Here is a 72089-nt window from a genome sequence, read left to right on the forward strand (position 1 = left end):
ATATGAATAGCATTCCCATCCTGTTGTTGGTGTGCTCCCACATGTTCCTTTGTCTCATCATTATTGACACCTGCAGCTTTGTGAACCTCATCCCCCTCATGTGCCCTCATTGCAGTGTTGTGCAGCATACAGAAGAAGAGTGTGATATTACATACCAGGAAAGTGCACCCCCCTGCAGGTGCTGCACATGAAACATGCCTTTAGGAGTCTACAAACACACTCATTGGTGTTGTGTGTCCAGCTGAGCAACTGATTGTATGTTTGTACTACAGTTTTAACGGAAGTAGCCATCCCCACCTGCAGATGTGGTGATATCACAAATCAGGGCTTCATTGTTAGTCAAGGTTACCCGAAGGAGAAGGAGCAAAAGTTCACCATTACAATTGCTTTGTTCAAGTGCATACACACCAACATTCACACAGGCTACCTCTGGTTGATTATCAGTTAGTACCACACTAGCCATTGTATAGTTGTTTCCGCTGTCAATGATATAGTTCGTGTAAATCTTTGTAGTATAATTTGGAATTCTCATGTACCATACAATGTTTATTTGGTAAAAGTTCATGCATTGTGTGGCATGACACTGGAAATGAACATACTATTGTGGATGAAATGTGAGACATAATACGTTCTTACGTCACACATATAGTATATCCACGTCCAGTTGACATACTCGTACTGGGAAAGTCTGTGTTTACATTTGTTACACTTGTCTTTGTGCTGACTGATCCACAATGTCTGATATTGTGTGTGCATGTGCTACCTAGTTCAACTCTGCATACCTTCCCACTCATGCTTTTGTCTTGTTGTCATTGATTTTCATTACTACAAGACAATACTATTTTGGCTTTTCAACTACAAAAACATGTTGCTTCCCCATGAATGGAAGTATTAAGGAATACTACAGCTGGCATAATGTGATGTCACTGAAAGTGATTCACCTCTATGAAAGGTGGTGTATGTGATGGGTGATGGCACTGTCATGCAATATTTGGTTTGCTGTTGTGTTTATGAGACATTTGAAAGGTGATTGATAGTTGAATGTACTGACTCAGTGGCCATCTCCCCCTTGGTAGGTTGGTGCACAGGTTGTAAGGAGTCATCCTGTTTTTATAATATCATGGACTCATTAGTTTCTCAAGGAAATCTGGTGCAACAGTCACATGGCAGCTGGTCTGAATTACACACCATCTACACATTGATAGTATGCTACCCTTTCCAATTTCTATAAATCTGCACTGGTATGTTACTTGTAGAGCACAAACACTCATCCCCAGAGGGATATCACATCACTAAATTACTGCAGGCCCTAAGAACTATGGCACTAGTCTTAATCTGGGAAGAGCCAGGTTTTTAGGTTCTCTCCGAAGCTAACATGGTCAGAGGTTAGACAGAGATCCTTGGACATTAGATTCTAGTGGGAAGATGGGTGAATGAGTGACTGCCCAGTCAAGCTTTTTTAATGCATTTGGCTTTAGCCAGTGCTAAGTTTGATGAGCACAGGTTTTGCAAGAGGTTTATAGAATTCACTTTGGAACGTGGAATTACAGGGCCAGTGTGGTATAGTGCCTTGTGGCCATGACATAGCAGTTTAAATTTGGCTCTCCTACATATTGGCAGCCACTGGAGAGTTTTTAAATAAGCTGATGCCGAGCTGCACCTGTCTTTGTTACAAATGAGTTTGGCTTCTGCGTTTTATGTAACCTGAAGTCGCATAAAGAGAGTCTGCCATGTCCACAAAGAGGGCATTTCCATAGTCCAGTCTTCTTGTAATTAGTGTTTGAACTATGGTTCCATGCCAATCCATAGAGATCCAGCGGAAAAGTTTCCATAGGAGCTTGAGTAGGCCAAAGCATTTGCCACAAGTGGCACTGACCTGCCCCTGCATGGAGAGAGAGTCTTCTATCAAGATGCCAAGGTTCTTTGCCACTTTCTTGGGTTCTGGTGCAGGGCCCAGTGAAGATGGCCACCAGGAGGAGTCCCAGATCTGATGGGCACTGCCGAAGAGTAGGATACCTGTTTTATCCACATTCAGTTTTAAGCAATGTGCCATCCTCAAATTTGCTACATCTGATAGACAGCTGGTGAAATTTTTCCTATATTTGTGGTGTCTCTCACCAATGGCGATAACTAGCTAGGTATCGTTGGCATAAAAACATCTCAAAGCCACAGTTTCTGACAGTATTAGTCAGGAAAGAGAAGTACACATTAAAAATGGTCTGCCTCAGTGGGGAGCCCTGTGGGACATCATATGTGGATACCTAAGGGACAATCTGAAAGTATCTAGTTGAGCTTACTGGGTTCCTAAGCTCAAGAAGGATCTGAACCATTGTAGGGCTTTTGAGTGTAGTTCTGTCTCATGAAGCTTTTTTTATCAATAAGCTGTGAGAGATGGTATCAAAGGCCGCAGAGAGGTCGAGAAGATTGGACTGCAGCCTTGCCCTGATCTAATTCTAATTTGATATTGTCCAGACAGCAAGAAGTGCAGATTCTGTGGTTTTTGGCACTGAAGCCACTGTTTGATATATCTAGCAGGTTGTTGTCTTAAAGAAATGAGGTTATCTGGCTATTGCTTAATCTTTTCAAAACTTTGGAAATGTAAGGGAGCAGGGATATAGGGCGATAGTTGGATTAGAGAGAGACATCTATCCCTGTTTTCTTAGCTAGAGGAAGTATTAGGGGCTTGCTTCCAAATATCTGGGTACTCTGTGTTAGTCAGTGAGACAGTAAAGATTTTGGTCAGATACGGATTAAGTATAGGGGTCAAACAAGAAAAGAAACAGGGACGTGCGGAGCCAGACTTGACCTCTACCACCATCTTCTCTACCTGTTCCCCTGAGAGACTCACAATGTTGCCTAAATAGGCTTGTGCTTTGTTGTGGGGGCCTAACTGCTATCAGTGGAGCACATCTAGAGGGGCTAGTGATTCAAAAGTTGAATAGATTTCTTCTATTTTATCACTGAAGACATTGACCATTTCTTCACAATGAATAACTGAGGGATTGATGGACTGGGACAGGCTAGCAGGACGAGACAGTTTTTAAAGTATTTTACATAGCTCTCTAGAAGAGCTACTATTTTCTGTGGCTTTTAGTGATATTAGAGATTTCTGGGTGTGACTTGGTCATGGGCAGTGCAGGGGGCCTCCTGTGGCCTTAACTTTGCCCCTCCCACATGCTTTTTCATGGTGGTGACACTGCCATGAAAAGGCTGGCGGAAAGGAAAGTCATGATCAGCACAGCGAGCTGCCATGGGCACCGCCGTGCATGACCATGGCTTTCTGCACTGCCAGCACCACAGTATCTATGATCCTGGCGGTTTTGTGGTGATCCGACCACCAGCATCCTAATCTAGTGGTCGGAGCACCAAGGATGCGGCGTTTGGCCCACCATAGCGGGTACTGCTGTCCTATGGACCTCTGTACGCGTAATCAAATCCTTGGTTTTGATGACATTGGCTGTCTGGCTGTCAGTAAAATATGGAATATGTTGGCTAAGTAAGGGGAGGAGACATGATCTGTATCAGCACATACTGAATGTTGGCTGTGATACTGCAGGAAGATATTCTGCTGTGCTCAGATAAGCACCACTCCCTCAAGAGATTCCCCCAACAAACTAGAAAAATGTTGTAGGAAATATTGCGGTTTTCAAATAATAATCAAGATTGACACAAAACATTTAAAATTGGTTGTTTCCCGTGTTTCCACCAAGGTCAAAAAGTACAAACATGGCTTCAACCACATTGACATTACATGTTCTTGGCACTAGATGGTACTTGAGATAGACACAGCTTTGGAACACTGTAAAAAAAAAGAAAAACTCCTAGAAGAAATTTTCAAACGAGAAGCAGAATAGAGAATCTGACATAATTTCTGATGCTTAAAGTACCCTAGAAAAAGTAGAGAAAACAATTCTAGAGTTTAGACTTATAGAACAGGAGGACAAACACAAAGTAAAGAAAGATATTCAGAATTACAAGCTAGAGAGGGCATTCCCTTATCTGACAGAAGAGGGCCCCTTACCTGGGAGGGCCCTCTTCAAAATGATGGCCCTGCCCCGGTACTTATATGCACTCCACAACATGCCATACCTGGCACCAGCGACCTATTTCCACACCATAGACAATGAGGTTCATAGCCTCCTCTGGGATGAGAGTCCTTCATGTGTCGCCCTGCGAAAATTGTCCCAGAGTTGGTTTGAGGGTAGTGTCACCCTTCCTGACATAAAAAAAGTACCATTGGGTGGCACAACTAACAACGATTAACAACTGGGCCCACTACTCGGATGGGGAGCCAGCATATAGGATGGACAGACAATATGAATACCCACGTCTGCACCTAGAGTTAGCCCACCCACTAACGCTGTGGCTGTCTGGCATACCACACTTCACAACATGGGGTGAAGGGACAAAATCACGTGGGCCACCTCCCCTATGGGACACAACATGGTTAGGCACTCTGGCCACCCACATGGGGTATGACAAATGGGATTTGATAGGATTTGTTAAAGGTGGACGGCCTTTGGAGTGAAGTTGCTGTGATTCCCTTTGTAGAGTAAAAGGGGTGTACCTTTTGGCCCCATCTGAAACCTTCTGCTATCTACAGATCAGAAATGCCCTCCGGAAGACAACTTCCAAGGGGAAGAATCTCCTTGCGTCCTCCTCCAAACTCGCTCACCTATTGTAAATTGATTAATAACTCCCCTGACCCCTTGTCAAGTTGCTCTCGAGTTGGGAGCAAGATCTAGGGGATTTGGAGGAAGGGGAGTGGCGAGAAGCTCCGGCCTTCTCTTGATAAGTGGCCATACATTTTTAGGTTCCTCATGTGCAACTAAAAATACTTCATCACTTTTACAGCGCTTGTACTACCCTGGTGAAAATGGTAAAATTGGAACATGCTTGGTATCCTAGGGGTCGTGGTCAGGAAGGCTCGTTCTTCCATATGCTATGGGGTTGCCTGGTGCTTCAGAAGTATTGGGGGTAGGTGCTGACCAGTCTGAAAATAATGGTGGGAGGCAGGCTGGAGTTGTCAGCCAAATAGTGCCTTCTCAGCATATTGGCCGACACGGACCTTAGTCGAATGGACAGACTGGTTCACTTTGGGATGATGGTGGCCAAGCAAAACATAGCCCGAATGTGGCGAACCGAACTGTGCCCACATTTGAGGGACTGGAAAAAAAATATAGACTGGTGCATGTTGGCTGAGAGGGTTGTATATGCTGGAAGGGGGTACCCATATACATGGAATAAAATGTGGGGTATATGGAATGTGCACAGAGGTAAAATTTTTGAACCCTTGGAAGAAACTGTTGAAGAGGTCTTGCATTAGGGCTATACCGTCTCCAACCGCTGAGCTAAGATCTGCTGCTGAAATGGTTCATTGTTGTAATGTGAATTCTGTATAGCGGCTCCGCCAAGGGCCGCTGCTGTTTTTCTTCCACTGCTTCTGCAATGTGCAATGTGCAATGTACAATGTTTGTCATCGCAGTTCTTTCTGTATTATGTTTTAATAAAAAAATATTTTTTTAATAATGTCAGGACTCTACAGCGCTGTAGAAGTGAACTAATGACTTTATTTCCCTGATGGCCTAGCTGTGAACTTGTAGTTCTCAAGGGTGTAAACATTCTTTGATACTGTATAAGGTGGATATGGACTTTGACAGTTTTTTCTTGAGTTTTGAAATATCATGAAATGTAATCTATTCTCTCGCCTCCCCCTTTTTGCTATAATTTTTCTTTCTATTTGCACACCCTATCCAGTTGAGCTTCACCCCTTCCTTTCCCTTTGGTAATGCAAAAGTGGCCACTAGTGTATCACAACACATGTCACGCATGCATCTTGACACATATTCATGGGTGGCCATCTTGGAATGTGCTGTGATGCATGTATGTGTATTAAGCCATTCTAAAATGACTGCCGGTGCATACTCACACACCATGAAGCAGGCATTCTGATGCATCGGGGGCTATTTTGGCATTTTTAGTTTAATGAACGTGAAACTGTCAGATAGTGACAAATAGCAGCTCCCTGACCCTCATAACTAAATTTTAAATCGATGTTAACAAAATGTAAAAATTGATACAATTTAAAATGTGGAGTGAGGTATTGGAGAAATAGATAAATGGGGTAGAGAGACTTTACAAAATATAGAGCATACATTTTGACAGGACACAGAAAGAGGAACATAGGGGAGGCAATAGGAGAAGGCAGAAAAAGAGACTGGTTGAGCACAAATTTAAAGAGTATCAAGGAAACACTTGCACTCCCTTGGAGTGCTAAGAAATTAAAGAATCAAATCTGGTTCTATAAAACTCTAAATACTGGCATGCAGAAAAGCGTTTTGCTTTAGTTAGCACATTACATCTAGACTTTTCTAATGCTTGTTTTTCAATTTGTATCCCAACTGGTGGCAAAGTTTGGAAAAAACAAAAAAAACTATATATAGACGGCTGTGCATTGCCTGTCAGACAATGGAGGAACAACCTATGTACTTTTCATGGACGCCAAATGTCCAAATGACAGAAACCATGAAGCAATGTAGCACTTGGTGCAAAAAATGAATGTGAACAGACTACAGCATTTTACAGGATTATTCCTCAAAAAGTTGAAGTGATAATATGATTATTTAAAAAGAGAAAGAATTACCAATATCATGCCATTGCAATCATTGCACCAGGGCTAGGCACCATCATGACAAGAATGTTATAAAGAAAATTATTAACCTTATGTCAACGCAAGCATTAGACTGCAGGTGTACGCCATTGTGCCATGAAAGATGATAGTGCATTACTAACCTAAAACAATGTCACTCCTTAGACTGGTGATGAGTATTTTTCTAACTTAATTGGACACATTTTGACCAGTTGAGTAACCCCTTGGTACGAGTACCTAGACAACTTTAAAAAGCCAGTAGTCACAGGCTCCTCCGTTTCTCCATCAACATTTGAAGCAAATTGGCTGCTAAATTTTATGTATTCATTTAACCCCTTCGATCCTCTGCTATGGTTCTTGTGTGCTGAGGACGGCCCCCGGCTGTCCTTTGCACACACGCAGGAAATCCATCTGGTGCAGGCCCCAGAGGGACATCCTTTCTGTCAAAACAACCTTGGGAGGTGAGGAACAAGCACTGCACCTCCAGAGGCTGTTTTGAGTGAAATGACTAGCAGTGTGCTTGTCGCGCTGAAATCAATTCACTGAAGATAAAAATGAAATGAGCCCCCTGAGTACCGAGGCAGGTGGGAGAGGTATCGTTGGAAAGGGGAGAAACTCCCCTTTCCAATGGCATGCCTCCCAAGTGGATTCCTGCTTGGGGATTGCCCATGCTTGGTGTCGATTCCAAAGCAGGGATCCACCCACTAGGCACCAGGGAGGGGGGAGCGGTCCCTTGAGCATGATCCTTTGCTCACCCCAATAATTTTGGGCATAGTCAGTGTTTCTGCCCCCCCCACCACCAGGGAAGTAGAAAGCCCACTAGATCACTAGGGATTTTTTTGTTTATTTAGTTTAGAGATGGGTGCGGGCTGTGATGGCCCTATCAATGTCCCAACCCCTCAAAATATGAGGTCAGTGTTTCTGCCTCCCCTGGGGGCAGAGGAGGCAAGAGTCCCCAATCTCTCCCCTCCAGGGAGGCAGAAAGACCACTAGGTCGGCAGGGATCTTTTTGTTTAATTATTGTGGGAGTGGGCCTTGATGTCCCTATCAATGCTCTCGCCCCACCCCCCCCCAAAAAAAAGAGTACAATCTTTCTGCTTCCCTGGGGATCAGATGTGGGTAATAGTCCCAGATGCGTACTAGGACGCCATGGATTTTTTTTGTTTAGTTAGTGTAGGGATGGGGCAAGCCATGATGGCCCTATCAATGCCCCCACCCCCCAAAAAAGTGAGTAGCGTCTATTTGCCCCCCGTGGGCAGATGGGGGCAATAGCCCCTGATCTTCCCAAAGTCCACTAAGATGCCAGGGATGTTTTTGTTTAGTTAGTGTGAGATGGGCCATGATGGCCCTATCAATGCCCCCACCCAAAAAAAGGAGTACAGTCTTTCTGCCTCCCTGTGGGGGGCAGGAGGGCAGGGGAGGGCAGAAAGCCCACTAGGTTGGCAGGGATTTTTTTTGTTTAGTTAGTGTAGGGGTGGTGGAGGGCCATAATGGCCCTGCCACGGCCCCAACCCAAAATAATGAGTACAGTCTTTCCGGCAATAGTCTCCAATCTGCATCCCCGGGAGACAAAAAAACCACTAGCGTGCCAGGGATATTTTGTTTAACATTAGTGTGCAGTGTCGGGGGGCAATTGCGCCTGATCTGCACCCCCCCAAGGGGGTAGAAAGCCCACTAGGGCACCAGGGATTTTTTTAAATTTAATTAGTGTAGGGATGGGGGCGGGCCATGATGGCCCTGTCAATGCCCCCAACCCCTCCCCAAAACAATTAGCACAGTCTTTCTGCCCCCTCTTGGGGGGGCAGATTGGGGCAATAGCCCCTGAGAGCCTACTAGGCACCAAGGACTAATTAGGGGTGGGGGCAGCCCAGAAGGGGTATGGCAATGCTGCCCACTCCCCAAAATAGGCACAGTCTTTCTGCCCAACCTTCTGGCTAAAGCATCTCATCCCAATGGCAAGGAAAAGGCAATTTGACTCTTGTGGGTGTTGATTTCACCTATGAGCCAGCAGAGCCTGGCTAACTCCCAGTAAAATCCCACTAGAATTTGTGAGTGGCTGTACATTTTGGGGTGGGTAGCCTGCTGTCTGGAAAAACCTACCAGAGCTAGTCACTTCTGAAATGTAGACATCTGGGGGAAGTCCAGGGTGGGGTGCTTCAAATGCACCCCACACCATTTTCTTACCCACAATGCCCTGCAAAACTCCAACTTTGCCTGAAGTCATGCATTGTCCCTACATTTCTATGATGGAAACTTCTGGAATCTGCAGGAATTCACAAAATTCCTACTACCCAGCATTGCCCCACCTCTGCCGATTAAAAACTCTGCCCTACTTGTGTGACTGAGCCTACAGCCAGCTACAGGAACAGATCCAACTGAAGTCAATAGATGTCTCTACGCAAACCCTCCCATTGTCCTTGGTTTGATCCATTCCTGTTGTGGCACTAGGCCCAGCTGTGAAGATGGTGATGCTAGCATCATAAACTCTTTGTTGATGCTATTTACGGGGGAGAAAAACAGATGCTTTTTTCTGCAGCACTTTTCCCCATTTTTCCCTCAAAATTAAAATTCCAGCTGTATTTTGGTTAATTTCTCAGTCCCTCTAGGGGAAACCAAAAACCCTGGGTACCTTTGGAATCCCCAGGGTGTTGGGAAAAAAAGAACACAAATTAGGCGCGGACAGCTTATGTGGACAGAAAACTATGGGGGCCTAAGTGAGCACTAGCCCAAATATCCACGAAAAGACTCAGCAAAGAAGGGGGAAAAGGCTTAGCAGCAAAGGGGATAATAGCCCATCAAACTGCATGAAACCAATCCATGAGAGAATGTTTCTGATGGATCCTTGTTACCTCAGACTGCACCGCCCTAGGTGCCATACTGGATACAGTGATTTTTCTTTTTTTTCCAGCTGTGCTTCTGCGCACTGACAGGTGGCATAATGCAGCTCCGCAGTGACTCCCAGAAGTGACAAGGATAAAGTGCATACAGGCACTACCCCTCTGCGCTGATGTCTGTTCCTTTGCTCCACGACTTATGATTTGGATCTGGAGCTCTGCTCCCAGCTTTGTCTTTCTTCTGATGATTTCAGAACTTCTCAAACAGTGTTTTAAGGGATGATATCCGCACTGAAAATGCTGAGACTTCTAGAAGCAGATATCTGTAATATACCCTCTGCTGCTTGAGCTCTAGGCTTGACTCCCCGACATATGCAAAGTATGTCCTTATGAATGTTAAAGCTATCTGATATCAGGAAGCAAACCTCTACGTTGCTGAACACAAGTCGAGGTTGGGGGTTGAAGCATAGGTCCTGTTTCCACTCCAGTTGTGGACCTGTCTCAGACCAGATCAGAAGACCAGTCGAAAAAGAGCTGTTTTTTATGCTCAGTGTCTTCCAGTGAATCGAAACAGAAGTACAACCACAATCATAAGAAAACGAAGTGGGATATGACCCCGACCTGTCACTTGAAAATCAACCAGAAGGTACAGCGGAATCAAGATAAAAAATTACACCCTGTTAAAGTCTGCTGAATCTGAACCAGTTCTGCAATTAGCCCCATTGCACCCTGAGTATTGTGGTCTAATGTAGGCTCCACAGAAGTTACTGGCCTCCAGCAAGACCATGCTGCATATTTTTTATGTGATTCTGATCTGATTCTCACTCTGGTGTACCCTGGGACCTCATGTAGTGGCTAGGATCTTCATTCAGAATACGACCAGCCCAGGCGCTGTATGCCCACTCATGACCTGCCACCAGTCCCATGACGACTCTGGTACAGGCTTCCACCCCAGCTCTAATGTCCATATCAGTTCTGTCCTTCAACTGTTCTTGTTGCATTTGCACCGTAAGTGGGAAGGGTATGCCTAGATGCGGGTCCCTTACTCGCTATGCCCCCGGATTTAGGCTAGCCTGGCTGATGAGGGGTGGTACCCCAAAACCGGTCCCAGGATGCTTGTTTTTTGGCCCAGAGAGGACCTGACCTAGCAGTTCGTGCTGGACTGTTCCCATGGGGAGCAGGGTCAAAACTTATTTGCATATGCCTCCTCCAAACTGGAATGGCGTGGCAAGCAAAACAACTGATGTATATAGGCCCGGATCTGTGACTGGGGTGAATGTTTGGCATTGTTCAGCATTCCGTCCATCATTTGTTCTTTTTGCACATCGGTTCCTAGCTCCACAGTGTCCACACCAACTCTGTGCCAGTTGAAGGCCTGAAACCAACACCGATCTCAGGCTTGAGTCAGCATTGGTCTGATGTAGACCGATGTGGCACTATAAAATGACAAATCACAACCAGGTGTAACACAGCCTGACTCTAATCTGAAATCTCTGCCCCAGTACCACTTTCAATAAAGACTCTGATCTCTTTTAGGCTCTGATTCCCACCCAGTGGGCAGCTATAGTTTGTCAGGCTAGTGACGATGATGGGGAAAGGGATTGTTTTTTTTCCCCCCATTATTACACTGATGACTCACAGAATGATAGTGGGCCAGATAAATCTCCTGACACAGATCACCGTTCACCACATGGACCACTAAAATAGGAAAGTGCCTTATTTGTAGTGGTGGTTTAGAGGACGTCTGAGACACTAGAACTGGAGTTGCCTACTGAGGCAAAAACAAACATTCTGACTGAGATTTTCCAGCCAAGGCCCACTTTATCAGAGCCTATAGTGCCATTGAATGAAACGCTTATAACTAAATGGTGCAAACCAGGTTCATGCCTGCCATTTAGTTGACCTAAAGGTCAGTGATACAGACCTTCACCTGTTAACTTTAACTTTCTTACTAAACACACTACACCAGAGAGCCTGATTTTGCAGCCCTCAACCAGTTAGGTTAATCTAAATTTGTATCCAACCAAATCCTTCGATAGGGATACAAAAAATCGATGCTTTCAGGGAAATAATGATCTCATCAGCTAGCATGAACCTTAAATCCATCAATGCAGTTTGCTTATTAGGCAGGTACACTCATGGATAATGTGACAGAAAGCTCTTGGCGTAGCTTTAGAGGCCCTCAAGGCTTCACTGGCCCAGAAGATGCTTGATGACCAGGATATAACAAAATATATACTCTGGTCTGGCCAGGACATTACAGACTATGTTAGGAGAGCTATTGGGACCAGTCTTGTGCACGCCTGGATGAGTTCAAATTGGTTTTCTGGTGGCATGCAAGAATCTCCAATGGATATTTTCTTTGATGGATCCATGATTTTTTAAGACAAGGCTGATTTTGCCCTAGAACAATCAAGTCACACCACTGCAAGATTGATAGAATTATTTATGCCCGAGTAGCAAGTTACCCAATAGTGCAGGACATTAAGGGTTTTATTTCTGTGGACTAACTTACAGGCAACACCAGCCTTCTCAACCAGCTGTCCAGTCCCTATGAGCCTGTAGACTCACCAGTGAGAGGAACTATATAGGTCTGCACAGACTGCAGTCTTCCAGTTCTTCCTCCCCTGCTGCAGTGGCTACCATGCCACTTTAGTTTGTACATAACAGCTCAGGCCGAGAGGAGGCAGATCCCAACATTTCTTCCCTAGCTGAACATCTGTAATGTCAGGCAGATGGATCTTTCATATTGTGTAAAAGGCCTACACCATTCTCTTGATTTCTTCTAGACCCCACATTCCTCCCCACACCAGAATGAATCTCTGAGGACCAGTCTGCAAACCTCATGCAGGAGGTCAACTGTTTCCAATAGATAGGGGAAGGTTGTTATTTCTACTTTCTCCTTGTTCTAAAGGAGGAGGGGAGCCTCAAGCGTATTCTGGACCTCCGCCTCATGAAAGCCTTTCTGCGGAAGGATACATTCAAAATGCTCATGATTGCTCTTCTTTGAATCCAGGAGATTGGATGCTATTACTGGGCTTGGGTATTTTCATACACCCCTCCTGCAGTCACACAGTTGTTACTTGTGGTTCAGGGTGGCCAAACAATTTTCACTTTCCCATGCTACCCTTCACCCTCACCTGACCTCCTTGAGTGAAGGCAATGTTCACTTGGCATCTTCAGAGTTTGAAAGTACACTTATTTCTCTACCTTGATGACTGGCTGTTAAAGGAAGGATTGATGCAGTCAGTTTTAGACTACCTCCAGACAACAGATAAACTCCTGATGTAGTTGGGTTTCACCATCAACCAGCCAAAGTCCCACCTCAGTCACGGGCTTAGGTTTCACCTCACTGGGGCAGTTCTAGACACAGTGGTGATCATGGCCTTAACTTCAACACTGCAATTAATCCAGGACATTCATTATATGATCTCAGTGTTTCAGAATCAGTCCTGGGTTTAAGGAGAATGGTTCTGAGGCTTCTTGGTCTCCTGGCCTTGTGGATCCTTCTCATGCCAAGCTCCAGGTACCACATGCAGGCTTTGCAGTGGACACTGTTATCCAAGTGAGCCCAGTATCAGGGCTGCCTCTCACAGTTCAAAGGCGACAGAGCAAGATCTGCAGAGATGGCTGTTCGATGACAACATGACCTGCAGGAGACCACTTTCTCTACTCCACCCAGAGTTCATAGTGGTTATAACACCTCACTGCTGGGTTAGAGATTTACCTGGTAGAAGTGGAGATCAGATGCCTATGGTTTCTTGAAAAGAACCACCTTTATGTCAACCTGCTGAAGCATTAAGTGCTCCATAGGGCCCACAAAGCCTTTTTGCCATCCATCAAATGAAGACTGTTGCAATTCCTCACAGACACAACCACTGCCCTATGTCAAAGCTATAAGCAGGGCAGAGTGAAATGCTGTGTCCTGTGCCAGCATGCCATACGTCTCTGGAGGTGATCAGAAGAACATCTTTGTGGCCACCAACCACAATGGCTGTTCCCTGAATGCCATAACGAACTAACTAAGCAGTCATCATCTTTCACAAGTGGTGTCTCCACACAGTTGTGTTGCAAGGCATCTCTGATCAATGGGCAAAGGCTTGGCTGGATCTGTTCGCCACAGTTGAGAATGTCCAGTGTCATCAACTTTTAGGTGTTGAGGTTTGCTATAAGGCATTTGTCAGGAGATGTTATCCAGGTGCAATGGTATGAGGGGTGCCACTATGCATTCTCACCATTCCCTGTCCTGCCTTAGCTTCTGAAGCGGAGCAAAAGAAATAGAAGTCCACTGCCCTCCGCCTTCTTATTCAATTGAATGGCCTCTTTCACACCTCAAAAGGTCCACAGCCACTTACAATTTGTTTAGTTCTCCTCGTCTGGAGGCACAGCTAAGAAAATTCTCCGGATCCAGCAGGGCAGATTTGGGGATATCCTAAAGTTTAGGAATCTGAGATAGAAAGAAAATCCAACAGAAAGAGTGTTATCAGATGAAAGTAACTTGTTCATTTTTCCGACTTTATGGAAAAATGGTGCTGTAAAACTACTTTTAAAGAAACTATGCTAGATCCACAAGGCCCGAGTAACTATAAACCAATTTCCCTTTTGCCTCTACTCTGCAAATTTGTTGTGGGCAAAAAGACAAATTCCTGGATAAGTTCCAAGCTGGGTTCTCCCGGAGTCCTAGCATGGAACAGGTGGTCCTACCCATTTTGGATGATCTTCATAGTCTGGTTGATGGTAAGGATCACTGACACCTTTAGATCCATTTGTGGCCATGGACACTGCAAATCACTCTATCTTGAAAAATACCATTTCGGTTCAGGGAGGACCTGGCAATTTGGGCTGGACTGTTCTCAAGAGAAGCTGGGTCAATACTGATTTGTATATGGCTGTGTCCAAATTGAGGTAGCATGGTGTGCAGAAAAAAACAATGGCTTGGGATGCAGTACAAGCAGTTGCTGGTGGCTGAGATCAATTCAAGCATTCCATCCATCACGCTGTTTTTGTATTTGATGCCCTAAGTCCACCGGACATGCCCAGATATGGGTCCGGGCTCACTGTGTGATTGGAACCAAGCTGTATCTGATGGAAGAGCCCTAATGAGGGCAAAATTGGCCCTTTAGTTGTTTTATGTTCCGGTTCAGGGAGGACCTAGCCTGGCAATGAGGGTTGAACTGTTTCCATAAGGATCAAGACTGTTTTGCACTAGCTAGGTTTAAACTGAGGAGGTATGGTGGGCAAAAGAACAGTGGATTGAGATGCGTCCCTGGCTATTGCCAGTGGGTGAGATCAATTTTAAGCATGCCATCCATCACCTTGTTGTTTTTGCAATGTACAGTCCATTGTCAATTTGTGTCATGCTGTGTCAGTTTTGGTGAGGCTGCGGATGAGCTGTGAGGTGCTGCTATGTGAATTCCTGCATCGAGTTGCCTCATGCTGCATTGATTTTGAGGAAATCATAAACAGGACAGAGATATGCTCATAGTGAAAGAGCAAAATGCTGTCACAAAGTGAAGGTAACCAGTGGCTTAAGTAGGCTGACCCATTAGCAAAATCTGAATGACCCAACGACAGACCAATGGATGAACAAAGCTGGCTGAAAGCCTTGTTAAGTTAATGTATTGTACACATTATTCTAGTAAAAGCAAAATGTCTTGGTTAATGCCAGACCTAAAATGTAAGCAAAGGGGGAATGCTATGCTCCTGGAGCTTCATGCACTTTTTGATACATGTTGGTGGTGCCCCTTCCCATTTTGAGTCCACCACAAACAAAATATGTAAAACAAGCCTGCAGGGCATTATGGAATGCTTCCTCCGTGATGCAGTGCATTTTTTATTAGTAGCTTATGCCGTAGTTCTTATCTTGTGTGCAGCTTCAATGCAGCTTTTGTTTTTCTTTCTTTTATGGGGTGCCCTGGCCCCACCCAGTGTACCCAAAGCATTTGCTATTACTGGGACAGCACAGGTAACCAATTCTCTTGCTGCCCACCAAGCTTTGTACTTGGCCAGCACTGTTGTTTGCCGGCACAAGAGCCAGCAATTACATTCTCCCTGCAGGGTGCTGGGTTGTGTTGGCTGCCTCACTCCCCCAGACACAAGCACAGCGAGCAGGGATATCCAATTGCCATTTTGGAGAGGTGCACAAGGGTGCCCCCCATTCTCCTCTCCTTGTTTGGGGAATGGGGTTTCAAGCCTCATCCATGAAAATGCGACCCGTGTGGTGGGGGCCGTTGGCCTAATAGGAATCTGAGGAGGAGGTGGCATGGCTCCCCATTCCACTAAAGAAATAATTAATCTTGTGCCATCCCTGGGCAGTGGTCCAGATCAGGAGTAAATCTTTTAGATCGTGGCAGAACCCCTAGCGCCCCCTTTTCTCGGCAGGGGTCAAAGGTCAAGTCCTTTAAGAATCTATATTTCAGCCTAGTTGGCTAATTTAGACAATCTTAAACTCATTTCACTCATGATGGCGAATACTAGCCACCAGGAGCATTTCAACAAGCTTCCTGGCCACAAAGGTTGCACTCTGTGGAGAGCTAATTTCACTGGCTCCCTGTGTCAGCCTTATCCTCTCCTGTGCACTCCACAAACCAAATTACCTGCTGGCCATTGTGCAGGGTATCTGGGGGACCCTGAGGTCCAAGTCATCCCCTAACTGGTCATCTGGAGGACAGAATCACAAGCCCTAGAGAGACTCATTTGTCCTGGGGTCAAATGCAGACAGAGTCCTCAGTCTGTCAGTGGCCATGTCCTTCCAGCTGTCCATGGTGTTGCCACTGTTGCAGTCTGGGTCTAGGGTCTTGCTTGGCTTCAGGCTCTGGAATGCCACTTTTATGCCGAGTCCAGCTTGTTGGTTGAGGGTTCCCCCTTGATCCAACTTCCCCCTTTTCCTGGCTTTGGTTAGTGACACAAAAGTCCAGGCCTCTTTGTATTTCCTTGGGAAAGTCCCTTGGAAATGTAATCAGGGCAGGGCCCAACTCCTCTCCAGTCATCCTGCCAGGATTGCCCATCCTGTTCACATCTAAGCCCCTTTGTGCACTGTCTGGCTCCAGACTTTGAATTCCGGATCTGTTGCATTGCTGTGCCTGTTTGCCCGGATGTACAGCAATTCCCCATCTTGTCATGTGACTATTAATTTACTTGCTTGGCTGATGCTTGGCTTAGGTTCACAGCAATCCACCATTCTTAGAGCTGGCAAGTAAACCTGAGAGTGGTCCCCAAGAAGACTGTACTATGTTGCCTGGCTTGCTTTCTCCCTCACTTCCGTTCCCCCTTCCCTCCACTCTTTCATTTTTCCGTGTACAAGTAGAACCAAGTTCTGGGCAGTAGAGTGGATTGTAATCGGAACCTCTCAGCCAACACCCGGAATCCTGACAAAATTACCACCACAAAAGCAGCTCAGTCCACTATGTCTGAATTTGGGATCGCCGAAAGGAGTCCAGTGGGATATTGAATGCTGAAGAGGCATACTAAAATGGTAATCATTCATGATGGGACCATGGGCCGTTAGGCAGCATTCTCTTAAGTTTCCACCTGTGGCAGTGCAGTTTAATTCTCACAGATACACACTGTTTTCAGCATTTGTTATTTTTGCCTTACAGGATATTTGTTATGGTTTTGTTACAAATTTTGGACAAGCACGTTGTTCTTCAACCATTAAATTGCTGCCGCAAACTCGCAAAATTAAGAAATCGTTCTGTATCATTAACATATGAAGCAAAAACACTTAGGGAAGTTATTTGTATGCTTACATGACATCCCTATGGTCCATTTCTGACAAACACACTTTCAGTTAACTATAACCTTACTGGTAGAAAGTCACACTGTGCACCGTTGAATATTTCATTTTCACTAACTCCAGGTATGTTTTACCTTACCTGATATGAGGTTTTATTCAGTTGTTCATTCCTGCTGATTATGTGCTGGTTTAAACATAATACTGCTGTTTTACAGACAACTGCACTATAATTGTTTTCATTGGTTAATAGACACTTCATATATTTTGTTTGAAAGAATGGCATGGTGCTATGATGGAATTATTAAATGAATGTTACTATTTTCACTTATTCAAGGCAGATAGACATAGTAGATGACAGAATTTAAATCACTGTTCAGTATATCCGACACTTACAGTACTGCTTTCTGTTAGGAAAATTGGCATGTTTGTTTTCTGATTGTGGATGAAGGGAGATAACTGACTGTTGCTTATACCTGGCAGAGTATTTGCTACATGGGTTTAGCTACATGGGTTGTTTTGTTGCCACATATAGGGGAATAACTGCCATATATACTAGGCACTATATATATAGTCATTTTCTGTTAGAAAATGGAATTGCTTTTTTTCATTGAGGTATATGTACACTTAGGTGGTCATTACAACATTGGCGGTAAAAGGCGTTTACTGCCGTGCAGAAGACCGCCAATACACCGCCGCGGCCGCGGTAGACCGCCACAGCTATTATGACACACATCTCGGAATCCGCCGAAATTCAGACACCCACACAACACCGCCACACCAAAGGTCAGTGATAAACATGCGGAAACAAATCCTCCACCTCCACGCCAACAGAAACATGCCCATGCTATTACGACCCACGAATCCACGCGGCGGTCTTTCAACCGCGGTATTCCATTGGCGGTACACACCGCCGCGCTCAAAATGCACACACATCTCCAAAACACCGCCACATTGGACAATTACAAATACACACACCTGATACACATACAAACAACACTCCCACACACCCAACACTATATAAAACACACACCCACATCACCCACAAACCCCTACGACCACAAATTCTGAAAGAAGGCCAGAGAGACTGCACAGCAATTGACAACCCCATCACACAGAGGCACACAACACCATCACCCACACAACTTCCACGCACAAAACACCACACACCACTACACTCACCACACTCATCAACACATACACCACCCCACACATCACACACACCACCCCATGGCACGCCAAAGACACCCTCGCTTCTCCGAGGAGGAGCTCAGGGTCATGGTGGAGGAAATCCTACAGGTAGAGCCACAGCTATTTGGCTCACAGGTACAGCACACATCAATAGCCAGGAAGATGGAGTTATGGCGCAGAATAGTTGACATGGTCAACGCTGTGGGACAGCACCCAAGAAATCGGGAGGACATCAGGAAGAGGTGGAACGACCTACGGGGGAAGGTGCGTTCCACGGTCTCCAGGCACAACATTGCGGTACAGCGGACTGGCGGCGGACCCCCACCTCCTCCCCCACAACTAACATGGGAGGAGCAAGTCTTGACCATCCTGCATCCTGAGGGCCTCGGAGGAGTCGGTGGAGGATGGGACACTGGTAAGTCAAATCTCAACTATCAGATCCCCCACCCTACCTGCATGCTATCACACACCCCCACCCTCACACCCTCCCGTATCACTACAACTCATCACTAATGTACCCATAACACAAACCACACATCCCAACACCAAGCCCTGCATGACACAACTAAGCATGGTCACCCCTCACCAAAGCATGCTCACTGCACATACCCAGAACACCCCCGCAACCATCATCACACAAGCCCCCACACAGGAATGCTTGCACTGGGGTTCACGCACAGCCACCCATTGCACACCATTACACACACACATGCAATAATCATGATCTTATGCCCCTGCAGGAACATGAAGGACCGTCACCACACCAGAGGGTCCAGACAACACCACTCCACCCCCAGAAGAGGCCCACAGTGACGAGAGCAGCTCTGCCCTACTGGATCTTGATGACCAGCCCGGACCATCGTGGGCCTCAGGACAGTCGGCTCCCCTTGCACAGGCACAGCCCAACACCGACCTTCCACCCTCTGGTAACACCAGCACAGCACCCACCCAGCGGGCCCAAACCTCCCTACCCAGGACAGGTCAATCTGCGGTGTGTCCACCACTACAGGGAACCCAGGGTAACCCACCCTCCCAACAACAACAGGGACCTGGGGGCAGTGGTAGTGGGCACACGGTCCAGGGGACGGAGGCACAGGAACAAAGGGGAACTGGGAGGGCTGCTGTGCGACAGGGGGAGGACAGGCCAAGGGAACCAACTCTCCACGAGGCCCTCTCCTCCATCATGGGAGCCTACCACCACTCCCAGGAGACGATGGCAATGGGACTGGACAAGTTGCAGGAGACCCTGCGGCTGCAGGAGGAGCAATATTTGGGCTTCAGGGAGGAGCTGAGAACCATCAGCTCCGCCCTGGGCACCATCGTAGGGGTGCTGAAGGACATACAGCAGACCTTGAGGGACACCGTGGCACTCCAAGGGGCCCCTGACACTAGCCAGGACGATGAACTGCCCACCACCTCCGCCGGCGCTAGTGGACAGGACGCCCGCCACAGGACCAACACACCAGCACCCCAACCCTGCAGACGGACAACCACCACGCAAGCGGTCCCTGAGATCCAGGAACAGGACAGAGCAAGATGGCAAGACCCCCGCCAGGAAATGAGACCACCCTGATTGTCCTCCCAGTGCCCCACTTTGTTACCCTGTCCATATTCGAACTGCCCCAGCTCCACTTCCTATGCCCAGATGGGCAGTGCACCTGTGAGACTAATAGACTGGACTCTGCCATGGACATTCCTCCACCATCCCCCCTCTCCATTTTACCACCCCCTCCAATAATTAGCACTTCAATAAACACCCTTGAAACACAGAACAATCTGGAGTCAGTCTATGATTTCGTACTTTGCATTATCAATGACAGTGTCATAATGGCTGTACCATTGTAAGGCTAACATACCTATGTCACAAATCACAAGCCCTTGAAGGATGCAAGCAGTTGACACGTAGGTTACCACACCTGTAAAACCGTAATCGAAGGGTACAACTCAGTTAACAAATTGTGATTGAAATAGACAAACAGGATAGAGGTAGACGTGTGACAGTGAATGTAATGTAAAATCTGAAAATATTCTCACCTGTGTGTCACTGGAAATATTGCTGTATGACTGACTCCCTGTTGTCGTTTTCTTCTTCCTCAGCTTCATCCTCATCACTGTCCACAGGCTCCACAGACTCCACAGCTGCTACAACACCGTCATCTGGATCATCCTCCTGCAGAAAAGGCACCTGGTGTCACAAAGCCAAATTATGGAGCATGGAGCAGGCGATGATCATGTCGCACACCTTCTTCGGTGAGTAGAATAGGGAACCACCTGTCATATGGAGGCACCTGAACCTGGCCTTCAGGAGGCCGAAGGTGCGTTCGATCACCCTCCTAGTCCGCCCATGGGCCTCATTGTAGCGTTCCTCTGCACTGGTCCTGGGATTCCTCACTGGGGTCAATAGCCAGGACAGGTTGGGGTAACCAGAGTCCCCCAATAGCCATACACGGTGCCTCTGGAGTTGACCCATCATATCAGGGATGCTGCTATTCCGCAGGATGTAGGCGTCATGCACTGAGCCAGGGAACATAGCATTTACCTGCGAGATGTACTGGTCTGCTAAACAGACCATCTGGACATTCATGGAATGATAACTCTTCCTGTTCCTGTACACCTGTTCACTCCTGCGGAGGGGGACCAGAGCTACATGGGTCCCATCAATGGCACCTATGACTTTGGGGATATGTCCAAGGGCATAGAAGTCACCCTTCACTGTAGGCAAATCCTCCACCTGAGGGAAAATGATGTAGCTCCTTACGTGTTTCAGCAGGGCAGACAACACTCTGGACAGCATGTTGGAAAACATAGGCTGGGACATCCCTGATGCCATGGCCACTGTTGTCTGAAAAGACCCACTTGCAAGGAAATGGAGCACTGACAGCACCTGCACGTTAGCGGGGATTCCAGTCGGATGGCGGATCGGTGACATCAGGTCTGGCTCCAACTGGGTACATAGTTCCTGGATAGTGGCACGGTCAAACCGGTAGGTGACGATGATATGTCTTTCTTCCATTGTCAACAGGTCCACCAGCGGTCGGTACACCGGAGGATTCCGCCATCTTCTCATATGTCCCAGCTGACGGTGCTTACGAAGGACAACAGCGAAGAACCAGTCACTATTCCTCCAGGTATGTACCCACAGATACACACAAGACTACACCACTCACGAAACCCTTCCTGTATGTGTGTTGAGTGTAGGCCTAGCTATGTGTGACGCAGTAGTAAATGAAGCCATGTGGGCCCCTGAAATGGCGGCTGCCTGACCTCTAAACTGGGACAATGGGATTGTGGGGTAACTGCGCTGGCGTTGCACACCGTAGCGGTAGGTGGTCGTAGACCGCGGCACAATGTTGTATAGGTTAACAGTGGACCCTATGGGTCCCAGGAGCCAATGAACAGGTGCGCCGGCGGTGATGATGCGCACCGCCGCGGACGTCACCGCCATTTTCTAACTGTTCAATCACTAGATACCTGACCTTCGACAGGAGAGGACCTACACTGCTAGTGCTGCTGTGACCTCGGTCTGGAAACGACGATGGCTGCTGCGTCTGGGGAAAGGGCCCCTGCCTTCACTGCACAGGAGTTGGAGAAACTTGTGGATGGGGTCCTCCCCCAGTACACGCTACTCTACGGTCCTCCAGACCAACAGGTTAGAACACAGGGAGCACGTTGTATGTGCTAGGCCTGGGTGGAGAGGGCTGGGTGGAAGAGGGAAGTGGGCAGAGTTGATTGAACATTAATGCATGCGAATGAATGGGCCACATGGCCAGAGTAGGGAGGGGGCCACACACAACGACGGTGCAGTTGGTAATGACTGTTCCTCTTCCCTTGTGCATGTCATGTAGGTCAGCGCCCACCAGAAGAGGGACATCTGGCGTGCCATCGCCAAGGAGGTCCGGACCCTGGGGGCCCACCACAGACGGGGCACCCACTGCCGGAAGAGATGGGAGGACATTCGCCGCTGCAGCAAGAAGATGGCGGAGGCTCAGCTGGGGATGGCCTCCCAACGTGGGAGGAGTGCCCGTCGCAACACGACCCCCCTGATGTTCCGGATCCTGGCGGTGGAACTACCCGGAGTTGGATGGGCGCTTGAGGACATCACAGCAGACACAAGGGGGTGAGTACAACCTCATTCTGTGGACTTTGCGTGCAGTGGAGGTGTCTGGGTGGGGGAGGTGGGCTGTGGGTGTCCCTAGGCCAGGGCGAGTTAGGTAGGCAAGGCCCCTCCGTTATGTAGGCCATGTGGCACTCAACCCCACCTCAGCAGAGTGCCAAGTCGAGGTATATTTCCCCCTGTGGCATCCATGTGTGCAGATGTCCACCATTGCCATGTAGGCCATAACCCAAAAATTGCGTGTGCAGGAGCACGGCGTAATGCAGGGGGCTGCTGAGTCTGTCATGTCTGCCAACTGTAGCAGAATACCATGCACTAAAACTCTCGTTCTTCTGTCTCCCCCCCCCCTTTTCCTGCTCTCCCTGTCCTTTTGTACATCAGCATCAACAGGCGGAGGTACAGTGGCACCGGAGCACGAGGGAGCTGCATCCCACATGGCCATGGAGGGCCATACCACAGAGTCTGAATGCACCAGTAGGACGGAGGGCGAGGGGAGCTTCACGTCGGCCACCGGATCACCAACTAGCGACACGGACTCGTCCGCCGATGGGAGCTCCCCTGTGGTGGCGGCACCATCTGTGCGCACCACTTCTACAGGTACAGCTGCCACCTCCCCTACCAGCACCGCCCTCCCAGCAGCCCCTCAGCGTTCGCCCCGTGCCCGCTCACCCAGGAGGGTGGGCATCACCTTCGCCCCAGCCACCTCAGGCCCTGCCCCAGTCACCCCTGCTGCCCTCAGTGAGGAGGCCATTGACCTCCTCAGGTCACTCACTGTTGGGCAGTCTACCATTGTGAATGCCACCCAGGGTGTAGAACAAGAGTTACAACACGGTAATGCATTCCTGGAGGGCATTCATTCTGGCCAGGCTGTCCTTCAGCGAACCCTGCAATCTCTGGCCTCAGCACTGATGGCAGCCATTGTCCCTGTGTCGAGCCTCCCCCCTCCAACTTCCTCCACCCAGACCCAATCCCCTGTACCCCAGCCTATCCCAAGCACACCTACAGACCAGCATGCACACAAGTCAAAACCCAAATGTAGCTCAAGCAAACATAGGCACCACACATACCACAGGCATTCACACAAGCATCACACCCATACAGACACAGCAACATCCACTGTCTCCACTGTGTCCCCCTCCTCCTCTTCTCCCTCCTCCCTCCCAGTCTCGTCTACACACACACCTGCATGCACCACATCTACAGGCACCAGGAATTGCACCAGGACACCCAGCACCACAAGCCACTCACCTGCACTCACCACCTCCACTGCCATTTACACATCCCCTGTGTCCTCTCCCAGTGTGTCTGTGACCCAAACGCCGGCAATCACTCACCCAACATCCATCCACCTCACGACAGCCTCCTGTACCTGCACCTGCACCCAAACAGCTAAAGTAACACCTCCTACAACCACCTTCTCTTCCTCCACTCCCAGACCCCCTCCAGCTACCCATCCCAGTGTTCGTCAGAAACTGTCCCTGTGTAAAATTGACCTTTTTGCCCCCACCCCCCCCCCCTCCAATTCATAAGTCCCGTCGTAGCGCCTCAGCCAAAAAGCCTCCAATACCAGTGGTGCAAGTTCAGGGATTGTGGAGTGCACTGGCCACTAGGGCAGGCAGTAGGACCCGGAGCCAAGGCACTGGCAGCCCACCCCCTGTAAAGGCTCTAAAATTGGAGAGTGGACGACGGGACCGTGTTAAGACTCCTGGTGGGACAACAACTGACCAGGGTTCGGAGGGGATTGGAAGGTCCAGAGGAAGTCTTGCCAGCCTGTTGTGAGTGTCACGGCGGAGAAGTGCGCCATCATTTCTGGGGGTCCAGACACAACCGCCAGCACCGTCGTCACTGGTCCAGAGACCACCGCCAGAGTCACAGCCCAGGAGGGCCCAAGTATCGTCACAGGTCCAGAGACCACCGCCGGAGTCACAGCCCAGGAGGGCCCAAGTATCGTCACTGGTCCAGAGACCACTGCCGGAGTCACAGCCCAGGAGGGCCCAAGTATCGTCACTGGTCCAGAGACCACCGCCGGAGTCACAGCCCAGGAGGGCCCAAGTATCGTCACTGGTCCAGAGACCACCGCCGGAGTCACAGCCCAGGAGGGCCCAAGTATCGTCACTGGTCCAGAGACCACCGCCAGAGTCACAGCCCAGGAGGGCCCAAGTATCGTCACTGGTCCAGAGACCACCGCCAGAGTCACAGCCCAGGAGGGCCCAAGTATTGTCACTGGTCCAGAGACCACCGCCAGAGTCACAGCCCAGGAGGGCCCACGTATCGTCACTGGTCCAGAGACCACCCCCAGAGTCACAGCCTAGGAGGGGCCTGGCTGCCACAGCCCCGCTGGGCAATGATGGAACGTCATGCCACACACCAATGCCCAGTGTAGGGAAAGTCATGCCACACACCAATGTCCGTACCAGAACCGCCATGGCAAAGCACCGCTGAACAGGGCAAAGACCGCCATGGTGAAGACCGCTGAACAGGGCAAAGACCGCGATGGCAAAGCACCGCTGAACAGGGCAAAGACTGCCATGGTGAAGACCGCTGAACAGGGCAAAGACCGCTATGGCAAAGCACTGCTGAACAGGGCAAAGACTGCTATGGCAAAGCACCGCTGAACAGGGCAAAGACCGCCATGGTGAAGACCGCTGAACAGGGCAAAGACCGCTATGGCAAAGCACCGCTGAACAGGGCAAAGACCGCTATGGCAAAGCACCGCTGAACAGGGCAAAGACCGCTATGGCAAAGCACCGCTGAACAGGGCAAAGACCGCCATGGCAAAGCACCGCTGAACAGGGCAAAGACCGCCATGGCAAAGCACCGCTGAACAGGGCAAAGACCGCTATGGCAAAGCACCGCTGAACAGGGCAAAGACCGCCATGGTGAAGACCGCTGAACAGGGCAAAGACCGCCATGGTGAAGACCGCTGAACAGGGCAAAGACCACTGTGGCAAAGCACCGCTGAACAGGGCAGGCACCATGTAGGAATGAATGGACCGCCACATCAGGCATCCTTATCCCATGTGCAGCTGGGACAGTGACAGGACAGGAACTTTCACATGGAGACTCATCCAGTATGGGCACCAGTCCCACCCAGTACCAGTAGAGAACTGCATCTACTTGAGAGACTGTGGCTTTGCACTCCCCAGGATGGCACCGTGGGCAACCCACCCACTGTAGAGACTTGAGAGACTGTGGCTTTGCACTCCCCAGGATGGCACAGTGGGCAACCCACCCACTGTAGAGACTTGAGAGACTGTGGCTTTGCACTCCCCAGGATGGCACAGTGGGCAACCCACCCACTGTAGAGACTTGAGAGACTGTGGCTTTGCACTCCCAGGATGGCACAGTGGGCATCGTGCCCCGTCGTGGATCTGGCTTCGCATTCATCTGGCTGAGGTGCCCCCCCTTCCCTTCCCCCTGAGGTGCCTGTAGTATTTCTATCTGATGCCCCGGCAGTGTTCTCTCTGATTGTGGTCAGGTGTCGTTTGTGGACCTCGGCCATGCATTTTTGGACTGTTGGTGCACGGACATTGTTGTGTACATATCTGCACTACTTCTCTTATTGTATATAATTAAGAGTGATTTTCTAATATATATCAGTATATTTTTGTATGACATGTATATTGGCACAGTATAATGTTTGACCGAATTTCGCATTGTGTTTTCATTCTTCCGGGGGGATTGTGGGTTGTTCTTGTGATTTTTGTGAATGCATTTGTGTGTATGTTGTGATATGCGAGGGTGGGGGTGTTTGGTGGGTGTCCCCCTAACTTTTGCCTCCCCTCTCCCCCGTGCCGTAGGTGCAGTACTCACCGGTGTCTTCTGCGCCTATGTAGCTGTTGTTCGTAGAGGAGCAGAAAGACAAGGGCAGGGAGTATTTGCAGCTCTGGTTCCAGGGAGGAGTCGTTCCTCGTGGGATGTGTTCAGGTGAGTGTTTTCCCATAGCAAAAGCTGTTTCCGCCGTGTTTTTATCCACGGTGAATCCGCCCCGGAAAATGTGGCGGATTGGCGGGTTGTAATAGTGTGGGTGGTACATTGTCTCCCGCCTGTCTGTTGGCGGTAACCGCTGCGCTGTTTGTCTGTACCGTCGTGGCGGTCGGAGTGTTAAAGTGGCTGTCTTTGTTGGCGGTTTCCGCCAGGGTCATGATTCCCTTTTTTTGTCCGCCGGCCTGTTTGCGGTATTCCCGCAGCTTTAACACCGTCCGCCAGGGTTGTAATGACCCCCATAGTCTATTGAATATATGTACTGTATTCTATCGGTTCATGTTAGGATAATGACCATGGGTAATATCTACATGGGGGCTATGGGTTTTAAAAGGCTGAGACATACACCTGACATTTTTGGAGGTGATCTCTGTAATTAAACGGTGATAGACATTGGTGTTAGGGAGATTATGGCTTTTAAATGTCTGCATATTACATGGCACTGTGTTTTAGTGATTCTAGTTGGAAAATAAGAATACACATTTTCTGCTTGGGTATGATGGAGTTTAAGTGGCTGTTACATATTCCTGGCACTGGTATTTTCGTGGCTCCTCTAAGTAAATCGGACTACATCGCCACTCTGTTGGAGATTATGGGCATTAAAAGACTGTTGTATGTATTCAGCATTGTATTCCGATGGTTTATGTTAGGAAATTGGGCATATCTATTGCCAACATGTAGGATATTATGGGTGTTAAAACTACTGCTCTGTGTCCCTGCCACAGTATTTTAGTGTTTCCTTAAGGGAAAATGTGCATAACTGTTTCCTACATTGGAAATTAAGAGTTTTAAATGACTGTTACATATGTCTGGCAGTGGTGATTCCTGTAAGGAAATGGTATTGGCTGTTTTATATATGGGGGTCTGGGTGTTAAAAGTCAGTTTCGTATATTTGACATTCTATTCCATTGATTCCTGCTAGGTAAATAGGAATATCTGTTGCCTACATGGGGGTGGGTTATGAGTGTTACATTACTTTTATATTTCCTGGGTACTGTTTTTTAGTGATTTCCTTTTAAAATGTGCAGAACTGTTTCCTATATGGCTGTTGCATATACCTGGTGCTGTATTTCACCAATTCCTGTAAGGGGATGGTGATAGCTATTTTCTGTTTGGGGAATAATAGATGTTAAAATGCTGCTCTATTTATTTCCACTGTGTTACAATACTTCCTTTTAGAACAATTGGGAATAACTGATGTCTTTGTGAGGGATTATGGGAGTTAAATGGCTGTTGGGTGTCCCTGGCACTGTATTTTAGTTATTCTTCTTGGGATAATGGACATAGCACTTTCCTATTTTCGGGATGTTGATTGTTAAATGTTTGGTTCCCAGGCACAGTAATTCAGTTATTCCTTTAGGGAAATGGGCATAGCCATTTTATTCCTGGGGATGACGAGTTTCAAGTAGCAGATACATGTATCTGGTGCTGTATTTTGGTGATTCCTGTAAGGACCTACAACAGTTATTTTGTAAGTGGGGGTGAGGGGTTATTGGATTTAAAAAGCTGTTCCATATATGTGCTGTTGAAGTTTAGTGGTTCCTGTTATGAACGCTGAAAGCTGTTTTGCATTTCTTAATGGTCCACATTGCTATTTCACTCCGTTAGAAAATACAAAATGGGCATTTCTGATTCCCTTTAAGGAATCGCAAATTGCTATTCTACCCTGTAGAAATCTCAATTTGTGATCAGTTTGTGATCCCCTGAATAGGAAATCACAAATGAGGATTACCTATGTGCGATTCCTATTCAGATGTACAAAGCATTCTTAAATGCGAATTGGGCATTTACGAAATGCAATTGCAATTTAAAAAAAAACACCCACAAATATTTTTTTAAAGTCTAATAGAGCACACACATGCCCCTTGAAATCACTATTTTGGGAATGCAAAACCAGCCCATTTTCTCAAATGACGTGTGGGATTTCTTATTTGCGGATTCTCTAAATCAGGGTTAATGTCCACGGAATGGTCATTAATTGTATATGGTTCTATATTTTATAGGATACTGTTATGAAAATAGGCATAAGAACATTTGCATGGGGAAACAGTGGAGCTAAATGACTGGCTGGCTGTCATTCAGACCTCTAATTGTATTTTGATGATTTCTCTTGGGATAATGGAAATAGTTACTTTCTACATGGGTGTGATGGGCATTAAGTTGCAGTAGCATAAATCTGCCCTGTATTTGCTGGTTCCTCGTAAGAAAAGTGCCATTACTACGTTATACATAGCTGATGATGGGTGCTAAAAAGTGGTTACAGATACCCGGCACTACATTTTAGTGATTTGTGTTGTGAATATGGACATAGCTATTTTCTATAAGCAGGATAATGGGTCTTATTGGTTGTTCAATAGAGTTTCCACTATAATTTAGCTGCTGGAAAAATTGGCATAGCTATTTTCTGAACAGTGGATGATGTGTGCTAAAGGGATACTAAGTACTAATGTTGATTAGGAAAAGGGGCGCATCTAGGGTCAAATGGGAAATGAATGATGGTGAATGCATATTTTATGTACATGAGTATGTATTTAAGTGAGGTCCAGGTGCATAATGGAGACAGCTATTTTCTACCTGTAAATGGAGGGATGGATGATAAAGTGCCACTAAATATACCTGATACTGTATTTAACTGGTTTCCATTAGGAAAAAGGATACGGTTTTATTCTATATGTGGGAATTATAGGTGAGTAATTGCTGTTATATGGGCCTGATACTGCATTTTCTGGTTGGAAATAGATTTTTGATCTTCAGGAATAAGAGCTTGTAAATGGCCATTAAACACATTTGGCTATTGTTAGAAATGGGGTCTCTAGTTGGCAGAGGTACACACCCTTGTCCAAGTAGGAACCACAATCCTAATCAGGGTAAGTCACAATCCAAAATATCCTGTGCCCACCCGCTGGTAGCTTGGCACTGAGCAGTCAAGCTTAACTTAGAAGGCAATGTGTAAAGTATTTGTGCAACAAATCATACAGTAACTCAGTGAAAACACCACAAAAATACACTACACAGGTTTAGGAAAATAGATAATATTTGTCTGACTAAAATAAGTTAAAAATGACAAAGACCCAATAAGCACAAGTTGAAGTATCACTTTTGAAAGGTTTAAGAGAGTCTTAATCCTTAGAACTACACAGTCGTCTCTTTGTAACACACAATACCTGTTATGCGTCAAAAATAAGAATGCACGGAGACCGCAGAGGAGGAAATGCTTGGAAAAATAAGGTGTGCGTCAGATTTTCCAATGTGTCACAGATGATGCTTCATTTCTTTCCACACTGCAAGGGGCTCGCATCGTTTTTCTGTGCGCAGTCTTGGTTCCTCTCCACAATGCAGGGATATTTTTATGCCCAGAGACAATGAGGGGAAAATCGTCGATACGCTGGAAGAACGCACAGGTTCTGCGTCGATCCGGTAGGCGATGCATTTAATTTTCTGTCGCAAGGCAGGCTTTGCAGCAAATTTCCACTCGGGAAGTCGGGCTGCATCGTTCCGGTCAGCTGTGTGGCAATTCCTCGGTTCCAATGCAGACTTTGTGGCGATTCCAGCAGGCGGTGCGTCGATTTTTGGTGCACAAGGAGTTTCCTGAAGAGATTTGGCCCTGAGACTTGAGAAAACAGGAGGCAAGCTCAATCCAAGCCTTTGAAGAGCACTTTTGGGGAAGGCAGAGTCCTTCTCAGCAAAGTCAGAGGCCAGCAGGGCAGCAGTCCTTCACAGCAAAGCAGCCCAGATGAGCCCTTTAGGCAGCCTGGCAGTTCCTCTTACAGGACTCGGGTGTAGATCCAGAAGTGTCTAAGTTGGTGGAGTCAGAGACCCAGATTATATACCTAAAATTTGTAGTTGGGGAGACTTAAATAGTGGTTTTGAAGTGCACATGTTCCCCTTTCAGTGCAATTCTATCTGCCAGGGTCCCAGTAGGGGGTTTGGCAGTACATTGTGGAAGGGCAGGCCACTGGCCTTTGTAACGTAAGTGTCAGGCCCTCCACCCTTCCAGCCCAGGAAGACTTATTCAATATGCAGAAGAGTGCAGGTGTGACTGAGTGTCCTGTGTTTGTGGTTGTCTGGTTGAAATGCACAAAGGAGCTGTCCACCAGCCCAGCCCAGATGTTGACTGGAGACAGGCTGCAAGGCACAGATGGTTTTGAGTGCAGAGAAATGCCCACTTTCTAAAAGTGGCATTTCTGAAATTGTAATATAAAACCAAACCTCACCAATAAGCAGAATTTTCCAATACCATTCTGGCCATAGAATCTACCACTCAAAAATTATATGAGTGCAGTCCTAATGCTAGTCTGTGAAAGGAGCAGGCCTCGCAGTACTGGAAAACGAATTTAGGAATTTTTCACTACCAGGGCATATTAAAAAACACATATGTCCTGCCATTTACCTACATAGCACCCTGCTCTATGGGTTACCTAGGGCCTACCATAGGGGTGACTTATATGTACAAAAAGGGGAGTTTAAGGCTTGGGAAGTACTTTTAAATGGCATGTCGAAGTGTCACACACAAGCCTTGCAATGACAGGCCTGAGACATGGTTAAGGGGCTACTTATGTGGGTAGCAGAATCAGGGCTGCAGGCCCATTAGCAGCATTTAATTTACACGTAGTGCACTTTACTAGGGACTTGCAAATAAATTAAATGTCAATTGGGTATGAGCCAATGTTACCATGTTTTTAGGGAGAGAGCATATGCACTCCAGCACTGGTTAGCAGTGGGAAACTGTCCGGAGTCCTAAATCCAGCAAAAATGAGGTCAAAAAAAGAAGAGGAGGAAGGCAAAACGTTTTGGGCTGACCCTTCAGAGAAGCCATTTCTAACACTTGCCTTGGCTATTCTATGCTGCCTGCGCAAAAAAAGTTGGGAGAATATCGAAGAGTGTGCCAAATTAAGTGGTATCAGGCAAACCGTTCAAACACTTTAAGAGGAGTCCCAAATCATTTTTATACACGGAAATGTTTTCCATAGAAGAACTTTCTGCACTTGTAACTCGGAAATGCCTGAATGATGGTCACCAATTTTTTTTTAATCAAATACACAACAGGTGATGGGAGGATGTTTGCAATAAGCCTAACCACTCGCAATTGCTTGGGGTAGCATTCAAACTAATTGTTTTTTTGCCCATCGTACCATAGTAGATTAGACCCAGCTATACACAAATTAGTTTTGAGCCTGCTAAAATAGGTACAGTTCAGCCCGAACTGCCAATTCAGGTTCTCTCTGAACTGTAACACAAGCAACGCAAGACCGATTTTGCACTGATTGGGGTTCCTTAGTGGGTGTAGCTTGGTTCCAGTAGCACAGTGATCAAGGGACCTACGTCTGGGCATATCCTTGGCCACTAAGGGCATTACATCAAACACACAAAAGGTGATGGGAGGATGCTTGCATTATTTCCAACAACTGGCAATCACTAGGGGTAGCATTCCAAACCATAGTTCTTTTGCTCACTATGCCACCTCAGATTAAACCCAGCTATATGCAAATCAGTCTTGACGTTGCTCAACTAGGAACAGTCGAGCCGGAACAGCCAAGCCAGGTCCTCTCTGAACTGGAACACAAGCAACCCAAAAATGGTTTCACACTGATTAGGGCTCTTCATTCGAGTGTAGCTCGGTTCCAGTGGCACAGTGCAAAAGGGACTCACCAAATGTTTAAGACGTGGTGGCTTTTCAGTATTTTGCTGGCTGTTTTGGGGTTAGTGCTTGTTTTGGATTATTATAAAGTCTGTCCTAGCACCGGATGGCGACAGGTTCTAGAAAAGCATATCTGAGAAACAAAGCAACTGGCCAGTGCTATTTTAAAGCTAAAAGGCGGATTCTTAGGACATTTATACATTTCAGTAGGTTAAACTGCTTCCTAAATGCAAAAGGAGGGTTTTTCTAGTGAATGGCAGCTGCCACTGAAAGAAGCCTACTTGACTTTAACCATTTGTAAGAATGAAAGGCCCATTCAACCCAGTGTGTGTCCCGGGATTAACAGCCAGATAGAGGAGTTCTCCTAGAATTATTGATGGTTTTATATATCCAGCACATAAATTCAAACTTAATATGTTGTCTGATTAGTAAGCAATGTAAGCTCATCAGAGTCAAACTGATGTGTTCTCATCTGGCCAGCCCCAAGAACGCCCTGGCAGCAGCATTTGTACCAATTGGAGCTGATTGATTAGCTTTCAGGAAGATACAAATAGAGAGCATTACAATAGTTTATGCTGGAGAAATGAACACATTCTTTAACAGGGTATAATTGGAAAACGAATCTCCTTGGAGTATCCTGTACAATGTACGTAATAGGGATGGCATTGTGTTTGTGTATGGTGGGGGTAGGAACATCTATATCTACAAACCCTTTAGGTGCAGGCGCAGCTTTTCTTTATGCTCTTTGTGTGCAGATGTGTGCCCTCTTTAATTTAGAAATGAAAGTCATCTGTCATTAGTTTATTCAGGTATATTTAGAATATATTTTGTCAATAATTATTGTTCTTGTTGGTGCAGACGCATCTTTTAAATCTTGTGCAATTTTTTAAATCTCTATTTTGCCATACTAGACGGATTATTGGGCCTTTTAATATTTTCATATTTTCTACACTGTCATTTCCAGTTGTAGCATAACTGCAACATCCATTTGAGAAATATTTTGTACATTTTCAGTAGCTATGCAGGTTGGTTGCGCTTCCTTCAGTATAGGAAAAAAGGAATACACCAAGCAGAAAATAGATATTCCCATGATCTTACTTAACATTGCTTAAAAATAGTGACGGGTATTTGTAAAACACCCATCACCCCGATGTCGAAAATTACTATGCCCGTTTTTAGACCTGAATAATTAAAATACAGTGTCCAGGCTAAGTAACTATTTAACACCTACAATCCCCTGTGACAATAGCTATTTCCATTTTCTATTAGAACCCATTGGAACATAATGGAAAGTATATTCATTAGACTTTTTCGTGTCCTTAATCTTCGATGTGGAAAAATAGCCTTTAACTTTTCTTTACAGGAATCACCATTATAGAATGTCCCTAAATGCACTCCTTCATGTCTTAATAAAGCAGAATAATTACTTAATTGTGTGAAATTGTGGCAACCAAATCAATGGTTAAAAATGTGTTTCTCAAACATTTGTAACAAAACTATAAAACGTCCTGATAGGTAAAAATTAGAAATGCTGAGAGCAGAGTAAAGCTTCCCTGCATGAATGAGCATTAAACTACACTGCACTGCCACCTGTTAAAAGTTAAGATAATGCATCATCCCCAATGATCTTTTTTGTATGTCCCATGCAAGATGAGTGGGAGCGGGTTGTACCTAGTCATCTTACTCAACACTGTACCTTCCTTACATTCTCTATGAAGACTACATTTTTTAATGCCTTTTTTATTCATTCATTCAACCATATGATTGCAGCATGCCACTGTTTCTAGTGCCGTCCTCCTTTTAGATTATGTTGTTTATTGTTCTCTCTATGTTTGTGTCTGTTCACACTCTGCAGACTCTACACCCATAATGGAGTCCCTATTAAATCCCATTGGTTTATTTTCATCTTCCAACTGTTTTTAAATAACCCCTTTGTTTAATATTCTCTGGATCCTCTATTGACCCACAATTACTGCTTCAACTTAGTTTTCCCAACCTTGTGACGCCGCGCTCTACGAGCCGCAGTCGGGCCGCCGCTCCGAGTATCGGAGCGCCGGCGTCGCCGCGGCCCACGTTTCTGCCTGTCTTCTCTGGCGGCGCGGCCCAGAAAGCACAATTTGTGCTCCCGGTCGCGCCACTTTTTTACCCTGCCTAGCATATACTTTCCCTTCCTTTCCTTGGGGGAATCCTCTTCTTTCTTCCTTTTTTCTTCTTCTTGTCTTCCACTTTTACTTCTTTCCTTGTTCTGGTGTCCATGTTGTCTTCTTCTTGGTGTTTTTTTCCCAGCATGCCTTTTTTTCTTTTTCGTTTTATACTGCTACTTTTTTTCAATTCTTTCCTATGTGGCCTTCCCAATACAATATGGTGCTGCTCTTTCTTCCTGTTTGTCACTTCCTGTCTCCTGGTATATAAGCCTTTCAGTTCTGGTTTTCTTTGCGTTTCAAACACTTCCGCTTGATGGTGATCCTCGCTCCTGTTTCTTCGTGTTTTTTTCCAGTTCCTGTTGCTTTGATTGATTTCCCATTCTGTCCCTTTTCATTGTTAGTTTGTTTTTCTCTTTTTCAGGAGCTCTTCTGTAGAGGTTTGTCCCACATTTTTTATTTTATTTTTTTCCTCTGGGACTCCTTCTGGAGGGTACGGTCTGCTTAGGCATTTCCTGTCAAGCAGTGCTGTGGCTACTAGACAGGGTTGCCCTTATCTTGGTCAGTCCTGAACCAGCAGAAGACCGGGTGCTCTTTCAAGTTCTCCAGCCAAAGGTGAGAAGCGACGTGCTGAGCGTGACAAACCTTGGTTCTATTACTCTAATACGGCCACCGCTCTGGGTCCATGGTATCAGAGCGTAGTCCTCTTTCTTTGTTTACCATATATTATGCTGTTGTGTTTGCTCTCCCTTTATTGACTGCATATAATGGCGGTTCTATTACATTCCCCATTTTTTAATCTTCCACTGCTTTTTTTAAATACCCCTGTGTTCGATTTTCCCTGGCTCCTCTGCTAAGCCGGAATTACTGGCTCAACTTTGTTTTCCCAAATGTGCCTTTGTAACTCTAACATGGCTTCTGCTCTAGGTCTGTACATCCAAGTGTAGTCCTCTTTCTTTGTTTATCCTTTTCTTGACCGCCGCTATTCAACCACTTGACTGTGGTGTAATGGCCTTGACGCCTCTTATTACACATTATTGCTTTCTCCACTCAACTATTTCTCTAAATCACATGAGTAGGTCACTCTTGTGAGCACTGAGCACAGACATTTTTGCACTTCCCTGTGGATTGTTATTTATAATTAGGTTAAAAATTTGGGCAGCGTTATTTGGGCAGCGTTCCTTGGGCAGCCAAGATGGTGGATTCTCTTTAGAGGAGCTCCACACCGAAACCTCTCTTATCTGGCAGTTATCTCCCTATCCACCTGCCATCCATCCTCCTGCTCCGTACACTGCACCGCACTAGGTGGGGGTGACATCGTGTAGCCATTTTAAGAGCATCAGCGCTGCTGGAGGCGCTGGCTGTGATTCACAGCCTAGAAAGCTCATTGGTGCCTATGTGGCGGCCTGGTACTGGTAGCTGTGAACAGTGGCAGCCTGAATGCTGGCAGGGGCACCGAGGCATTTGGGTGCTCTCCGTTCTTCTCTCCTTTCCCAACAACAGTTGCACTAGGTGGAGACTGACCTCTGGCGCTGAAGAAGGCCAGAGCTGTGCACTGCTCCCTCTATTGCTGGGAGGCCCAGCAGTGCTAGACATTGTGCTGTGGTCCTTGTGCTGTAAATCAAGTTTGAGGATCCGGCCGGATGTGCTGTAGCTGCGAGCCTTCCCCCTTCATCACATTTAGACACTGCCCTGAGGACCCTGCTGGCAGCGGTACAAGATGTGAGGTGCTGCACTTTTTGGGCCCTACAGTGAGTGGGGACTGACATTCAGGCACCATTGCTCCTGCTGACTCTGGAGTGAGGCCGGGGCCTATTTTTCCACATCCAATGGCTTTAGTGAGAGGACACATGCTAGAGGGTTTTGGGGCTATGCTGACACCAGCCAAATATTAGGATCGCAATGCCTGCTGCCCGTATTTGACCACCAGGGTGCCCAACAGGGAGACACTTCGGTCTGGGAATGGGCCCTTGCACATCACACCACCTCTTATAGGTGAACTGAAACCCAGTTGGTGCTGGATGAGGCTGAAGACCTGGGAGTCCAGCACTGCCATAGAAGTTTTGTGGGGCTGCTCGTGCTGCACTACGCATAGGTCGGTCACTCTTTATGCAAGAGGGCCCTATTGACTGTTGGCCCCACTTCGGTTGCCTCGCTGTTCTGGCCTGGGATGGGCTGTGTCGGACCCCTATGTGGAGTCCTAGCTTCCAGAGCACACTGACTGGCATATGACCCCAACATGTTGTACCAGAAGTGCTGCCGCCTGATCTGTAGGCTGGGCTGCTCGCTCTGCAGTGTCACCCTACATCCCCTGACAGATGCAAATAGCCCACCTGCCTGGAGATCTTGATTCATCTCCTTGGCCGTTGGATCTTTGGTTTGTCATGTGTCATTTGTGGTCTGGGACTCACAGTGCGCCCCCACACCCAAACTGCCATCTGAGACGGCTGATCCCTGGGTTGTTCCGGAGAGCCCCTGCCCATCCGTGAGAAGCTGGACATTGCCCTGGTGGCAATAGAGAAATCTTGGAACTCCTTGGAGCATTAAATAGACACTGTGGCAGCAGATCTCACACTGTGGCACGCTGATCATCGTAAGCTGGTGGATAAATTCTAGACGAGGGAGTGGAAGACGCTGAAGGTCACTCCCGTAGAAATATGTGTGGTTAACCTTCCTGAAAAAGAGGAGGTCCAGGATGCAGTCACCTACCTTGAACAATGGTTGCGCAGTATAATCTCCAACACTGCTCTCTTTCTGTTCTTTTCAATTGAACGGGTGCATTATGTCATGACAAGGAGGCCCCCTCCTGGGGCTAATTCCAGGGTGCTGGAGGTCTGGCAGTTTCTTATCAGGGCCGCGATCTAATTCTTAAGGAGGCCCACAAGCTAACTCAGCTGGTGGTGGACAAAGCATACACTATGATTTTTCTAGGTTGTACAGTGGCAGTACAGCACCAGACAAGTTAATTCCTCATGGATATGCACGGGCTTCATGACTTGGATGCGAGGTACTCTCTCCTCTCCTGTTTTCCACACAGCTTTGAGTTACTCTAAAAAGAAAAACACATTTGTTCACAGACCCCAAGGAGACTGGGGACTGGACTGAAAGTTCTAGGCTTGTGCCCCTGACCATCTCGGCCGAGGATGAAGACTTTGGCAACCTTGGGAGGAGGTGGGCGTCACCAGCCGCACTGCCGTGAGGAGCATCCTTCGTAGTCCCAGGCCTCATCTAACCTGGAGCAAGTGATACAGGAGAGACAATGCCCCCTGCAGATGGCTGCAATGATACAGGATCCCATTCAGCAATCGGACATGGAGGAGGAGACAACCAAATCTCAAGCAAAGATGGCTCCTTGACAGCCTGGCCTTCTAGACTGGATCCTGCCACACCACCCAGAGTGACTCCTCAAACTGCAGATCAAATCCTCAGAATCATAAAAGTACACATTGTAATCGCATGTATCCGATTAATCATAAATATATGAAAAAGAAAACAGAGATCCAGAACAAATCCATCAATTCCATTGCACTTCTAGAATTATGTCTCATTAGCAGTTACCTCAGTTGGCTAATGCCGCTTTAGTAAAACAAATAATAGATAAAAACACCCCATGAATATCCAATACTAAAAACAATCAAGATCACATCTATACCAATCCCAATGCAGCACACTGTGCATAGGCTTTGAAGAAACTCAGGCAGTCCTACACTGCCTTATTTTAGCCAGCTTAAAATTTTTTAAAATATATGCTGACCTAAAAACAGAAAAAAACGTACAAAAATAATGAAGTGCATGGTACTTTGTACAGATACTCCATCACACGGACAGGCTGGAAGAGTAACATGAAAAATGCCCTGTAACAGGTAGGCCACTAAAAGGTGGGCTGTATTAAGATGCAGTCTGACCAGCAGAAATCTATGCTGTGGGTTATTCACCCATAAGAGGTATAGCTCAATGCCACAACATCTTTTAACATGGGCTGCTACTGTCACTGAACAAGAGTTTTTTTACCAGTCTTTCCTCTGAGCACTTGTCTAAAAAAACCTGAATTTTTTGTTTCTGAAAGCTGGGGCTAAAAGTGGAGGAATTGAAGAGCAATTTACAGGTTTTATATATATATATATACATATATATATATATACATATATATATACTGTATATCCACGCCAAAAACAATTCAAAATCTGGCACTCCTTGCAAAACAATGGCCTTCATTTATTTCAAAAATCCATAAAACAGAACATAGGGCAACGCGTTTCAACCTTCACGGTCTTCTTCCTTGGCCCTTCTTACAGAGTTATACAACAGAAAAAATGTGGCCCCTCCCATCTGCTATATATACCATCATCAATAGACATAGAAGATATATATCTATATATACACATTTTTTATTTTTTTATTTTTTAGAATATATGTATATTTATATATGTCCATAGGAATATACATTCTAATATCATTTTAAATGTCCATTTTATATACTCTTCCCATTTTAGTATAATGCTCCTATTTAACCAAAAATCATATCACTAATCGGATGAGCCACTATTGTAACACAATGAATCATCAAATAAATATTTTTGTAGGCCTTTCCATCAAACAATAAGAGGTAATCTGACCTAACATTGTTGTAATGGGACCCTGCCTTGACATCATCCTATTCCTCCGTGTCCGTTAGACGGAACCTCTGCCCACTTCAAATAGATTGCTTGAACAAAAATGTTTTTCAGTCAATGTGAGCGGCAAGCCCCAGGAATCATAAATCATCAAAGAGGGAATCCTGTGTTTCTTTCAGGGCTCGCCTATCGAGGTTGGTGCTCAGTCAATGGGCACAGGACCCATTTCAAATCCACGCCAAAAACAATTCAAAATCTGGCACTCCTTGACAGAGAAAAACAATTGAGAAGATTGGAGTCTGAATATATTATTCAGCTTAATAGCCGTTATCCTTGGGGATTGAACAAGGACGAGGAACTTTCTGTTCATATTGGTTAATAGGATGATGTCAAGGCAGGGTCCCATTACAACAATGTTAGGTCAGATTACCTCTTATTGTTTGATTGAAAGGCCTACAAAAATATTTATTTGATGATTCATTGTGTTACAATAGTGGCTCATCCGATTAGTGATATGATTTTTGGTTAAATAGGAGCATTATACTAAAATGGGAAGAGTATATAAAATGGACATTTAAAATGATATTAGAATGTATATTCCTATGGACATATATAAATATACATATATTATTAAAAAAAAAAAAAAAAAAAATGTGTATATATAGATATATATCTTCTATGTCTATTGATGATGGTATATATAGCAGATGGGAGGGGCCACATTTTTTCTGTTGTATAACTCTGTAAGAAGGGCCAAGGAAGAAGACTGTGAAGGTTGAAACGCGTTGCCCTATGTTCTGTTTTATGGATTTTTGAAATAAATGAAGGCCATTGTTTTGCAAGGAGTGCCAGATTTTGAATTGTTTTTGGCGTGGATTTGAAATGGGTCCTGTGCCCATTGACTGAGCACCAACCTCGATAGGCGAGCCCTGAAAGAAACACAGGATTCCCTCTTTGATGATATATATATATATATATATATATATGTGTGTGTGTGTATCTATGTGTATATATGTGAGCCAGGGTATTTTAAGGCCCTTTTCTAAGGCCAAGCAATCGGCCAAAACTGCACGATTTAATGTGGTCTCCTCCTTCGTCCAGACCCTTAGCCATAAAAGAAGAGGTTGTAGTCTTACCAAATCACTTATGTACCCTTGGCCAATTTCTAAATTACATAATTACTGGTATATGTAGGTACAGCAAGCAGTCATTTAAAAAAACATTCTCCCCTTTCTCCAGGCCCAGCTGATCAAATACCCCAGATTCCAGCACCATAAATTGCCCCGGAGCAGCATTTGGCTGTATAAACTTTCAGCAGCTCTTTGATAGGTTTGCTACCTAATCTATTGGCTCAATACTGCTTCAGTGCTGCTTGTTAATGGCGCTGTCCTGGCATCCTTGAGTGCCTGCCACCTTAATCACTAAGCAAAAAGGACACCTAAGTAGGGATATGATGAGACCCTGCAAATCTTGCATTGTTAACAGAAAAAGTCTTACAGGCCCCAGTACTATGACCAAAAACTCATCACATGTGTTTTAGACTGGTTTACTGCTAGGTCTAAGTTGGCCATAAAAATACAGAATTGATCTAATAATTTCTGCAGCCCATTAACCATTCTTTCCAACAATACCGTGCCATCAGCATATGTCAGTGCTGTAATACTCCACCTGCCTACCAATGGGCAGTCGACATTTGCATTTGGAAGATGCTTCTCTATATCATTAAGGTATAGAGAAAACAAAAAAGGAGCCAGCGCACAGCCCTGGCGTACACCCTCATCCAGTTTAAAGCTTTCTGTGATTTCACCCAGTGGACCATACCTTACACTTGCCATATCATCCACATGGATCTCCCTTAGGAAAAGGATGATCATGGGTTCAACCCCCATCTTCACCATTATTGCTCAAAGCTTTGACTTGTTGACAGAGTGAAAGGCCAAGATCAGATCCATATATGCCACATAGAGCCTGCCCCCTGGCAAATTAATACTCCCTGTCAACATATATAGATTAAAGCATTGCTCTATGGTTCCCAGACCCGCTCGGAACCCAATCTGAACGTCGGAGCGAACGTTGTTAGCATCCTCCAATGTTTGGAAGCAATCCACTAGTACTCTGCCTATTACCCTAGCTGCTGAATTAATTTGGATCGGCCACAAACACTTCTGGTCATCTTTCACACCTTTTTTAAAAGTGAATACTATGATTGCATGTGATAATGGCTTTGGGCGGCGGGCCCTATGCAAAGCAGCCTTAAAAAACGTTCATTGAAAGGGGAGCCCACAAGGATAGAATGGTCCCAAAGAGATCAGCTGGGATCCCTTCAAGGCCTGAAGCCTTTAATGCAAGGCGTTTGTTAGAAATGGGGTCTTTGGTTGGCAGTCAGGTTACCCCCTGTCCAAGCAAGGACCCTCACTCTAGTCAGGGTGAGCCACACACAATCCAAATGTATCCTGTGCCCACCCTTGGGTAGCTTGGCACTGAGCAGTCAGGCTTAACTTAGCAGGCAATGTTTAGAGTATTTGTGCAATAAATCATAAACAATATAGCACCACAAAAATATACCACACAGTGTTTTAGAAAAATATATAATATTTACCTGGATATTTGCAGGTCAAAACGATCAAAGATGCAATAAGTAAATGTAGAGATATCACTGAAAAGTGATATAAAGTGTCTTAAGTCTTTTTAAAGCAAACAAAGTCTTTTTCAAGCACAAAGTAAATGGTTCGTGAAAAATCTCAGGAAAAGGGCTGCAGAAGAGGAGAAGCATGGAAACAAAGGGGTGTGCGTCGATTTCTCGGGCATCACATGGCAATGCATCGTTTAGTTTCCACGCAGGGGCGGCTGTGCGTTGATTTCCGGCACTCGGTCGTGGATTCTCTTTGGGTTGCGGGGTTTTCAGACACCCTGGGGTCTGTGCGTGGAATCCTGGGCTTGTGGAGCAAAGTCACAAGCGCTGCATCGATCTGGTGGGCGTTGCGTGGAATTTTCTTCTGCACTGCAGGCCCCTTCATCTATTTCCCCTCTGAAAGTCAGGCTGCGTCGTCCCAGGTCGGCTGTGCTTGAAGTTCCGGTTTCAGCGCAGGTACCGTGTCGATCTTCTCCTTGCGAAGTCGCACTGCTTCGTTCCGGTTTGGCGTAAGGTGAATTTCTCACCCCGGGGCAGGCTGTGCGTCGGTTTTAGCAAGCTGTGCTGCAAATTTTCACAGCACAAGGAGTCCAGTTGCAATAGAGAAGTCTTTTTGGTCCTGAGACTCCAGGGGACAGGAGGCAAGCTCTATCCAAGCCCCTGGAGAGCACTTCTTCACCACAGCCAGAGAGCAGCAAGGCAGCAGTCCTTCACAGAAATCAGTCAGGTGAGTCCTGTGGGCAGCCAGGCAGTTCTTCTTGGCAGGATGCAGGTTCTGGTTCCAGTTTTCTTCTCCAGGAAGTGTCTGAGTTGGAAGGGGCAGAGGCCCTGTTTATATACCCAAATGTGCCTTTGAAGTGGGGGAGTGGCTTAGAAGTGCACCAGGTCCCCTTTCAGTTCAATCCTGTCTGCCAGGGTCCCAGTAGGGGGTGTGGCAGTCCTTTGTGTAAGGGCAGGCCTTCCACCCTCCCAGCCCAGGAAGACCCATTCAAAATGCAGATGTGTGCAAGTGAGGCTGAGTATCCTGTGTTTGGGGTGTGTCTGAATGAATGCACAAGGACCTGTCAACTAAACCCAGCCAGACGTGGATTTTAAGGCACAGAAATATTAAAGTGCAGAAAAATGCTCACTTTCTAAAAGTGGCATTTCTGAAATAGTAACATTAAATCCAACTTCACCAGTCAGCAGGATTTTTATATCACCATTCTGGCCATACTAAATATGAGCTTCCTACTCCTTTCACATCAGCAGCTACCACTCAAACAATGCATGAGGACAGCCCCAATGTTAGCCTATGAAGGGAGCAGGCCTCACTGCAGTGTAAAAACGAATGTTAGAGTTTTACACTACCAGGACATGTAAACTACATAGGTTCATGTCCTGCCTTTTGCCTACAGAGCACTCTGCCCTATGGGTTACCTAGGCATACCTTAGGGGTGTCTTATATGTAGAAAAAGGGGAGTTTTAGGCTTGGCAAGTACTTTTAAATACCAAGTCGAATTAGAAGTGAAACTGCACACACAGGCCTTGCAATGGCAGGCCTGAGACAAGGTTAAGGGGCTACTTAAGTGGGTGGCACAACCAGTGCTGCAGGCCCACTAGTAGCATTTAATCTACCGGCCCTGGGCACATATAGTACACACTATTAGGGACTTACGAGTAAATTAAATAGTCCAAGTTGGTATGATCCAATGTTACCATGTTTAAAGGGAGAGAGCACATGCACTTTAGCACTGGTTAGCAGTGGTAACGTGTGCAGAGTCAGTGTTCAAAAAGTGGAGGGAGGGAGGCAGGCAAAAAGTTAGGGGTGACCACCCTAAGGCTGTCAGGTCTAACAGCATTTATTTAAGGCCTCAATTACTTCAGGATTCCCAGTTTCTAAGGCACACAAAGGCTGGGCGTAATAAAGGTGGCGTCACTTGAGAACTACTTGCCTCATGCCTTTCGGCTATAAGACGTCCCGATATACCTCTATGAAGTGATTGACTCAGAGCCCTAGAGGAATTAATGTATCCATTCCACCGCCCTGGTCCTTCTTCACATAACTCCTGTTTACTGTTTTCCAAAACAGCCTACTGTCTTTTATCTCACCGGCCCTGACTAGGTTATAAAAAGCCGCCTCTTTTAGTAACCGTTTCCTGGTCCGAAGTGCAAGCTTATAATCCTTACTGCAAGAATGGATCCTTTCCTGGTCTCTAGGCATATCTTTTAAGTGGCTTCAGTTGTAAATTATTAGTCTTTGTTCACGTATTATGAAACCATCTTGTCCACTTGGAAAGGATTGTTATAGGGTTACATTAAGCATTTCTGTCCTGCATATTTTATCAAAACTGCTTAAAACTGTTTCTGGCCCCTCTACCTCACACACCTCCAGGCATGACATGAACTCACTGTATGAAGCACCAATCAGATTTGAGGGAAAACTATCCTTTTACACTTTCCCCCGGCTCACTGTTACTCCCTGATTAACACTAAGGGATAATGGTGAGGGAAATGAGTAGCCTGAGTCCTGCCCTTTCCCACCCATGGCACCACTTATCCCAACTGAAATCAGCCAGTGATCGCTCAAAGGGGAGTCCGTGACCTCATAGATCCTCAACCATTGCCTTAGGTTGTATGACAGCAAGATGTAATCAATAAGACTAAAGCAGCCATGTCCCACAAATGTGGCTGTAACAACCGGCCCACTACTAGGATAGTCAAGAGCAAATATTAGACCATACTTCATCAAGAGCAAATTAAATGCCTGCCCCACATGACTGTGTTTAACATTAAAATCCCCCATCCAAACGATTACATAGCTACCCCCCAAGACACTTAGACACAACTCCATATCCTCTTACTGGGAACACATAATAGCAGAGTTGTTGGCATCTAACACATTATTATATAAAATCACTAGAAGCAAATCATCAGAATCCCACCTCAAAAGAACAAGCTGATAGAAGGGAGAGGCCAGTTTTGTCTGAATACCACAAACTGGAAAGTTAGGAGGCACTACTGTAACCAACCCTCCCTTGGCTCTGCCCATAGGTCCAGCAATGGCTGGAGTAGCATAATTTGCAAATCTATCAATATGAAAATGTTCTACTAACCATGTTTCCTGTATACATAAAACTGCAAGAGGTTTTATAAAACAAATCCACACCGGGTTCTCCAATTTAGAGCTCACGTCTGCAGCATTCCAAGAAGCAAAGCCATACATCCCTTGAGGCACTGGTGCCAGGTTGCCAAATTACAGTTGCCATTTTAGATGTTGGGGAGGGATTATATATATCAAACTGACAAGCACCCACTTCCCTACCGGTTCCCTGCCCCTCCGGGGATAGTATGTCCCCTGGCTTAGTCCCCAGTCAATCCAGTTGATCCAGCTCTGTCAATAGGGCAAATCTGTTTTGAGTTGTCCCTAAAACTTAACTCATATACATTTGTTCCTATCTGGTTTTCTTGTGTTTCGCACCCAAGGCTCTTTTCGTACATGGTTGATCTTTTTATGCAAGTTATCCGCCCCGGCTGCCTTTGCACATAAACAATGCATCTCTGTATTCAATTGCTGTTTGTAGTTTCCTGGGTTCACACCCGAAGCGGAGAAACACCTTTTGTAATCAAATCATATGGGGTGACCTCTGGTGGTAGTTGAAGACTGATTTTGAGGCCAAGGTGTCATTGGCTGCGGGGTCTGTCCATGGGCTTTTTGGGTTTGCGAGTGTGTTATATTGCCCCATACTAGCAACCTGTGTCACTCTATATCATCTCCTTCCCGAATAGTATAATGGTATTAGTGGGGGCTTTTGTCAGGGAAATAGAATCCTGTGACGCAGGCAAGCCTCTCTGGTCATTATCCAGGCCCAAGTTTATATCAGGCTTCTTGTTTTTGTGCCACCTCAGTTACCTCACTTTGAGAGAAATTGCCCCCAACGTTATTTCTTAGCCAGGCTTTAAGAGTGTCTAACCTACCTAGGAGAGTAGTCATAAAAATCCCTAATCTCACTTCCATCTGTGTGACTTTATTGACCAGATCCATAATCGTGGTCTCAAAACTCGCTGACTCTGCTGAATTTAGTCCTGGTGCAAGGCCCCATCTTGCACCACTTTTACCTTCCTACACTGGAGGTGTTTTTTATTTTCTGGTGATGACAGACAAAGTATTCCCACTAATTTCTGCCAAGACGATGACTCCAGTATGGGCTCTAATATAGATCCCTCCTTCAAAGTAATTATCTCATCATTGATATTTGCTACACAAGGGTTATTAGTTTGACCACCTGACAGCACCCGTCCCAGCATTAGATGGAGTATTCGGATGAACATCACTGCCCTGGCACTTCGTTGGGCTCCTTACCAGCAACAACTGATTGTTTCCAGAGCCCTCTTTATGAACAACAACATTGGCCTTAACAGGAAAGGGAGGGAAAAGTGCTGTAGATTGTGGAGTAAAACAAAATCCTCTGCGGTAAGCAAGATTCTCTGCTCTGCCAGCTTGATCTCTTTTGATACAACATTTATTGCCCTAAGAAATTGTCCAAACTTGTACAAGGTTGAACCTGAGGGGCTGCTAGAGCCACAGAGGTGGCCTTCATCTTTCCCATTTCTCTGGACACACAGACCCACAAGGCAAAAACTTGGAACCAGAATGAGAAAAGAAGACAAAGCACACAGCGTACCTTGTTGATTGTTCATATCACCAACAACCAAAGTATATAAGCCAAGGGAAAGGCCCAGTCTAGTCTCTTCCAGTCTATGACAGGCTAAGATGGGCCCGTCTTGGCCTGGTCTTCGCGCAGCATGCGCCTGGGCATACTGGGTAGGAAAAGAGCAAGTGCTCCCTGGCGTGGGTGGTCTACCCTTCTCCCGGGGGCTTCTGGGTGCTGGAGTCCATGGCCTGCATCTCGGCTGACTCCCTTACCTGATCCTATTTTTATTCTACCTTTAAAATACACATGTAAGATTAATTTACATTAATATTTAACATTAAAATACTTTTGTTAATTGCTTTCCAAGTTTAGTAAACGTTTTACTTTTTACCTAAACTTTACCACATGGAGATCTCCTCCCAAACTGCACAGTTCCCTTATGGTAGAGTAAAGGGAAAAGTAAAAACGTTTATTCAAATTGGAAAAAATAGTGAAAATATTTTTATTAAATGTGGTTTATAGGATTACTCAAAAATATTTTAATTATATTATAATATAATGTATTCATGCATTAATTTTTAAATTAACAGTTGATTAGCTATTTCGTAATTAAATAATACATGTTTTGTTTTTATATTGTCTACATTTAATTATATTCATTTATATTTTAACTGTTGTAAATCATTTATTTTAACATTATTTCCTATCGTGTTTATTTTAAGTCCCTACCTCAACTGATTTCTGTAGGAGGGTGTTACAATAGTAGTGGTTGGCCCTGTATGATGCTAGAGTGATTTACTACAGATTTGGGTCCCTATTGGCTGTAGTAACTTTAGAAGGGCAGTTCGTGATTATCAATTAACTTACTTTTTTGTGGCTGGGTGCATGTGCCACCATAAACACCTTGCCAACCCTTCCTAAACCCCTCCATATGCCTCCCTAATCCCCTCCACTTTAGTTGGTATTCACTGTTTTCCAGCCATTCCCCTCTGTCCCTCCCACATTTATTGCTAAAACGTAAACTTATTTGTGTGGAAACTCAGTACTGAGGACAGAGGTCTTGGCACAGAAAAAGATAGGACAGGCGGACGTGTAACCTCTGCATGTAAGTTGGTAAATAGCACTTGGTAGTAAGTTTGTAGTACTACAAAATGTTCTACAAAATGCAGTTTGTGGATGTTAAAACTGACATCCTTGGCATGGTAATTCCCTACACCTTTTGCCTTCAAACTCTCCCCCACCGTTTTTCTAAATTTATTTTTATTTCAAGTAAATGGTACTACATGTACCCAGGACCTGTAAATTAAAAATTACTAATGGGCCTGCAGCACTTACTTCCCCACCCACTTTAACAGCCTTTTCAAACCTGTCTGAGACCAGCTGGTGCAGCCTATAGTGCAGTTTTAAACTGCTGTTCAAGCTGGCAGGCCCAAACCTTCTTTTTTAATACCTAAACGTCACCCCTAAAGTAAGCCCTGAAGGCTCATAGAGCAGAGTGCATTGTATTTAAACATTTCCTGGCAGTGAACATTTTCTAAAGTCATTTTTCAGTATTGTCAGGACTATCTCTGCCATTCACTAATTCTGAGTTACCTTAGTTATATTTAATAAGTGTTAACGTTAGTTTGGGTGCAAGTAGAAATATACTGTATGCACTCAAATTAATTGTAATTTAAAACCCTCTTGAATGGTAAAGCTAAATTTTAAGTCACAATTCTGAAACTGCCACGTTTAGAAAGTTGGCATTTGGTCACTGGGTCAAATGACTGTGAATAGCTCTGCAGTTAGGGTTTGTGTATTGCTTCCAGGCAGTAACACAAAACTGATTTAGGTGTGGACAGGATTGGGCCATCCTAGCAGGATGACTGGGGAGGGGCTATGCACAGCCCCACTTATTCTTCAAAGAGATTTGTCTCCTTTCTACACAAAGGAATCTGACACCAGGTCTTACCCTGTCTTGTCACCCCAGCCAGTTTAGAGCCTTGACAAGAGAAGAACTTTCAAGAACCATATGTGGGGGTAGGACAGAGAGACCCCCCTCCCAAAAGGTTGACACCAAGCATAAATTAGTAGACCACCAGAACCACTCATCAGAAAATGTATGGACCTGTTAAAGTTACAGAGGAAGGACTGGCATGCTCCTAGAGGACTGCCCTGCTGCTTGAAGAACTGCCTTGATGTCTGACGAGACTGGACCTGCTTGGCTTGATCCCAGACTAATGAGAGTGACTCCATTGGCTGAACCCTGTGTGAGCTATAGGGACACAACAATCTTTAGAAGCCTCCCTGCAACTGCCCAGCTGACCTGCTTGCACTTGGACAAGCTGGAAATGCCTGAGCCCTGCTGCCTTCTGCTGGAGCGAGTCCCTGGTCCTCAGGAGTTGCCTCCCCAGGTCCTGGACTCTTTTAGAGTGTACTTATCCCCAAGGCAAGGTGAACATTCTGTTGTTTAGAAGATTTGCGACCACAAATTGGCCTGTTTGCTCCAAGACACTGCTTTACATGACGATTGCCAATGCAAAACTTCAGTGTGGCTTGCTCTTCATGTCGTCAGCAATATCTGGTGACGACTGACAACATGAAGCCTGCACTTTGCGCTACAGCAACAACAGCCCATGACGACTGCCAAAGTGTAGTCACAGTGATTAACATTTGCAATGCTTGATTGGCTCTTCACACTGCAGCAACGACCATCCGCGATGCTCAACCTGCTCCTCTCTGCCTCCTTCAACACAAATGAAAATCTTTGCTCCAGACTTAATAAGGTAACTTTTCAGCAGGACTAACTTGGTCCCTGTATCAGACCCACACTCCATCATGGTTGGCATAAACATGTGACTTTCCCTAGTTTAGCATGACCAGATGACTGCAAGTCAGGCTTTGTGGTTCCAGGCACTATCTACACTGACAATGTTAAAATTGATTATCTCTGGTTGTACTGATTTGATTTTTGTTGCTTGGTGTTACAAATGGGGTCTCTGGTTAGCAGTGGGTCTGTCCAAGCAGGGACCCTCACTCTAGTCAGGGTAAGGGAGATACACTTCTAGGATAACCCTGCTCACCCCCTTGGTAGCTTGGCACAAGCAGTCAGGCTTATCTCAGAGCCAATGTGTAAAGTATTTGTACAATCACACACAGTAACACAATGAAAACACCGAAAAAGGACTCAACATTAGTTTAGAAACATAGCCGATATTTATCTGTTTTAAACAAGACCAAAATTTCAAAAATCCAACATACACAAGCAAAGATATGAATTTTTAAATTAAAAAGTCTTAATCAATAGAAATCAATGGATGCCTTGTTTTTACACACAGTACCTGGTATGCATCAAAAATAAGGCCACACGGGCGAGCATGCATTGGAAAAGAAAGCGATTCATCGATTCGGGACTAGCAAGCCGTGCATCGATTTTTCTCCGGTCAGGTAGGCGATGCATCGGTTTACTCGCCCACAGAAGAACAATGTTGATTTCCGGATGAGCAGCCGCAGGGTCCTTGCCGGTTCACTTTGGTTTTGACGCTCTGCAATGATGCATGATAAATCCTGATGCACGATGGCAAAGAGCTGCACTGCATGGGTGATGCGGTGATTTGCTCAGTCGCATGCAGGTGTTGTATCTATTTTCCAGCTGCGATGCAGATGGTACATCGATGTGTCTCCCGCTTGGCTCCGGTGTGTGGATTTCAGCCTTGGTTCCACCAGCTTCTCCTTTCAAGGGCCCAGGGACTGGATAGGGCACCACTGGGCAGGGTAGGAGTCTCAGCAAGAGAGTTCAGGTGCTGGCAGGGGAAGTCTTTGATGGCCTTGAGACTTCAAAACAGGAGGCAAGCTCAGTCCAATCCTTCGGAGACACTTCACAAGCAGGAAAAAACAGCAAAGTCCACTCTTTGTCCTCTCTAAGGTATAAGCAGCAACTGTAGGCCAACCCAGCAAAGCACACTCAGGCAAAGGGTCACTACTCCTCCTCCTACTCTTCAGCTCTTCTCCTTGGCAGAGGTTCCTCTCGATCCAGAAGTAAACTGGGGTTTTGGGTTCACTACTTATACCCAAGGCAAACTTCACTGAAAGTGTCTGTTGTAAACAAGATCCTGCCTTGCCCAGGCCAAGCCCCACACACCAGGGGGTTGGAGACTGCATTGTCTGAGGACAGGCACAGCCCTTTCAGGTGTAAGTGTCAGCTCCTCCCTCCCCACCCTAGCCCAGGAGACTCATCAGGAAATGCAGCACACTCCCCAGCTCCCTTTGTATCAATGTCTAGAGGGAATTCACAAACAGCCCAACTGTCAGTCTGACCCAACGTGATTCTACAGGCAGACAGAGGCACAGAATGGGTAAGCAAGAAAATGCCCACTCTCTAAAACTGGCCTGTTCAAACGGACAATCTAAAAACCAACTTTAACAAAAGATGTATTTTTAAATTGTGAGTTCAGAGACCTCAAACTCCACATCTCTATCTGCTCCCAATGAGAACCTGCACTTAAAAGATATTTAAAGGCAGTGCCCATGTAAACCTATTGGAGAGATATGCCTTGCAATAGTCAAAAACAAATTTGGCAGTATTTCACTATCAGGTAATGTAAAACACATCAGTACATGGCCTACCTTTAACATACCCTCCACCCTACCCTTGGGGCTATGTAGGGCCTACCCTAGGGATGACTTACATGTACAAAAAGGGAAAGTTTAGGCCTGACAAGTGGGTACACTTCCCATGTCGAACTGGCAGCTCAGAACTACATACACAGATACTGCAGTGGCAGGTCTTAGCCATGTTTTCAGGGCTACTCATGTGAGTGGCACAATCAGTGCTGCAGGCCCACCAGTAGCATTAGATTTACAGGCCCTGGGCACCTCTAGTGCACTCTACTAGGTACTTACTAGTAAATCAAGTATGCCAATCATGGAAAAGCCAATTAGAGTTACGATTTATACAGAGATCACTTGCACTTTAGTACTGGTCAGCAGTGGTAAAGTGCCCAGAGGACCAAAACCAGCAAAAACAAACTCCAGCACACAGTTAAAAAGGCAGGAATCAGAGGCAAAAAGACAGGAAAACTGTGCCAAGGATGCTAGGTCTAACACGCGAGAATCATTTGTTTATTAAAATTTACTTTATTTTTCTAAATTGATTTGGGATTTTTATTGTGCTGTGTTTTCACTTTGTTACTGTTTGTGTGCTGCATAGATACATTACAGATTGCCTCTAAGTGAAGCCTAATTGCTCTGTGCCAATCTACCAGAGGGTTAAGTACTGGTTAATATAGTGAACCTTGTATTCACTCTAACAAGGATTGTGTTTGTGCCTGAATGGGGCTTATGCTCCCCTCCACCAATTGCCCAAGTTCCTAGACTGAATAGGCCCTAATTATTTGATATACTGTTATGATGCTAGACACTTTCATTAAGTACACCTATTTTCGAGAATTTGGTGCAGAGCAGCCCAGCAAGTCATCTTGCTGCACTGCCCTGCATCTAAAGAAAAGTGCCAGGAATGCTCCATATCTATGCGATACAGCACATTCCTGTCCCTTCCAACTGTGCTGGTGCCGTTTTGGCTGCCTACCACCAATGCAGGCACCCTTGCACCTCGGTGCAAAGGTGTCTGAAATGCAGGAAAGATTGTTTGTGTTCAGGACGCTGCATCTTCCTTCACAAAAACAATCCCCTGAGGCTTGTTCCTCTTTTAATGTGTACTGCATTCTGTAGCACACATAGAAAGGGGAAATAAACGAAGAGAAATAAGGATATTTCTCCTCTTTGCACATCACCTGGGGAGGCATTGAATTTTGGTGCATCCTCAGGTTTACCAGGGTTGGTAAATCTGGGAATGCGTCAAAATCCATTGGTGTTTTATTTAGGAACACCCACCGCAATGCCCATTTAACATCTACCCAGGGGAGAATAAGGCAGCGCAGCGATTTGCGTTTCCTTGCCTTACTCCATATCTATGAGCCCATGCAAAGCCACGCAAAGTGGCACTGTGTGGCCTCAAAGACATTGTTGAAAGGTTTGCATCACCACTGCACCAATAAATGTGGCGCAACAGAGGCACAATTCTCTTATAAATATGCCCTATAGTTTCTACAAGTCAACTGAGAATTAAAAAAACAGTGAAGTTATTAATCTCTAAAATGATTATATTATTTCTATTCTAGTTGCATTTGTCCTTAGGAATCTCATGTTAGAATACTTTGTGTGATGATAAAATGTCTTTTCAGAAACAATATTATCTATATATTATTCATGAATGAACTTTGCATGACCCTGTTCTTTGCAAAACCGGGGTTTAGCTCTGGTGCTTTTCTGAGAGCCAGAAATAGACTTAAGATAAAATGACAACGTAGTTACACAGCTAGAAGCTTTATAACATTTTGGCAGATTACTGTAATGGTCCTTGTGCACCTCAATGGGTAAATTAATACCTGATTCATTACTAGAAATACCAGCTTTTGTAGGTTTTTTAATACTGTTAAAGCAAAAAAGGCAGCAGTTTGTGATAATCACAAGTAAATCCCAGATGCTGGTAAATTATTAAAAAAGCTTTTAGTGTTTGGCCTACACTTGCGATTTTTGGCAGACTATCCAAGCATATTGAGGATGCATATTCTAAGACTTCTATCACAGACAGTGATTTCCCTTTTTAAATACAGGCACTAACATGACCTTTAAGTACTCTAATGGGAAGGTGTGTTTCCTTGACCCAAACTCAGTGTATTGTGCTGCAAGGTATATGTCTGGCAAGGGCGGTGGGTTATGGGGGGCAGGCGTGCAAAAAAATGCAAATATTTAGTGTCTATGTGGGTCAAACTGTGTGGATGTGTACACAGGTGTGTTTAATATTGACACTACCAGTGATGGACCGGGTCCTCTTTGAGGTATCACCCCCAAACCTTTTGCCTTCACTCCCCCTGCTTTGCTGAATTTGTTTTTGTTGGTTTTATGACTCTGTGCACTTTACCACTGTTAACCAGTGCTAAAGTGCTTGTGCTCTCTCCCTAAAACATGGTAAAACTGGCCTAAACATAATTGGCACATTTAATTTACCTGTACATCCCAAGTAAATGGTAAAATATGTACAGAGAGTAAAATATTACTAGCGGGACTGCAGCACTCTTTATGCCGCCTACTAAATTAGCCTTTTAAAACATGTATCTAGCCTGCCAATGCAGCCTGTCTGTGTAATTTTTAACTGGAATGTCGACTTCACAATATAAGCCATAAACCTTCCTTTTTAATATGTCTGTCACCTGTAAGGTAGAACCTAAAGACTTATAGTGCAGGGTGCATTGTATTTAAAAAGTAGATAATGTGTACTTAAGTTTTACATGTCCTGGCAGGAAAAAACTTTTTTTTTCGCATTTTGAAGGCCTGTCTTTCCCTTGACAGTCAATCAGTTACCTTATTCCATTTAATAAGTGGTAACATTTGATTTGGTGCAAATAGAAATATACAGTGCAAATTAATTGTGATTTAAAACATTTGTTGGGCCTTACCCTCTTTGCAGGGCCATCCCCAAACGTTTTTCCATCTTTGTTTGCCGTCTTCCTCCTATTTTTCTGATCAGTTTTTGTTGGCATTACGACTCTGGGCACTTTACCACTGATAAAGTGCATTTGTGCTCAGTGTAAATTTTATAGGTGGTTGGTTTATCCATGATTGGCATATTTGATTTACTGGTAAGCCCCTAATAAAGTGTACTAGAGGTTCCCAGGACTTGTAAATCAAATGCTACTAGTGGGCCTGCAGCACTGATTGTGCCACCCACATGACATGAGTAGCCCTGTAAACATGCTCAGACATGCCACTGTAGTGTTTGTGTGTGCAGTTTTAACCTGCCAATTCGTTCTGGCAAGTTTACCCTCTCGCCAGGCCCAAACCTTCCCTTTTTGTACATGTAAGGCACCCCTAAAGTAGGCCCTAGGTAGCCCCATGGGTAGTGTGCAGTGTACATTAAAGGTGGGACATGTACTGATGTGTTTTACATGTCCTAACTGAAATACTGCCAAATGTGTTTTTCACTGTTACAAGGCCTGTCTCCCTCATAGGTTAACCTAGGGGGCTGTCTTTGAATAGCTTTTAAGTAGTTTACCTTTGGGAGCAGATACAAATTTGGAGATTGGGGTCTCTGAACTCGCAATTTAAAAATATATCTCTTGGTAAAGTTGGTATTTAGACTGTCAGTTTGAAAATGCCACTTTTAAAAAGTGGATATTTTCTTGCTTAATCCATTCTGACACTCTTCCTGCTTGTGTATTCCCTGTCTGGGTCAGACTGACAGTTGGGCTGTTTGTGAACCTCCCCTAGACAGTGACACAAAGGGAGCTGGGGTGTAGCTTTCATATCCTGATGGGCCCTCTGGGCTTGAGTAGAGGGAGGAGTGGTCACTTACACCTGAATGGGCTGTGCCTGCCCTCACTCAGTGCAGTCTCCAACCCACTGGTGTGAGTCTGGAGCCAGGCCTGGGAAAGGTAGGATTTCACGTTCAAAAGAGACTTTACTTTGAAGTAGGCCTACTTCAAAGGAGAAATTGGGTATAAGAAGGGCGCCCAAAACCACAAACTTTAGATCACTTCTGGACATCAAGAGGAACCTCTGCCTGGAGAAGAGCTGAAGAGCTGAGGAGAAGTGCTGTCCTGCCTGTGACTGTGCTTTGTGGAGCTATCCTGCAGTTGCTGCTTCTGCCAGAGTAAGAGGGCAAAGACTGGACTTTGTATGCCTTCCATCTTGTGAAGAAATCTCCAAGGGCTTGATTTAGAGCTTGCCTCCTGTTGTTTGAAGTCTCAGGGACAGCAAAGACTTATTTCTGCCAGCACCTGGAGTCTTTGGAGAGACTCCTGCTCTGACAAGTGGTGCCCTATCCAGTCCCTGGGCCCTTGAAAGGAAAGCTGGTGGAAATCCAAGGAAATCGACTTCGGACGACTTCGGACCGACGCGGCTGCTGACTCCGGTGATGCCGCCTGCAACCAACTCCGTGATCTTCGCTGGAACGCGACGACCTTCGCAGGCCCGACACCGCTGCAGCCCCACTGAAGTATGTGACTCTGTGGAAGTCACTGCACCATGTCGTGACCGACGCCGCTCGAAGTGCGCAGATTCAACGTTTCGCACAGACGCCGCAATCCCAGACTTCACGCATCAACTTGTTTTCACTCTTCACCAAAGGTACTGTACTTGGGGGTCTACGCGACTCCGTGTCCGGCACTGCTGATGTCGGCTTGTTTGGAACGACTACGTCACGACGCCGTGTTAATACCTCATCAAAGCATTTTTTTGTTTCTGAACGCTATTTTTGAGTTTAATCTTTAAAAATTCATAACTTGACTTGTGTATGTCGGATTTTTGTCGTTTTGGTCTTGTTTTGTTTAGATAAATATTTCCTATTTCTCTAAACTGGTGTTGTCATTTAGTCTTTTCATTAAGTTACTGTGTATATTTGTACAAATACTTTACACCTAGTACTCTGAAGTTAAGCCTACTGCTCTGCCAAGCTACTAAGGGGGTAAGCATGGGTTAGCTGAGAGTGATTCTCTTTTACCCTGACTAGAGTGAGGGTCCTTGCTTGAACAGGGGGTAACCTCACTGTCAACCGAAGACCCCATTTCTAACAGTCTGAATTCTGTCTCCTAGTCCCTGATGACTGTCTGTATCCTGTTTCCCAGGCGCACACAACAATTTGTAGAATACCTCCCAGTCATCGAGAATATTTTGTTCACTTCCTCTGTATCTCTAATGATGGTCTGGTACCTACCTCTTGGTCCCTCACAACGGCATGTACACTACCTCCCTGTCCTTGACGAGGGCTTGTTTGCTACCTCCAGTTCCCTAATGACATAAGTACTTGCAAACATTTTCTGAGGGGCCGCAAAGTTTGGTTTGTGATGTGTCCGAGGGTCAGATTGCTGCTAGCAGGTTGGGGTGTGAGTGTGTGTGGGGTGGTGGTGGTGCAGTATTGTGGGTTTAGAAGCAAAGCATATATATCTAATGGTTGAACTGGATAATGTGAAACCAGAAATCCTCTGATGAATCCTGCCTTCCCCACTTACCAAAATGTGTGATCCTAGGCAATTCTTTTATTTAAATTTTCCTCCTTTTTAGATCGAGTTGCGTGCTGCTTTTCTGACGTGTTGTTATCTATTTGTGCTTTCAACCACGCCCACCTCATGCCCATCACTTTCACTTGTTTGTGGGCTTTGTTACCATTGGTAAATGCTTTACCTTTGTTCCTCCTTGGGGCGGTTTGGTCACCGCCTTGGACACCGACCCTGTTACATGGATAATTGCACATTTGCCGATATGTTAGACTGCAAGCAAACTTCTTTTTCCCTTTGTGTGTCTCGGCTCACTTATGTGAAATTGTTTTACTTTTAATTTTTAGTTTATGGGGCAAGAAATGTCCCGTTAGGAGTTTACAACACTAATACCTCTAACTCGAGCAAATGCGAGACCCATTACATTGCAAATGCTTGTTTTTTGTTGCCATCCCTTATAGGCTATATTACTGTCTCACTCATTGATATAGTCATATACAGAATTTAGTGGACACCCCACATCCACTCCTTTCAACAGCTAATTGTTGTTCTCAATAAGGCCCATTTAAAAAACTATCAAGCTAACTATAGGTCATGTGCTATCTCCATATGATATTTTGGGCTTACTAACTGTGCCCTCAAATGACTTATTGCTCAATGCAGCAGACCCAAAACCTGATGCCAGAAATGGTAACAGTTCCTTCATGGGCCTAATTCGGAATTATAACTGCTTATTACATGCTTTGGAAAGCATGTAGATCCTCTATATGGAGTATGTGGTGGTACTTTTATAGCACGTGAATACCTGAGGGGTAATGGAGTACTAATCAAAGGCAAGAGCCCTGGAGCGTGATCAGCATAATTAGCAATTTCTGTCTGTATTTTTGATGTTACAGATAAAGCATCGATACTGTGAGCATGTCTCACCTCAAACTCGTACAAATATTGTACCATTGAATATGTAGGTGGAAACAGTGCTATAACTGACTGCAAGGGCGTGGGGAGGAAACAGAATTTGCTGAAATAGGGAGTTTAGTCGTTACTGGACATGAACTTCATATTACAAAGCAGTGTACCACTGAGCAAGAATGACTGGAGACAGAATGATTTGATAAAGATCGTGACTTACCTTTCCACTGCTGGCTGAAGAAAGCACCATGGGATTGATACACATTTGCATACCATTAACATTAAGATCTCTGATGGAAGGGTGCTGTTTTTCTTGCTCTGACATAGAAGTTGAACTGCTGATCAAGGAACGTCATTTTTCTGTCGTGATGAACAAGAATTTGCAGACTTAAAAAAATGCTTGCGCCTCCCATCTAGAGTTCCAGAAATGTGGCATAAAATATCAGCGTTTTGTGCGTTCAAGAGCAAGTATTTTGTAGATGAGTTTGATTAGTCTCATTTGTTTTCTCAAACATTAAGGGTTTAACCATGGAAGAATATTAGTGCTTGGTCGTAGTTGGGCACTACAACACAGATGGTTGTACAAAAAGAATTCAGGCGGGGTTTAACATGCAGCAGTCCCATGTGCACAGCTTCAGGTTGGCAATAGGTCCAAAGGTCCCTCACATCCTACTCTCTTCCAGGTTGCGAAGCCCAGTATCACATGGTCAGTGGGACTTCAAACACTTTGTAAGTCAATTAAGAGGCTAGCTCTGTTAGAAAATGGTAATCAAATTAGAAATGAATGTTAAGAACTAGATGAGAGAGTCCACCTCTTTATTACAGGGTTTTAAGGAAATGGCAATCGCTTTTAGAAGCAACATAAACTTTCAACAGTAATACAGGATACAACGAGGATACCCTCATGAAACCAGTGTGAGACAGCTCCAGGACAACAATGCACACAGCATCTCCTAGTTTCTGATTCCTAATCACGGAACTCCTCTTACAAGGATTAATGTGTACAAACTGCAAGACCAGGAGTGAACAAGCTTACAGAAGTCGGTTTTGCAGGATTGAAGGACTAGAGAAAAAAAGGAGCATGCTGTCTTGCGGCGGAAATGGGGCTTGCTGGACTTCTTAAACACTGAGCTTTCAGAACAGGGATTGCACTAAAGCATGTGTCACAGAAGCAAAATCTGACTTTGTTGGACTCGAACTGGAAAATGCAGGATTCAAGCAGGCAAAGGCAACTCATCAGTAACTCATACCACACATGTTGCAATCCATACGCACACTGATCAGCTGCCCTTTAATAATGGCCTGGTAGAGCAGGACCTATTGCAAAGGAAGGGGCTCTTCTTGCAGATAGACATCATTCAACAACGTTTGTGTTTGGTGGTCAGAGGTGAAAAGAGTTTGTGTTCGGAGGACATCTTTTAATGTTGTTTGTTGGCCATCTTAGAAACAAATCTGTTTGCTGGCTTTCTGTGAATGGTATATCACTAAGGGGGGTGGGGGGAGCCAACATGCCCTTCCTTTTGTCATGGTTCTCGATGGCCAAGAACTGTGGTCCTTAAGCAGAGTAATCAGGGATAAATCACCTATTCTTCAACTAATGTGAAGGAGTCTTCTTCTCTTCTTCCTCCAAGGACAGAACAAAGTGACTTGATGCATCAAGGGATTTTGAAGGGACACTTTTGATTCCTATTAAGCAAACACTGAAATATTCTCCTGCGGCGCTAAAAGTGGCTTCCACCCCCTCTCACTTAAGTGCCGTGTTAGCAAAATCCAGTGGGTGTTGAATTAGTGTCAGTGAAATCTTAATGCCTCCTCTTCCTCCAGATTGCTCCACTTTGGTGTGAAATCATTTCTAGCCACTCTCCCGCATTTGAAATTAGAAAGACTATCACCAATTTCCTGAAAACAGCAGAAAGGAATTTTCTACAATCCTGAGGGCCAGTGAGTTGTAGAAGGCTCTTCGAAGGCCGACGTTTGGGATGAGCCCTTTGCCAATAATTGCTCCACTCTGGTTAAAGACTACAACGACCAGAGAGCCAGGCATTTCTCACAGAACTTTCGTATTGAGTAGTTGTTTTCCTTCGCACCACGTGAAGGGCACCCCTCCATACACTTGCATCTTAGATATACCAACTCTGTTTCACGTGTGATATTTTTTTGCCAAATCTGGAATGCTTACAAAAATGAAGTCCATAGTGGCAAAACGACGGATAGCGGAACAAATAGAGCGAATGTCAAAATAGAGAAAGTGGCAGAGAAGATGCAAATGGGTGGAAATGGAAGCAGGATGCTTGGTTGAGAGGAAGGTCTGGGAAGGGAAGAAAAAATAGATCAAAGTGATTCAACTAGTTCAGATCAATGAAACTCCTTTTGAACAAATGTTATACGTTCTTAATTTCACTTGAAATGACTCAGTAAAACCTAATTATTGTTCAATCCGAACATGCCTCCGGCAGCATGATTTGACGCCATGTAGAAACGAAACTAAATAAATAAATGCAAAACACAAATGACCACATGTAGCCCTGGGACTACTGCCCTCTAATGAATGCAGTTAGAAGTCACCAGATTCATTTAATTCAGCCTGTGGCTAGGATGCTATTTACAAAGGCACCCAAGCCCTGAGAAAAAGCACATTTTAATGATTTAATCATTTCATTTAAATGGGGAGTGAGCTTTAGATTACCACAGATGAGCATGAACATGGTTAGAACAATTAACTATGGAGTGCACTCGAGCAAAATGAGCATCAGCCTTTCAATTAAATTTATTTTGTAGGCAATGTTTTGTTAAATTTAACCTCTGGGTTATTACAGCTGCAGCATTTCCTATTTTTATGCTTGAGAACATCGCCCAATTTAAACATGTAAAACTATCGTAAATGCTTTTTCAAATTAGACTCACTCCACAAAAAAAACTCTTAAGTTTATATTTTATTCACACGGCAAAATTTAGCAAACAAATAGTAGGTTATCCAGATAAGAGGCTGTGCTGAACATGAGGCGACTTCTGTTTCCTCTTTCGTTTCACCCCCGATCCCTTTTCAGAATACTGTAAAATAGTTCAAATAGCCAGATAGGGCGGAGAAGATCCATGGAGTTTTACGGTTTTCAGGGTATAGTAATTGTTTTGTACTACATATTAATTGAATCTGTTTGCACTGTACATTCACGAGTTACCATATGTATGTGGGCCAAGCCATGCAGGATTCCATGATAATTATGATTTTTTCTGGTACTGTATTAAATAGTGGAATGCTTTTTGTACGTCTACATAGCCATTCCTGCAGTAAAAATTAATTATACAAACCAAAAAGTACATTTTTCCACAACCGGAATGGGATCAATACTATACGCTTGGAATTTCATCCAATAGCTTCATGTAAACAAACCAGGATACTCGGACTGCTGAGAAGTTGGTAGGGAGTCAGTACCCTGTATCCCAGAAAAATGATCTCACCCCTTCCTGGAAAAAAGTAATTAAAAGGGATAACTGGTGATCAAACAAACAAGTATACCTTTTATGCACATGAGGAAATACTAACGCCCTATCTGCTGTTTGGGCAGTCACGGCTCGAAGTACTAAAAGGGGGTGGGGCGGGTGTGGCGCGAGGCTGGGGGGAGGGTGTCTGGGAGGAGTGTAACGGGGATACATTTAATAATTTGTTTTTTTTTTAGACGTACCTGACACCCATGCCAAGCCGCTCTCCTTTCCATTGTGGCTGCAGGCACAGGCTCCCAGCCTGCCCTGCAGCCAATCCTGACACTGCTCAAAGCAGCATCAGGATTGGCTGGGAACGCCCAGCCATGGCGCTCCCAGGCAGACTGTGAGCCTGTGCAGGCTCTCTCCAGCCGGGCAACTGTGTTTCTGGGCTGGAGAGAGCCTACTGCCCGAGACAGCCGGCCAAACACATGTTCTCTGAGGGGAGTGCTGTGCACTCACCCTCACTGCTAGTCACCCCCATGGCCCGCCCCTTTCATAACGAAAGGATAATAAACTTAGTTTATTATCCTTTCGCTTTGATAGGTTTGCAGCTTCTGCTGCTGGCAGGGGGTGCCACCCCTGTGTTTGGGTGCCAATTCTGAAATGTTTGAACTCATGAATTATAACCCTGGCACAAATTGTGCACATGGGAAGGTTCTGTCCACACAATTTTCACCAGCTTAATTGTGCGGGCAAACTGTGCATCTCCATTTTCTGAAGTTTGAACTTGGTAAAAATCCGTGCTATTCATGTGTTATGCGCCTTCCTAAAGGGCGTTAATACAAGCTGTGCTCCATTGTACATATATTTAGCATATGAACAATTTGTGCCCAGATTTGACCTCAGTTTAGAGTGGGGGCCTAATAGTCAAGTCAATACTGCAGTACACTAGGGCCCAGATTTACAAAACCTCCACACAATGCAGAGCAGGACACAAAGTTGCTGTGCTGTGTTGTGTGAGCGGGAAAGATGAGAAACAGCCTTTACATCGCTAACATTACCACGCAGTACCTTTACCATGCATCCATTACAGCGCATCTGCCTATACCACGCATACTTTTAGCGCACAAAAGTTTACCATGCATGCCTTTACAACTAAAATGTAAGTATTTCGCAGGTAAGTGTAGGATAATATACAAATATATATGTATGTGCGTTTGTAAATATATAATCACTGAAAAAACCAAAGGTTGCAGAGACGTTATAGTTAAGTTCACATTTCACTTGTACAAAACCATAGAAATTCAGCAGTTGGAATTACCTCAGCTAACTATAACTTGCGCCCCCGTAATGCACTGCTTATGACCACACATATTAACATTACTCCTGACCTGGTTAGTGACATCACTGATGATATCACTGACATCACTGAAGATATCACGGAAGACATCATCCACATAACCACTCACACACCACTCACGAGGGTGCAAGGTATGGTTAGCTGAGGTAACAATAACTGCTGAATTTCTTTGGTTTTGTATGTGTGAAATGTGAACCTAACTATAATGTCCCTCTAACCTTTGTTTTTTTCCAGTGAATTTATTAGGTTTTTATCATTTTATTTCCTAACTATAACGTCCCTGTAACCTTTGTTTTTTTTCACTGAATTTCTAAGTTGTTTCAAATTATATCCCTTAACTATAGCATCCTTGTAACATTTGGTTTTATAAGAGAATGTCTATGGTTTTTTAAATTCTATTTGTCAGTTGTTAAAGGTAACAGTTGAAAGTGAGTCTTTGTGTTGCTGTTTTAGTATGTGAGTTGGAATGTGAATGTCATTGTCAGCGTTTACCTGCATTTGTGTCTCAACAAATGAGTGCCAGGGTGTGTATGTAAATTAAAACATGTTTGAGTTGGTTCATGAGTGCGTAAATGACTGTGTTTGTGAGTTCAAGAAATAAAGATAAAATGAGCAGAAAGGAGCAGGCAGAGGGAAAAACATGAACAGGGAGACAGAAAAAGAGCACAGTACATGATAAGGAAATGGGCACAAGGGCACAAACAGAGGGCACCAAACGAGCAAAAAGCTCAGAAACATAACACAACATTTGAGCATTAAAACGAGGAGAAATGTGCACACAGTGAGAAGAAACAACCAGGAAGGCTGAAATAGAGGACGATAAACAAGCAGAAAGTGGCCAGAGGGCTGGAAACAGAGGATAAGAAAGGACAAACCGAGAGAAGAAATGGGTAGAAAATGGACAGAGAGGCTCCGACAGAGTGTAATAAGTAAGCAAAAATGCAAAAACAAGAAATAAATAGAAAACAGGTAGAGGTGGAAAGAGAAGACAAGTAATGGACACAGTGAGAAATAGAGGGCAAGAAAAGAGCATTAAATGGGCACAGAGACACAAACAGAGGGCAAGACGTGAGAAGATAACAGGTAGAAGGCAGAAGGAGAGGGTAAAAAATGGACAGACAAGCAGAAACAGAACGAGAAACAATGAGAAAATGGATAAAAACGCAGAAGCAGATGTTACAAACGTCAAAAGAGGTGTAAACAGAGGTTAAGAAACCTGGTTAAAATGGTCAAAGAGGCACAAACAAGCAAAGCGGCACAAACAGCAACAAACAATTAGGCAACAGGCAGAGGCACAAACAGAGGGAAGAAATGAGGTAAAAGGAAGGAACAGAGGGCAAGAATGTTTTTTAAACATGAATTTCAAATCTGCGATGATCGTGAAAACCTGCAATACTTATTTTTCTGGTTTTGAGAATATTTCGTGGAGACCGCATGTTTTTTGAAAAGTCTAAAACACCTAGATATACACATTATAGACAGTGTTTGAGTAAAGCTGTTTTGTAATACAGTATTGAAACTAGTTTTTTGCTATATTTTTTTAAAATGTTAATCTACTTTCAAATAGTATTTTGCATGTTTGCGACAACATCATTTGACGCAGCTACCAGCGTCGTCACAATTATCTTGTGACCTAGAAATGAAGCGTTATGATTGATGGAGACACTTTGCATACACTTTCCTAGGCAGTACCCACCAATTCTTTGTTCCTGAAGGTTCTATACCATGCATCTCTATTTCCTCACCAGTGTTGTACAGTTTTTGCTTTTTTTGCTTCTCAAAATGACAAGTGGAGGGTCTGAACATCGCGAGTTGCTCTAGGAGACAGAAGGCCAAGAAATGCATGTACTTCCAGATCAAGCACCAGCGCATGAAATAGAACACTAGCAAGAAGACTCTGATGATGAAGGACCAACTGCATGAAAGAAAAGTTTTGCATGTGCTTTTTTTATAATTCCGTTTGGTGAGTCTAAAACATTTGCCGACTTTTGTCAAATGCACTTAGTGCAACAAAACCCTTTCAAGAGGGACTTCTAAGAAATATTCATGAGGTTCATCCGGCATGCTATACCATCTCAAAAGGTACCATCGGAGACACCTTGAGAGGGCGAAGAGGAATTGAGCTGGAGAGGGGATAGCTGGTTCTACTTATGAAGTATCTGTTGCTGGGGAGGGAGTATCCAGAGATGTGCAGTCACTAAGACCTGATAATCATCCCAAGTTGCGTGACGTTGGAACTTACTGCTTGAAGTGTAGTACCACTCTCACTACTGGAGTGCAATCCTTCGACCTGATTTCAGAGGCAGCAAGAAACCATACTTGTTATTAATTTTTTTCTTTATAATTTACTCCAGTTTGTTCTGGTGTTTGTTTGTTGACAGTTTTTTTTTCTTTTCCTTTTTGATGCCATTTTGATTAAACAACAAAAAGTACAAAAAAAAGAACACAACTGTTAGAAAAAAAAACGCTTACATCTTAGAACCGCATTTCATGGTTAAAAAAGAGGAAATGTATGCCTGTGCTTGCATATACATGTGAATATTGAATGATTGAGTGAATGCATGGCTAGAAGTATGCCGGTGGTGTATGGGTGAGTGAATGAATATATGAGAGCCGTATGGATGACTGATTGTATGAGTGAGTAACCAGGTGCACAAATGGTGCATGGGTAACTGACTGTATATATGAGTGCATGTATAGATAAGTGAGTGTGTGAGTGAGTGAGCGCATGAGTACACATGTGGGTGAGTGAGTGTTTCAGTGCATGTATGGGTGAAGGACAGGGAATAGTATGTGTATGTGAGTAAATGTATTAGTAGTGTATGTCTGAGTGAGTGCATGTATGAGTAAATGAGTGAGTGTATGAGTGCATGTATAGGTGAGTGAAGGAATGCTTGAGTACTTGTGTAAGCCAGTGAGTGTGTGAGGGGTGTATGGGTGACAGTGAGTGTATAAGTGCACATATAGGTGAGTGAGTGCATGATTGGTGTATGGGTGATTGAGTGCATGAGTTCTTGTATGGCTGAGTGAGTGCATGTCTGGTGTACGGATGACTGAATAATTGTATTATTGCATGTATTTATAAGTTAGAGAGTGTATGAGTGGTATATGGGTGAGCGAACGAATGAGTGGTTTTATCAGTGAGCGATTGAATTTAACAGTTGTGTGTGGGTGGATTAGCAACTGCATAAATGGTGCATGGATGACTGTGTGTGTGAGTGCACATATAGATGAGTGACTGTGTGACTGACTATACAAGAGAGTGAGAGAGTGCATAAGTGACTGTATAAGTGAGGTAGTGCCTGAGTGAGTTGCTGTTTACTTGAGTGAGTGGCTCTATGGCAGAGTGAGTGGTATTATGAGTGTGTATATAGTTTTGTGAGTCATAGTGTGAGTTCCTGTATGGATGAGTTACAGTGAGTGTGTCGTAGGTTGACTCTTCTTTAGGCAAGACTGCTGCTTTAAGAATGACAGTACTTATGTTTGTAGGTGACTAGGCCAATCCTACAACAAGTCGCAACTGTCGTCCCAACCCTCCCGGCTCACAAGCAGTACCTCACCAAAAACCCAAACAGTAAAAGGTGATTTATGGCTGCCTTTACGCATGGACTCATGAGTGCGACATCTCAGGGAGGTCATGGTTAAGCGGAGATTACCCCTTTCTCACATGAACATGATGTCTCAGTCAAACACAGGCAATGAAGGAGATGCAGTAACGTTTCAATAGGTTTTATGAACAAGACTGCAATCTACTATAAGTTGCATGGGCTGCAATGATTAGGATAATGAAAGGAACAGAATGGTAAAGACAAGAGTCATGAATACAAAGACCCCCACCATCTTGCAATAACATATAGGTGGTCATTCTGACCTCGGCGGTAAAAGGCGCCTACCGCCGGTCAGAAATCCTCCATAATTCCGCCGAGGTTGCGGTAACCCGCCACGGTCATTCTGACCCGCAGCAGCCAAACCTCCGAAAATCCGACAGCCACAACAGACCGCCAGACCAGCGGTCGCCGGAAAAGTGGAGGTGACCAAACCTCCACCGTCACGCCAACAGAAATACGCCCATGCCATTACGACCCACAAATCCACGCGGCGGTCTTTCAAACGCGGTTTTCCATTGGCGGTACACACCGTTGCGGTCAGAATACACACAAACGAACAAAACTCAGCCACATTGGCCGATTTGAATTCCACACACCTGATACACATACACACACCACTCCCACACACACAATACAATATAAAACACACACCCACATCACCCACAAACCCCTACGACCAAAAATTCAGAAAGAAGCACTGAGAGACACATCAGCGATCACAGAATACCATCACACAGAGGCACACTACACCATCACCCACACAATATCCACACACAAAACAACACACACCACCACACTCAACACACTTAACTACACATACTCCACCCCACACATCATACACACCACTCCATGGCACCCCAAAGACACCCCCGCTTCTCAGACGAAGAACTCAGGGTCATGGTGGAGGAAATCGTTCGGGTAGAGCCCCAGCTCTTCGGCACACAGGTCCAATACACCAGCATTGCCCGGAGGACGGAGCTATGGCAGAGGATTGTCGACAGGGTCAACGCTGTGGGACAGCACCCCAGAAATCGGGAAGACATCAGGAAGCGATGGAACGACCTACGGGGGAAGGTGCGTTCCATGGTATCCAGGCACAACATCGCCGTGCAGAAGACTGGCGGAGGACCCCCACCTCAACCCCCACAATTTACAACATGGGAGGAGGAAGTCTTGAACATCCTGCATCCTGACGGCCTCGCAGGAGTCGGCGGAGGAATGGATACTGGTAAGTTGAAGCTTCACTACTGCTTCCCCCCCACCTGCATGCCAAATCATACCCCAACCCTCACCCCCATCCTCGAACCCCACCCTCACCCCCACCCCCATCCTCACCCCCACCCTCACCCCCACCACCATCCTCACCCCCACCACCATCCTCACCCCCACCCCCAGCACACCTATTCCCTGCCAATGTCTCACCATCACAACCCACGCATCCCAAAACCTAGGCCTGCATGCGTCCACTAAGCATGGACACCCATCACCAAAGCATGCCCAATGCATATACACATCCCCCCCACAAGCCACCCTCACCAAAGCCCCCACACACGAATGCCAGCACTTGGGGACACGGGAACCCACAGATACACCCATATGCCACACATTGAAACTATAACCATACCTCTATACCCCTGCAGGACCCGACCGTCAACACACCGCCACAGAGGGCCCAGAATTCTCCCCACCCCCCACCCAAGAGGCCGTCAGCGATGACAGCAGCTCTGTCGACCTGGACACTGATGACCAGCCCGGACCATCGGGGACCTCTGGACAGTCGGTTCCCCTCACACAGGCACAGGCCACTACAGACCCAAACCCCTCTGGGAACACCAGCACAGCTCCCACCCAGCGGGCCCATGCCTCTGTCTCCAGGGCGCGTCAATCTGCGGTGTGTCTACCACTACAGGGCACCCAGGATAACCCACCACCCCAACAACAACAGGGACCTGGGGGCAGTGGTAGTGGGCACACCGGCCAGGGGGCAGAGGCCCAGGGAAACAGGGCAACTCGGAGGGCAGCTGTGCGACAGGGGGGGGACGGGCCCAGGGAACCCACTCTCCGCGAGGCCCTCACCACCATCATGGGAGCATACAACCGCTCCCAGGAGACGATGGCGGCGGTACTGGCCCGGTTCCAGGAGATGCAGGTACTGCAGGAGGAACACTATCGGGGGTACAGGGAGGACATCAGAGCCCTCACCTCCACCCTGGTTACCATGGTAGGGCTGCTGCAGGACCTCATCAACACCAGGACGGACACTCAACAACAACAAAGGGCCCCTGCCACTAGCCTGGACCAAGAACAGCCAACCACCTCCGCCGGCGCTAGTGGACAGGAGGCCCCCGCACAATAGCAGCCCACCAGACCCCCACCTCCTGCAGGAGAAGAACCACCCCGCAAGAGGGCCCTGAGATCTCGCAAGAAGACAGAGTAGGATGTCAAGACCCCCGCCAGCAAAGGATAACACCTGATGTCATCCCACTATCCCACATTGTCACCCTGTCCATCCTTGAACTGCCCATGCTCCATCTCTCCACAGGCCTCTGGACAATGCACCTGTGTGACTGTTACTCTGGACTCTGCCATGGACATTCCTTCACCATAGCCCCCACCCACTTGAAACCACCCATCCCATTTTGAGCACTGAAATAAACACCTATTTTGCACAAAACTATCTGGAGTCTGGCTGTGATTTCAAAATATTGTAATTGACATGACAGTGCAAATATGTCCTTGTACATAGTGAAGTCAACAAACAGCTGCCACAAAGCTGTAGTCCATGGGGAAACGAAGCACAGGACTCATAGTGGGGACCCCAGATCTGAAATAGGGAGGGAAAAGCCACAACTCAGTCATCATACACTGGGGCAAATAGACAGGCAGCAGAGATGCAGGAGAGTAGTTCACATTTACTAAATTATGTTTGAATTGTTACCTGTGTCCTATTGGAAGTACTGTTCAATGATTCTGTCCCTGTTGTCTGTTTCAGCCCCGTCGTCTTCCTCCTCGTCACTCTCCACAGGTTCCACAGCTGCCACAACACCACCGTCTCGACCATCCTCCTGCAGGAAAGGCACCTGGCGGCGCAAAGCCAGGTTGTGAAGCATGCAGCAGGCCACGATGATGTGACACACCTTCTTAGGTGAGTACATTAGGGATCCACCTGTCATATGCAGGCACCTAAACCTGGCCTTTAGGAGGCCAAAGGTGCGTTCGATCACCCTCCTAGTACGCCCATGGGCCTCATTGTACCGTTCCTCTGCCCTGGTCCGGGGATTCCTTACTGGGGTCAGTAGCCACGACAGGTTGGGGTACCCAGAGTCCCCCAATAGCCATACACGGTGTCTCTCTAGCTGTTCCATCACGTAAGGGATGCTGCTATTCCTCAGGATGTAGGCGTCATGCACTGACCCTGGGAATTTGGCATTTACATGCGAGATGTACTGGTCAGCCAAACACACCACCTGGATGTTCATGGAATGGTAACTTTTTCTGTTCCTGTACACCTGCTCCCTGTCTCTTGGGGGAACCAAAGCCACATGGGTCCCATCAATGGCACCAATGACGTTGGGAATATGTCCAAGGGCGTAGAAATCACCCTTCACTGTAGCCAATTCGCCCACCTCAGGGAAAATGATGTAGCTCCTCAGGTATTTCATCAGGGCAGACAACACTCTGGATAACACCTTCGAAAACATGGGCTGAGACATCCCAGAAGCAATTCCCACTGTTGTCTGAAATGACCCACTTGCCAAGAAATGGAGTACTGACAGGACCTGCACCAGAGGGGGAATCCCTGTGGGTTGGCGGATGGGGGACATCAGGTCGGGCTCCAGCTGGGCACACAGTTCATGTATAGTGGCACGGTCAAGCCGGTAGGTCAGGATAATGTGGCGTTCTTCCATTGTCGACAGGTCCACCAGCGGTCGGTACACGCGAGGATTCATCCGTCTCCTCGCCAAACCCAACGGACGGTACCTAGGAAGGACAACATGGAGCACAGAGTCAAGCAACCCACAGGTACGTACTCACAGCTTGCACAGTAAACGATTCTCTATGCAGTGAATGGCGTGTCTGAGTGGCTATGCAAGGCCTAGGCCTGTGTGACGCAGTTGAAATTGAGCCATGTGGACCCTCGAAATGGCGGCTGCCTGACCTGTGAAGTGTGACAATGGGATGTGAGGTCAATGCGCTGGCGTGGCACACCGCGGCGGTCGGCGATCGAAGACCGCGGCGCGAAGCCGCATTGGTTAACATTGAAGCCTATGGGTTTCAGGAGCCAATGGCGAAGGGCGCCGGCGGTGGCGGTACGCACCGCCGCGGTACGCACCGCCGCGGACGTGACCGCCATTTTCTATCTACTTATCCACTTGCGACTTGAACTTTCACAGGAGAGGACCTATACTGCAAGTGTTGCTGTGACCTCGGTCTGGAAGGGACAATGGCTGCTGCGACTGGGGAAAGGGCCCCTGCTTTCACTGGAGAGGAGTTGGAGAAACTTGTGGATGGGGTCCTCCCCCAGTATGCGCTACTCTACGGTCCTCCAGACCAACAAGTGAGTTTAATTCAATATGGATTTGGGGCCACTGGCTGGCTTGGGGGCCTGGCGGGGGGCCTGGCGGGGATGGGGGGCATGTTGGGGCTGGCGGGGGGCCTGGCGGGGGGCCTGGCGGGGATGGGGGGCATGTTGGGCCTGGCGGGGGGCCTGGCGGGGGGCCTGGCGGGGATGGGGGGCATGTTGGGCCTGGCGGGGGGCCTGGCGGGGATGGGGGGCATGTTGGGCCTGGCGGGGGGCCTGGCGGGGGGCCTGGCGGGGATGGGGGGCGTTGGGCCACTGGCAACGAAAATGCAGACAAACTTGAACGTGGTATTTCTCCCTCCCTGTACGTGTCACATAGGTCCACGCCCATGAGAAGATCGGGATTTGGCGTGCCATCGCCAAGGAAGTCCGGACCCTGGGGGTCCACCATCGACGGGGCACCCACTGCCGCAAGAGGTGGGAGGACATCCGCCGCGGGACCAAGAAGACCGCCAAGTCTCTGCTGGGGATGGCCTCCCAACGTAGGCGGGGTGCCTGCCGTCAACTGACCCCCCTGATGTTCCGGATCCTGGCGGTGGCCTACCCTGATTTGGATGGGCGCGTGATGGCAGCACAGCAGACACAAGGGGGTGAGTACAAGCATTATCTACTCTGTTGTCGCGCAGTGGAGGTGTCTGGGTGGGGGAGGAGGGCTGTGGGTCCCCCTAGGCCAGGGCGATATCTGTAGGCTGGGCACCCCCGTAAGCCCCTGTGTCCCCAGCCACCACCCTCAGTAGTGTGTCAGTACAGCCATCCCTGGGCCGTGTCATCCATGGGTGCAGTTGTCAACTCTAGGCGTGTAGGGCATGTTCCACGGAATGCGTAGCGGACCCCAAGTGCGCAACTTAGTGCAGGGGGCATCTGTGTCTGTCATGTCCGCTAACTGTACCAGTGATCCATGTACTCAAAATCTCTTTATTTCTCTCTCCCCCCCCCTTTTTGTTTGTCTTTCTGTGCTTGTGTGCATCAGCATCATCAGGCGGAGGAGAAGTGGCATCGGGGCAGGAGGGAGCTGCATCTCACATGGCCCAGGAGGGCCATGCCACAGAGTCTGACTGGACCAGTGAGACGAAGGGCGAGGGGAGCTCCACAACGGGGACAACTGGACCCTGCAGCGACACGGACACGTCCTCGGAAGGGAGCTCCCTTGCGGGGGTGGCACCATCCGTGCCCCCCGCCATTACAGGTACAGCCGCCACCCAGCGCACCATCTCCGCCCTCCCAGCAGCCCCTCAGCGTTAGCCCCGTGCCCGCTCTGCCAGGAAGCCGGGCATCTCCTTCGCCCCAGGCACCTCAGGCCCTGCCCCTGTTACCCCCGCTGCCCTCAGTGAGGAGGTCATTGACCTCCTCCGAACGCTCATTGTTGGGCAGACTACCCTTTTGAATGCCATCCAGGGGGTGGAGAGGGAGGTTCATCGCAGCAATGCGTACCTGGAGGGCATTCATTCGGGTCAGGCTGCCCATCAGCGATCGTTCCAGGCTCTGGCCTCAGCACTGACGGCAGCCATTGTCCCTGTCTCCTGCCTCCCTCTACTAACTCCCTCCTCCCAGTCTCCTGTTCCTCTGCCTGTCCCACCCACACCATCAGACCAGCCTGCACACACCTCAACACCCAAGAGCAGCTCATCCAAACATAAGCACCACAGATCACGCAGACATTCACACAAGCAACATTCCGATGCAGACATGCCAACAGTCACTACCACCTCTGTGACCCCCACCTCCTCGTCTCCCTCCTCCCTCCCTGTGACGTCTACACTCACACCTTCATTCACCTCACCATCAGCCAGTGTTTCCATCACCAGCATACCCTCCACTACAGTCCGCACACGTGCAGTCACCACCCCCACTGCCATTTACACGTCCCCTGTGTCCTCTCCCACTGTGTCTGTCACCCCCTCTTCCACACCACACAAACGCAGCCACCCACCCACCCAACAGCCATCCACCTCACGACAGCCTCCCGCTCCTGCACCTGCACCCAAAGACAGCAAACTTGTCTCGCCTACAACCA

Source organism: Pleurodeles waltl, chromosome 5 (genome assembly GCF_031143425.1).
Source record: "Pleurodeles waltl isolate 20211129_DDA chromosome 5, aPleWal1.hap1.20221129, whole genome shotgun sequence".
In the NCBI taxonomy this organism is placed as follows: domain Eukaryota; kingdom Metazoa; phylum Chordata; class Amphibia; order Caudata; family Salamandridae; genus Pleurodeles; species Pleurodeles waltl.